At 32.5% G+C, this 72,089-nt stretch overlaps 2 protein-coding genes across 2 annotated transcripts; both read right to left on the bottom strand.

Moving 5' to 3' along the window:
* Window positions 1-32,378: 32,378 nt before the first annotated feature.
* On the bottom strand, window positions 32,379-40,923 carry LOC134699442 (methylthioribulose-1-phosphate dehydratase-like). The gene is made up of 8 exons (XM_063561039.1): window positions 40,810-40,923; window positions 40,155-40,249; window positions 38,304-38,352; window positions 37,288-37,405; window positions 36,527-36,649; window positions 36,108-36,181; window positions 33,042-33,148; window positions 32,379-32,499 (listed from the first exon to the last, which is right to left on the bottom strand). The coding sequence occupies exons 1-8, from the start codon at window positions 40,837-40,839 to the stop codon at window positions 32,394-32,396; spliced, it is 702 nt and encodes a 233-aa protein (XP_063417109.1). The 5' UTR covers window positions 40,840-40,923; the 3' UTR covers window positions 32,379-32,393.
* A 6,484-nt stretch (window positions 40,924-47,407) lies between these two features.
* LOC134699491 (uncharacterized) lies at window positions 47,408-66,627 on the bottom strand. The gene is made up of 9 exons (XM_063561096.1): window positions 66,561-66,627; window positions 62,583-62,927; window positions 60,192-60,218; window positions 58,996-59,112; window positions 56,008-56,094; window positions 52,742-52,831; window positions 51,300-51,371; window positions 50,819-51,020; window positions 47,408-47,613 (listed from the first exon to the last, which is right to left on the bottom strand). Exons 1-8 carry the CDS (start codon window positions 66,595-66,597, stop codon window positions 50,839-50,841), a joined length of 957 nt encoding a protein of 318 aa, XP_063417166.1. The 5' UTR covers window positions 66,598-66,627; the 3' UTR covers window positions 47,408-47,613; window positions 50,819-50,838.
* Between the last annotated feature and the right edge of the window lie 5,462 nt (window positions 66,628-72,089).

The raw sequence follows: 72,089 nt of genomic DNA, 5'->3' as shown, positions 1-72,089 counted from the left end.
TCATTTATTAAATATAACTAAGGTGTCTGCACATCTTCATAATTAAATTAGTGGCGTTTGACTTCCATTAGGTACCATATTACTTTTCCATCTCATTAGATATAATAATAGACTTGGGGAATATCGTGATGAGACATAACTGTATGGAATGTGGCAGCTAATGAATCTAATTATTTCTGAGTTGAGTATTGATTGTAATTTTTGGTCATACTTAAGTTAACTCCTTCGATCTTCGCAAGATAATTCATACAAAGCTTGTTTACATGTTGTCTCGACCGTATTTAAAGTGCACTGAGATAGGTACATATTAATGATAGTCTCATATCAAAACAAAGAGATAACAAGTAAAATAACAAAAACTACCAGAAATTGGAAACAGAAATTCCTTAAACAAATGGCAAAATCAAAAGTTCAAGCACATCAAACGAATGAATAACATATGGCATATTCCAGACTTGGTACCGGCATTTTCAGACATAGAAAATAATATGCTTTCCAGTTTTGGAATTAGCAAATATAAAATTTCTTACAACTATAGATCATCATGCAATCTCCAACTTAGACTAAAACATGTACGAATACGAATACAAATGTGTTTATTATAGTGAAATTTTGTATATATACTGTTGAATTATTAATTTTCGTGGGTCGTTGATTGAGGAATGTTGTATTTTCAAGGATATTTTATTTCGTGTGTTTACGTCTGTTTATAACCAAATAGCGATTTGTTCTTTGCTGAATTTGTGATTCATCTGTTTCAACGAAAACCACGAATATTGGTGTCCGTCAAAACAATCAAAATACCAGATAAAAATTTCGCTGACACATCATTGTATCACTTACGTACAAAAACTAATTGTTGAAGGTCGTACGGTGACCTATAGTTGTTAATGTTTGTGTTATTTTAGTCTTTTGTGGAAAGTTGTCTCATTGGCATTCATACCACAGCTTCTTTTTTATATAATATTGGTATCTATGATGTGCTTTTTACAACTCGGTCGATGTAACTGCTGGTGATGTTTTAATTTCCCAAGGGTATCATCAGTCCAGTAGTCATTACTTCTGTGTTGACATGAATTATCATTGTTTAACAATTTTAAGCCTTTTCTACGTGAGGAATAGATTATTATAATTTAAGATTGAATATTTGAGAATTTTGGGGCACAATGCTTTTCAACTTTGTACTTTATTTTGCCTTTTTAACTTTTTGGGGTTCGAACGTCACTGATTAGTCTTTTGTAGCTAGACGCAACGCGCGTCTGGCGTAAATACAACATTTTACACAATCCTGGCTGCCGTTTCATAAAACGATCGTTAGCGTACTTTTGAACGTTAACCAAACGTAACGCTAAAATTCCGTTTCATAAAACAGTCGTACTTTGCGATAGTCGTACATTGCGTGTGAATCGCGAACGCTATTTACGTGTGGTTAAACCTGTCGCAAAGTGATCGTTAAATAAAAGATGGCCGTCGCCTTGCATATTTTGGGGTACAACCGACGCCGAATTTTTAGCCGACACGGGGTTTTCAGGGAAGGATTGAAATCAGTGATAATTTAAATGACACATATATCATATCTCGCTACCGTCTTGGTAGACAGTGCATATTTAAGTTTGCAGATACGCTTTTACCACGCCTTGAAAAAACGACTTTGGTAAATTTCTCAAACTTTGACCTCCTTTCACACTGACTTTCGAGTAAAACAAAAGAAAATTGCGTGCTATGTATTAACAATTCATATGTATAACAAGTTATTTCAACAGAAAAATCAGAAATATCTGGACCAAACCCTTTGTTGGTAATATATGAACACAAACATCTACACAATAAATTTTATACCAATGTTTACTGTTGACGCTACTAAAAGGTGTCTTCTATCACGTCCGCGTTTTTTGGTAGGGAGTGCTTGTTTGTCCAATTATAATAACTCCGGTTGAAATATTATATTTTTCTGTTTTTGATTTCGAGGGCATCAATATCAGCAGCTGTTAATTTAAAAAAAATTATTTAAAAAAAAAACCAGCACTCTTTCATGAAGATATGGGAAAGGTATATTTATTAAAAAAAACTTGTCAGATAATTTGATACTGTGTGGGATTCAATATTTAAGTTCCGACGTTGGATAACAATTTGCATGGTTTTCGTGGGTAGTAACCAATATTTTAAGTCAACGAATTATTTGTTTTCTATAGGCTTTGTATGCCTAAATTGTTAAAACCTCGAAACCAATAGATGAAAAATAAACATAAAATTGGAACTTGAACAATCATATTTCGGATATGCAACAACACAGAACGGTCCTAAATCCCATTAGAATTTTTTCAATAGTTATAAAGAATAGAAATTGCTTTTGCAAATGTTATTATTACTATGAAAATGAGTATGGTACGGTAGTGAAAAAAGGAACAATTACCGAACATAACCTAAATAGTGGTGCCTTACAGTTTTAAACAATGAGAAAAGAGCGATATAAACAATTAAAAGAAAGCTATTTAGTTTAAACATATTTTATCTGCAAAATAGCAAAATGGATATAGATATGAACAAAGAAAAAATATTTTATAATGACGATAACCGAAAAAGCTTCCATGTTATAAGAAAAATCGGAACCCTTTGTCTCGCGATGTTATGCTGCTGTCAGCGTAAAAGTGTAGTGTTAACTGAAAGAATAATCCATTTATCAGTAAACTACAGAATAAAAAAAACCTTAGATGTTATTTCTTGGTTTTCAAGATGAGCTTCTATCTAATTTCCACAACAATCCATGAAGGTTCTCTTTGTTATGTCAAACAATATAATCCAATACTTTCTGTAAATGTGAACTGGTATATTCAAAGTCCATTCATCAGAAATATACTATCATGTATAAATAAAAAAATATTTCAAACATTTGCTTCAGACATTTTAAAAAACCATTCAAAAACTTCAGCAAAACTCTAACCCTAGACTGTATCTACTTGTTAATTGTAAAAAAAAAAGTCTATTTACTAGACAAACGGACTGAAAAGAAAAAAATATTTTCAAACATTCACTCTGGGTACTGTCTTTTGGAAGTGCTGTTTACTTTCTTCATATTTCGTGGATTCATATTCCCGAACATGATATTCATAAAATCGCACGGTTGGTGTATTAGTAGAAGCTGGAAATGCTAATCTTTTTGGAACACATATTTCGTCATATGTGTCATCTTATTTTCTTTGGACCTGGACTGTATTTGTGTTTTTGTTTTCAGTCTCATTTTGACTGACGCTACATTAGTGCTAATTTCAGCGACAAAATGAATTTAAATAATACTCAGATATGTGATAAAAGGGGAAGAAAGTGTAGCGACCAAAGAGGGCGGGTAGTGTTATCCAATTCTGACATATTTATTTATGTAGTTAATATAGGTGAAACCTCACTCCCCTGATACGCGAGAGGGAGAAACTGAAGATCTTAGACTAATGAAAAATTATAGATCAAAACAACAACAAATAGGAGCGAACTAGAACAGCACAGAATGACAATGTACACACAAACACCGAAATATGAAGATCAATAAAATATCAAGACCCGTAATACGAAAGAGGGACGAAGGTAAGGACTGAGCAGTTGCATTAAGCATGTGTATAAACTCCAATATACTGAGACAAATATCCCGCATGAGAAGAAGAATCGAAATCCAAACGGATAATTACAAATATTATAGAGAACGGAGTTGGGTTTATTTACAGAAAGCTGTCGGAATAATGGGCTGTCGGAATATCAGGCTGTCGGAGTAATGGGCTGTCGGAATAGTAGACTGTCGGAGTAATGGACTGTATGAATAATGCGGGTTGTTTGACTAACGGGATGTCACCATATCGGCAATGATATAGCAAAATCCAAACGGATAATTACAAATATTATAGAGAACGGAGTTGGGTTTATTTACAGAAAGCTGTCGGATTAATGGGCTGTCGGAATATCAGGCTGTCGGAGTAATGGGCTGTCAGAATAGTAGACTGTCGGAGTAATGGACTGTATGAATAATGCGGGTTGTTTGACTAACGGGATGTCACCATATCGGCAATGATATAGCATACATTTGTACATCTTTCTAATTAATAAAATTTCTTTCGCTTCATTGTGAAAATGGAACTTAAAAATAGTGAAAACGTTATTCATGCGAAAGCCATGTAAAAGAGGATCGTAATGGGGTACCTTTATGACGAATAACGGTAAGAAAATCTTTCAAAATGACATGAACTGTAATATTTGGTGCATGACCATTTTCTTAAGGTGGCTGGGGCGTCTTAATTAAAACTGACAGAATTTTTTGATAACTTGTCAAGATAAAGCTTTTATCATGCTTTTTTCAAAACTGTATTAAAAAGTATGGGTCACCGGACTTTTTTTCACGCTACAGGTTGCGCAAAATTGTCAGATTTTGTATAGATTATTCATGGAAAATTAAATTTTGTGTGATAAAACGAAAACGTACTATAAGAACTTTAAGATAAAATGTGAGAATATTGCTCTTATAACATGCTTTCAAATAAGCAAAAGAAAAAATGGGGTCACCGAACTTGTTTTCTTGCTACATATCAAAATAGGTGAATTCATAACACTTTCTATTGTAAAATTTACTTTATCGGAGTTATCTCCCCTTATTTGGCAAAATTTGAAAAAATCTAATCAAACACAAACAAGGCGTTTTTACAAAATTACAACTGAAGTTATGTTAAAACATACAATTTTCTATATTTATATCAAAAGTCTTTTACATAATTTACATACAACTCTCAAAATTTGCACATTTCATCAAATATATAGACCAAAGATATCTGCTTATTTAAAATCCAAGATGGAGGAAGACAACCGAGCCACCTTAATGACGTTTGAAAAACGACTGCGTTTGACAATTTTTTGTTTCCCAAAATAACTGTAACGATTAATTATTTGAGATCTCCGAATCTCGATAATACGGTGGCATTATGCGGCTACGTGTATGAAAGAACGAGATAACTATCTTGTGGTAACGACATATAAAGTCTACAGTCTGTGATGTACAGTGGTTGTCGTTTTTTCCTGTATATCATATCTATTGTTTGCTTATTTGTTGAAGGCTGTACGGTGACCTTACATTTACGTCATTTGGTCTAGAATGGACAGTTGTCTATTTTGAAATCATACTGTACAGTATTTTCTTATTGTAACAAGAAGCGACAAGAAGAATAAATTTAGCGACAAGAAAACTTTAATTTTTTTTTATATATTTTGATATACGGGCATGCAGTAATAAAGTTATTTTCCTTCTTTTTTATTTATTATATTGATAGATATTTCGCTGTAATATTACGCTTTTAATTTGTACATGTACTTGTGTTTAAGAACAATTATATATTTATTTTATAATTTTTTTAACACTGTCATTGTCTTAAATATAATAAACTGACTGCAAGCAAAGTGCTTTATTCGTGAACCAATGTCCAGAAAAGAAAATTTTAATAAAACGTGAATATTTTGTTTTGTGTATTGACTCATTAATCTCTTGAAACAATGAACAAAGCAATAACAGAATACATGAGTACCTAACCTATTAAAAAAGTTAACAAGCATGGGTAATGCTCAAATAACTAAGTTATACCAAAGGATTAAACGAATTTCTTTTTTGATAACATTAAATGTTATAAATATACGGCAATTTAATACCACGATCGCACTAAGATCTGTGAAAAAAAATGCGAATTTCGATCATCGTAGTACGATCGTGTAGACCGCAGTAAGGTGGTATAACGGTCGTGGTGAGGTCTTCAAGATCGAGATGAGCGTGGCCATCTTTGAACATGTTCAAAACAATCGTGATGCGGTCGTTATAAAATCAGGTCGTAGTAGATGTGTAGTAAGAGCCTAGTAAGATCGCAAAGGTCGCTGTAACATCGTAGCGAGAGCGTAGCGAAAGCGTGTTTCTATTTGGAGAGACTGCACTACAACCTCACTGTGACCATCTCGTTCTCACCACGACCCAACTACGCTTCCATCACGACTCTACCAAGCTGTTACCTCAACTTGCAAAAGTTAAGACACGTACTGTACATGGAGGAAATTTTGTGCAGTTAAAAAAAATTTGCCTATATATTTTAGCAGAAGCTGAGTTATGAGAGTTAATTAGATCTTCACACACTTTTAGAGAATCGTGTAGCAGTCATGTGTCCTCGTGTACGGTGAAGTAGAGATCGAAGAGTGGTCGAATGTGGTCGCGAAGGGATCGGGTATTGGTCGAGTTGGTCTGGGATAAAATAAATATAGAAGTCGCAGTGATCTTGAAGCGATCGAGCATTGGTAAAGTTAATCTGGAAATGATCGGACATTAGTCGAGCAAAGGTCGAAATGATCGAGTACTGACCGGTAAAACTTTTGTGTTCCGATTGAACTCGATCTCTACACGATCTTTTCGCGTAGATTGTCTTGATCGAGTTGATTTGATCGGCAGCGTGAACCTAGCTTTATGATTGATTGCTTGTTATTTTCTGAACGTTCAGTGGTAATATTTCATGCAGATTAATGACAGAGAGAATAACTTTCAAACAATAATTTTGATGCTGCATAGACAGCATGCTTTGTCGTTGAAATGAATTTTTAAAAGTCTAAAATAAATACATATAAACAAAACCAGGACAAGAGAGAGAGAGAGAGAGAGAGACGACAACAAAAAAACCCAAAACAGATTTATACCAAATATAAAAATATTTTCCATAGATTTTTTATTCATATTAGGCACCCCTCTTAGTTGGTTGGTTGTATTATGTTGATCTCACCGACTTTGTAGTTTTAAAGAGACCACTAAAATCGACTTACTTTATAGAATCTCCTTGTTGATGATCTTATACTATTAATATTATCCATTCTTTACTCTTTGAATATCAGATATTTATTTGAAACAAACCAAGATATATCATATGGTTTATAGAATAGAAAATAATTACCCCCCCCCCCTAAAAAAAATATACAAAAAAAATTGGCAATATAAAAAAAGAATAGAAAATAACGGATTCTTCTGAATAATACATGTATTTTAATTATTCAGCAATGATAACATTTTATACCACTGATAAAAAAAATCATGACAGAGGTCAGACCAAGATAACTATTGACCTCAAAAAGCTTTGTTACAATAATAGTAAGAAAAAAGAATGATAAAAAAGCCTAGTGATAAATTTCATGCGTATAAACCGCTTATTTGGAATTATTTTCACTATTTACGTTCAGCGTAGAATATTTGGGTACTCGCGAATACAACCTAATTCTAGTGATCGAATTTTCATTCTATCAGATATCATATTTTTGTTATGTCGTCTAACCAACAGCACTATCTCTGTAATAAAACTGAACGTTCAGCTTCTCAGTACTAGTACCTCATGTCACAAATCAAATTATGATCAAATATACCTTATGTCATCTTAACTTCTGTTTATTATCCGAGATATTTTAATAAAACGAAGAAAGTAAAATAGTTTTCCCTGTTTAAGTTTTTTCAGATGCTATCAACATTGACAAATAGTACCCTTTATGCAGTTCAAAAATTTGTACATGGTGTCTTCTTACGTCGCCTGAATACAATTTATGTATTTTTTTCTGTAATTTATTTATATTTGTCGTTCGTAATAATTTACTTATAAATGTTTATTCGGCATGCCATACTCGATAAAATTGCGGACGTGAAAGAAAGCACTCTTTACCAAAACGTCAACGGAGAAGTTACATTCCACGGAGGTTACATTTTTTCATTCATCTAAGATATAACATAACTGAAGATAAAAGTTGTACTAAAATTAAATGCTGAGATCTGTTGGCTTGGTTATTTATTTCCAAAATGTGTGTTTGTTTAGAATAGACCATTCAACAGAGATGTGACAATACATGCAATAGACTTTCAACTTATCTACTACTTCATATAGGACTTGCATGAATATTATTCGTTTACTTATATTAGAAACAATTTTTTTAAGTCTACCTTTTTGGAGAAACAATTATTACTCTGGCTTTCTTGGATTAAGACTCTTACTATCCGTCGTTTACAAGCATTTTTTTCTCCAATGATAGAGAGTGCGAAATCCTGGAATTCCCGTTCTAAAAATAAATAGCGATTGTATAGCGATCGAAAAATCTTACGATTCGTCAACGTATGCTTTATGAAACGCACGTAAACGTAATCGTTATGTAGTCGTTAGTTACACGCTAAAATATACGTTAGTCGTTATTAGCGATTGCTTTATGAAACGGCAGCCTGATAGCTATGATGAGTTTATTCTCATATAACACAAATAACAGCCAAGCGTAAACATCTTAATTTAATTGTTTAGTTTTAAATACAATTAATTATCAGTAACATCTGTTCAATTTCGTCTTCAGACTGTATTGATATAAGCGCTACCACCAAGTCTCATTAAAAGTCTGTCTTGTATACAAATCATATGCATACATTGTTTGGTATGCGCACAAGTATCATAGTATCGAAAATGTTCAAAAACACCACATACTGAAATCCATCAAACAATAAGTACAATTAACATGAATAATTTCTAGAACAAGGAAATAAAGGACAATACTAAATTCGGAGTTTATGATTAACATGTGCTTATTTTTAACGGGAACAAGCTTACATATCAAACATATAAAAGAAAAGAAATAGAGAACCGAAAGGACAATACAAACTCATAAATCTAAGAAAACAGAAGATTCTAGGTTAAGATAGCCATTGAATACCAATAAAATGTTAAATCAATATCGCCATGTCTGATTTGATAAATTGATAACAAATAAATAAAGGAAACAGTAGAATATCGCTGTTCGAAAATCATGAATCGATTGAGAGAAAACAAAGCAAGGGTATTTAAAAGTAGAAAACTATTTTTCCAAAATGGTCATGAGGTTTTACCTTATCATAAAAAAAACAAGTTGTTGACTAGTAAATTAATATGTTGGTTTCAACATGTCGACTTCTTATTACAATGTCATAACATTTATGTTAGCACGTCGACATTGTAATGCATTTTTTTCTTCATCATTCCGATTCCAGATAATGATTTGATTCCAGCTAACAACATCCAACTAAACAAACAATTTCGACTATTTTGCATCAAAATAACTTTACAAGGAGTGTGCCATATGTGCTTTCATACAAACGAGGTATTTAAAATCAGTTGTGTTGTGCATGTTGTGTGTAGTTACAATTTTGACAGATGGATCCGGCATTTTATCATATCAATCAATTAAATATGTTTGCAATGCTCTTCTAATGTTGGCAACATGGCGGAAAAAGTGGGGGTACTGTACCAAGTCAAAAACTTAACAGGTATTTCTAACTCTTCAGTTCGTTGATATAGTCTCTGGTTTTAATTTTTATATCGAACTTATATTGTTTTTAATGTACCAATAAATAAACGAAGACAAAACAGTATAAGAAAACAGAAATGATGTTGGAATTATAGAAACGAATCTATGAATGTATTATCTTTATCTCTGATTGAGTGTAACTAGAAATATGTGGGGTAATGAACAACAATTTATCTGGTAAAGTTGAAATATATACATGTTGTTTTAAATACTTTTATAATTTACTGATAGCCGTAACCTTTTCTGCACTTGTAAAAATAATTTCGTGTCCCGATTTACCGTGTAGAGATATTTATCCTTAACACTTGTATCAGCTATATTAAAGATTCTATTCTCTGAACGTTCATTTTAAATACCTTTGTAATAAGACAAAGATATTTATTTCACTATTGTCTGTAAACGGGAGGACATTATTGCTGATGCATTCATTTAATATTACTGCCGTGTTATCGTAGAACATAATTCAATATGGTCTGTTTTATTCTGACGTCTTAACTGTTATAGACAATTTCAGACAGACAATAATCTCTTCAAATATCGTAAAAACTCAGTCAATGGGCAAGTATATTAAGGGTAAGTACAGTTTGTAATATCTATATTGCAAATTTCATACACAATTACTAAGTTAGCCGCCACATTGTTCAGTCTGATGATGGGTTTTATTGTATTTACTATGTACTATATCATTCAATCAAAGCCCACGTATCTTGGATGTGCTATGTTTATGATCATAAAGATGCTTAATACATTACATAGAACTATTTTATGCAAATATGTGCTCTTCATATTATTGGCTTAAGTGAAACGTCATCCGTCATCATGATCATCACTTAAAACCTTACAAGTTTCTGCAAATTATTTCGCCACATTTAGAATTAATTTGCTCGTTCTGAAGCAAATCGTTCGACGAGTGTGAACTACCGCATCAAAAGTTTTTAAATTCCTTTTAAAAGTTTTGGATTCTCATAAATTCTATGTATAACTTTTGGACTAGTTTGAATCTCGGTCTATTCCTGTAATTTATTCTTACATACTTTTGATTTGTTAACCCTGTATGCGTTCATTGCCTATGTAAATTTTAAAATTGTTTATAATCCTGGTACTTTTGATAACTATTGTATGCACATTGAACGACAAATTTATGTGACGTATACAATTTTTCTGACGTCAGACACTCAAATCAATCCATGTGTTCGTAGATAGTAGATGTTTTTATGTCCTGTTAAATTGTTATACGATGACTGATGTACCCATATTTTGACTATTTTATTAATTGTGACTGCTTATTTAACGCATCATGTAAATGTAGCGGAATTTGATGAGATTGTTATTAAAGTGAGACGGTTAGCGCTATAGAACCAGGTTTAATCCACCATTTTCTACATTTGAAAATGCCTGTACCAAGTCAGGAATATGACAGTTCTTGTCCATTCGTTTTTGATGCGTTTTGTTTTTTGATTTTGCCATGTGATTATGGACTTTCCAAATTGATTTTCCTCTGAGTTCAGTATTTTTGTGATTTGACTATCATAGTATTTACCGGGTTTGTAAGAACATGATCAACACAACGGGTGAAACAGGATCTTCTTTCCCTTCCGGAACGCCTGAGATCACTCGCAGTTTTTGTGGTAGGGTTCGTGTTGCACATAGTTATTTATTGTTGGAGTATCTGGCGTTCACTTCTTGTTTTGGTCGGTGTTACTCAACATTTATCAAACTTTGTAACATGTTTTATGACAGTTTGATTATCTTATTCCTTTTTTATGAATGTACCAAGACTTAACTGATCACTTAATATTCTTTTACATCATAGTCTTTAAATTTTTGGACGGTGTTGATAGTCTATTAGTCAGTGATATATGATAACATGGGACTTTGACTTAAAGTATAATAATTTAAAATTATTTCATTTCGAACACTAGTGGGAATCAGTGTCAATTTCAGAATATAAATGCTTTTAATTCCAGAAGTCTTGTTAATTTGACAAATTGGTATTTAATTTAGTTCCCTCAAAAGTAAAAAAAAAATTTATTGCATTGTCTGTGAGTAAATTATACACGATATCAATCTCTCAGGAGACAAGCAATTTCTATTTAATAATTTAAAACATCGTGCATCTTCCCAGACTTAATTCATTTTAGGACTTATATTAAACAAATCATATACCATGCGAAATTATAAATCTTCATCTTTAAGATTAATTTGCATCTCAAGTTTCAATTTACTCCACGGTGTACGTGCAACATAATATGTAAGCATTAATTTGTCTTAATAAAATTGATATGCTAGGGTTTAAAATAAATTCTAGATGACATTTTTCTTATTAAACGGTCTATATTTCAGTAGGTTGTTATGACATCATTAGTTCACCAGTATTTGAAAAACAGAAAATATGTTATCCCATATTTAATGGAAAGGGGGACTTACGATCAGAGGGAAAAGTCAATCGCATAGATCGATAATAAACTGACAAAAACATGGCGTAAAAAGAAAAAAAGGAAATCAGACAAACAATAGTTCACAAAACACAAATTAGAAAACTAAACCCTTAGCAACAAGAGCACCACAAATTGGCAATGACCGTATGTGCTCCAGAAGAATAAGCAGATCCTGGTCCACATGTTGCACCCGTCGTTTATAAAAAAAAAAAAGGAATCGGGCTTGTAGTGCATTGCATTTTCTATTAAAAAAAAAGAAGATGTGGTGTGATTGCCAATGAGACAACTGTCCACAACAGACCAAAAATGATACATACATTAACAACTATAGGTCAACGTACGACCTTCAACAATAAGCAAAGCTCCTACCGCATCGTCAGCTATAAAATGCCACGATATGACAATGTAAAACAAATCAAACGAGAAAACGAACGGCCTTATTTACATAAAAAAATTAACGAAAATAAAATATGTAACACATAAACAATCGACAACAACTGAATTACATGTTCCTGACTTGGGACATGCACATACATAAATAATGTTGCGGTGTTAAACATGTCAGCGGGATCCCAACCTTCCCCTAACCTGGTACAGGGATATAACAGATCAACATAACAGTACTCATCACTAGTTCATCTGGCTGTTCGTCTTTTACCCTGTCTTTAGATATTTCTAAATGCATCAACTTTAATTAAACCAAGAAAGATGAACATGTTTTCAATATATTCGGATGACTTTCATGACCCTCAGAATATTTTATCTAACGTTTCGCCTTAAATAGATAACAATTGATAAAGAAATCGTGACGAAAACAGTTTAATGTCCAAGCATTTACCTATTTTGTATTACAGGTTAATACTCTTAAATGGCGTATTAAGCTTGCACTGTTTTCCCAAATAACAAGATGATTTTTCCAAATTATGCGCTCAGAAAATGTTTCTGTAAAGTTTAGTTGCGAATATTGATTTAATAAAGATATATTTAACATATATTAGTTCTGTCTACAACCGATGGTATACGATTACTGAAGTCCATCTATGCTTGTCTTTTTATTGGAATTATAGATTTTTGTTCAAGGTACACAAACAATAAATGTATAACCCTGCCACAAATTCAGGAACATCTTGTCTTTGTTAGTTTAGTATGTTTTTTTTTTTATTACATATGAATACATCAAAAGGAAATGTGGTATGATTGCCAATGAAACAACTCTTCACAAGAAACATATGAAGACAGAGATTAACAACTTTAAGTTTCCGTAAAATTATACAAAAGCTGATTATATAAAATAACATAGGATAAAAGACATTTGTTGTGATTCATTGTATGTGGTCTAAACTTTTCAAATATACCAACAACATATAAAAGCAGCCTTTCCACTGAACTAGTATATATATATTTGTCTAAGGGCCAGCTGAAGGACGCCTCCGGATGCGGGAGTTAATCGCTGCCTTGAAGACTGCTTGGTGACCTTCTTCTGTTGTCTGGTCTATGGTCGGGTTGTGGTCTCTTTGACACATTCTCCATTTCCATTCATTTCCATTCTCAATTTCATTTGGGTATTTTTTTTAAATCAACCAGAAATTAAAAATTATTTTATTTTGCATCGGAAAACAGTTAAAAAATGTACCACAAAGAACAAATGGTGGAATGTCCTGCTACAAGTAATCCGCTGGTAAGCTTAAGTATCTGAAACAATACTCTGGAGAAATTATACGAATAATTATCCTGGAAGATGATAAAACAGTTTTACTGAAATTGTGCCATTATTTTTCTGTACATTCCCTGGTGAACTTTTGTAAATGGTTCACCGTTGTTGAGATTTAACAATCATTTTGCCAGTTATTCATATTTGCAAATACTTTATGAAAATGAATATGCGTGGTTATGACAATTAAATATTTGACCATAACTATTTATCCCCTGTGGGTTTTCTCTACGTATTACATTGTTTACAATTTTGGCTATTTTTGGAATACGGTTGTTTCAGTTTTCATCGTTCTTCTAAATGATTTAGCAAATTTATTCTGAGTGACATCAGATATTTTGAAATCAATAACACACATATATTTGACAAATAGAAAGCATTTTTTTTTATATTCAACATTTCATATATTTTTTCTCTTGACATCAGTTATTCAATTAAGACCAAATTGGGTGGTTTTGCATGGCACAAATTTGATATTTGACAATTTCCTAAGCCTTATTAATAAGGTATTCTAATAAGTGTTAGATAGGGTAGGTTCAGTGTTTGAAATCTTCATTATATGCCCACGTTATTGAACAAATTCGCAGATAAAAAGATATAACATTTCCATTGATATTCTGTGTTAAATGTTGTGACAAAGGTTGGTTTCTCTTGTCAACCATTTGTATTCTAGTCGTTTGATTTGATCTCACATTTACGCTAACACTTATAAACGAAAATTATTACAATACTATGTAGATTCTTTTTTTAGGTTGATTAATCGGGACGTTATAACACATTAATGTAGAGACTACTTCAAATGCATGTACATTGTCAATGTTCTATTTTAGGTCGAATTACTCTCTGTTGGCACATTTCTTTACCAAGACAGTACTCTGGGGCACTGGTTCACTGAAATTATTCTTAAGCTTCAGCTCATACTTAAAAAAATATATAAACAAAAATATCGAATACTAAGGGAAATTAAATAAGGAGAAATGCTCAACTCAAATTCTCAACTACGTTTATCAAAAGATCAATCCGATTGATTTATTAGTTAGATGATAAGTATTAAACGCCACTTTGATCAACTGTTTAAAAAACTTTACTGGATACAGACTTTCCCCTGTGATTACAATCATATCTTGGTGTGTGATATATCCTTCCAATTTGTGGTTCAAATATAAAAAGATACTTTCGAATATGTTGTACTTCTATATTTAACTCAGTAATGATGCTGATAAATTGCTAAACTACATGCTTGTTTTATATAACGCTTTCTTTGTTTTTTGTCTAATGATGTAGCTGAAACGTGCACAGAAATGTTCATGTTGTGAAGTAAGAAAAATACTAATAATGTTCTCTTTTATAAGATATTCGAAGGATAACATTTATCACATGCAATCAATATTATGAATAGAACAAAACGACAAAATGTTTTATTTTCATTCAATAACATTAACGGTACCAATTTTCCTGCACCAGATGCGCATTTCGACCATACATGTCTCTTCAGTGATGCTCGTGGCCAAAATATTTGAAATTCAAAGCTTATATAAAAGATCAACAGCTATAATCCAAAAGGTCCAAAAAGTATAGTCAAATCCGTGAAAGGAATCAGAGCTTTGCATTAAGGAGATACATTCCTTAATTTTTAATAATTTCTGACATTTTGTAACAGCAAATTTTAAGAAAACCAAAAATCCGTATTTTCATGTCGGTACCAAAGTACTGGTTACTGGGCTGATGATACCCTCGGAGACTAACAGTCCACCAGCAGAGGCATCGACCCAGTGGTAGAAATAACATAACCGGTACCAATTTTCCTACACCAGATGCGCATTTCGACAATACATGTCTCTTCGGTGATGCTCGTGGCCAAAATATTTAATATTCAAAGCCTATCTAAAAGATAAAAAGCTATAATCCAAAAGGTCCAAAAAGTATAATCAAGTTCGTGAAAAGAATCAGAGCTTTTCGTGGGGTAGATACATTCCTTAATTTATAGTAATTTCTAACATTCTGTAACAGCAAATTTTAAGAAAACCAAAAATCCGTATTTTCATGCCAGTTCCAAAGTACTGGCTACTGGGCTGGTGATACCTGTGGGGACTAATAGTCCACCAGCAGAGGCATCGACCCAGTGGTAGTAATAACATTAACGGTACCAATTTTCCTACACCAGATGCGCATTTCGACAATACACGTCTCTTCAGTGATGCTTTTTGCCAGAATATTTAAATCCAAAGCTAATATAAAAGATGAAAAGCTTTAATCAAAAAGTCCAAAAGGTTTAGCCAAATCTGTAAAAGGAATCAGAGCTTTGCATGAGGGAGATACATTCCTTATTTTTTAATAATTTCTAACATTTTGTAACAGCAAATTTTAAGAGCACACAAAAACTATTTTCATGCCAGTACCGAAGTACTGGCTATTGGGCTGATGATACCCTTGGGGACTAACATTCCACCATCAGAGGCATCGACCCAGTGGTAGTTATAACATTAACGGTACCAATTTTCCAACACCAGATGCGCATTTTGACAAAACATGTCTCTTCAGTGATGCTCGTGGCCGAAATATTTGAAATCCAAAGCTTATATAAAAGATAAAGAGCTATAATCCAAAAGGTCCAAAATGTATAACCAAATCCGTGAAAGGAATTAGAGCTTTGCATGAGGGAGATACATTCCTTAATTTATAATTATCTCTAACATTTTGTAACAGCAAATTTTAAGAACACAAAAAAAAATCTCTATTTTCAAGCCATTACCGAAGTACTGGCTACTGAGATGGTGATACCTTTGGGGAATAACAGTCCACCACCAGAAGCATCGACCCAGTGGCAGTTATAACATTAACGGTAACAATTTTCCTACACCAGATGCCCATTTCGACAATACATGTCTACTGAGCTACCTCTTATTTGTTATATTTACAAGAAATCTACCCGGAAATTTGTGTTTAATTATAGTCAATTGTGTAAAGATGTTAATATCAGTGAAAATACACCTACTTCATGTAATTGCAGTAATTCCGAATATATTTATGGACCCATTTCCCATGTTATAACAGGAGATCTTAACATCGTTCAAGACCAAGAGTTAAAATCATTTCTCAGTAAAGGACCTAAATATCGTCCCCCGTCAATTATTAATTGGAATGAGTGTCGTAATATCATCCACGACTCACTCCTTACTTACTGTATGAAATGGATAAAACGGGAAAAAGCTGACAAAAAATCTTTGGACTCTTTTTTTAATTCAGTAATGAAGATAGTTGATATACGTATTCAACATTTTAAAGAACATTTTACTATTAACAATAACCACAATAAACCTATTTCTCGTATCAAAAATAAACTAAAAGAACTAGCCAAGGAATTCCTTTTTGTCCCGGCCGATAAAGCTGCTAATAATATTATTATTGTTTGACGTAAATTTTACATCGAGGTTCTGAAAAAGGAAATCACCAATTCACCAACATTCCAACTGACTCCATTTTCAGAAAACGAAATCTGTAACAAACATAAACTTTTAGCCACCGCTTTACAAGCAGAGCCAAATACAATGAAAGTTCCAACTATGTATTGGCTTCCGAAGCTACACAAAACCCCTTACAAATATAGATTTATTTCGTCTTCAAGCCATTGTTCAACTACTAAATTGTCTATTATTCTTACCAGCACACTTGGTACAATTAAAAACCTTATAATAAATTGTTCAAATAAGGCCTTCGAAAATAGTGGATTAAATTACTTTTGGAGTGTCAAGAACTCGTTGGAAGTACTTGATAAATTGCATGCTTATATTGGTGATTTTGAATCTGTTCAAAGTTTTGATTTTTCTACCCTGTATACCACATTGCCTCACATTCTCATTAAGAAAAAATTCACACATCTAATTAAATGGGCATTCAAAAAATCAGAATGTGAATATATATGTTCAAACTCTTTTAGGTCATTTTTTAGTAGCAATAAACAAAAAAACTATGTTAATTGGACATGCTTTGATACTATATATGCCCTTGTTTTTTTACTAGATAACATTTTTGTTCGCTTTGGGGATTCCGTATATCGTCAGATTATCGGAATTCCAATGGGGACTAACTGTGCACCACTTATTGCGGACCTCTTTTTGTATTGTTACGAGTTACAATTTATGACAAAAATAAGCAAAGACCCATCAAAACAACATCTGATAAACAAATTTAATAATACTTTTAGATATTTGGATGATATTTTGGCTCTCAATAATGACGACTTCAGTATGTATATTAATGAAATTTATCCTGGTGAACTCACTTTAAATAAAGCTAATACTAACAATGACCACTGCCCTTTCCTCGATCTTGATATCTATATCACTAACGGAAAGCTGAATACTAAAATTTATGATAAAAGGGATGATTTTTCATTTCCTATCGTTAACTATCCGTTTTTAGATGGTGACGTTCCCTTGTCACCATCTTACGGTGTTTATATATCTCAACTTGTACGATTCGCTCGTGTATGTAACAATGTTTTAGATTTTAACGAGAGAAATTTATGTATTACTGAAAAATTATTACACCAGGGTTTTCGATATCACAAACTAGTCAAAACATTTACTAAATTTTATCATCGGTATAAAGACATCATTCGTAAATATAGCTCAACATGCAGACTTTTTATACGTTAAGGTATTTCACATCCAATTTTTTATGGAAATATTCTTTATAAAGCACAAAGGTGTCAGTATTCACCTCATAAACTTACAAAACCTTTGAATAGACTTATTAAGAAGGGATATAATTACGATACTGTTGTCAAGTCATTAAAGATTGCATATTTTGGCGTTAATATTGAGTCACTGATAAGGTCTTTGCGTCGGAACTAAACACATTTATTCTAAAAACAGTTGTTGGCATGACACGGGTTATGTTCTTCTCATATATGTTATGATGGTATGATACTAAACCCCTTACGGGAAGGATTGTGCCTGATGTTCATATGATGAAATCATAATCTTTCAGTCAGTTTAATTGAAGTCTGGAGCTGGCATGTCAGTTAACTGCTAGTAGTCTGTTGTTATTTATGTATTATTGTCATTTTGTTTATTTTCTTTGGTTACATCTTCTGACATCAGACTCGGACTTCTCTTGAACTGAATTTTAATGTGCGTATTGTTATGCTTTTACTTTTCTACACTGGTTAGAGGTATAGGGGGAGGGTTGAGATCTCACAAACATGTTTAACCCCGCCGCATTTTTGCGCCTGTCCCAAGTCAGGAGCCTCTGGCCTTTGTTAGTCTTGTATTATTTAAATTTTAGTTTCTTGTGTACAATTTGGAAATTAGTATGGCGTTCATTATCACTGAACTATTATATATTTGTTTAGGGGCCAGCTGAAGGACGCCTCCGGGTGCGGGAATTTCTCGCTACATTGAAGACCTGTTGGTGACCTTCTGCTGTTGTGTTTTTTTATTTTGGTCGGGTTGTTGTCTCTTTGACACATTCCCCATTTTCATTCTCAATTTTACTCTTCAGTGATGCCCGTGGCCAAAATATTTGAAATCCAAAGTTTATATAAAAGATAAAGATCTATATTCCAAAAGGTCCAAAAAGTATAGCCTAATCCTTGAAAGCAATCAGAGTTTTGCATGTGGGAGATACATTCCTTAATTTATAATAATTTCTAACATTTTGTAACAGCAAATTTTAAGAACACAAAAAGACGTTTTTCATGCCAGTACCGAAGTATTGGCTACAGGGCTGGTGATACCCTCGGGGACTTACAGTCCACCAGTAGAGGCATCGACCCAGTGGTAGTAATAATATTAACGGTACCAATTTCCTGCACCAGATCCGCATTTCGACAATACATGTCTCCTTAGTGATGTTTGTGGCCAAAATATTTAAAATCCAAAGCTTATATAAACGATGAAAAGCTATACTCCAAAAGGTCCAACAAGTATAGCCAAATCCGTGAAAAAAAAATCAGAGCTTTGCATTAGGGAGATACATTCCTTAATTTATAATAATTTCTAACATTTTGTAACATCAAATTTTAAGAACACAAAACTATGTGTTTTCTTGCCAGTACCGAAGTACTGGCAATTGGGCTGGTGAAAATTCATTACCATCAGGTTTGCCAAACAAGAATAATATACACAACAATGGATTGATGTTACGGTATGCTGATCAAAACAGCTCAAAAGCGACACAATACATTAAATAAGAAGATATAATATGTATGCTATATATTTTACTACATTGTCTTCGTATACATTACAAATACTGGTTTGTAACTTCAACTTTGTCTAGAGATCCAATATTTAAATTTGCTTTTATTGGATACATAAAATTCTGGATCCTTGTTAGCTGTCAATGTATTTTGGACCGATTATTGAACAAAATGTTCGTGTTTTGATTATAAATCCTTACTGTGCTGGATCAGAAGCCTGGAATGTTCTCGAATAAACCTTGTTGTAAGATTTTGAAATAAGTTCATTTGGACCCAAAGTATGACTATCTTAAATATGTTTTGATAAATAGAATGTCAAGGCCATATTTGCCTACGCTAAACTTGTATTTCGTCCGTTATCATGGTCATCACCTAAAACCTTAAAGTTCCTGCTAAATATGTTGCAACAATTAAAATCATGTTGCTCGTACCTCTAATTGTTCTTGTTTGAACTACAAGATGATAGTATGTCATGTATTATCGGGTTTGTTCGAACATGACTAACACAACGGGTGACAAAGGATCGAAACAGGATCTTTTTATCCTTTAGGAGCAATTGATACCACCCCCAGATTTTAGTAGGTTGGTAGGTATCGTATTGCACAGTCTTTTTTTCTTTTCTTTGTTGGAATTTCTGGCGTTCGTTTCTTGCATATAAATGCTATTAATTCCTTAAGTCTTGTTAGTTTGACAGATTAATATATCAATTGGTTCCTTTAAAAGTAAAAAAAAATTGGTTGTATTGTCTGTGGACAAATAACACACGTTATCGGTCCCTCGGGAGACAAGCAATTCCTATTTAATACATTAAAACAGCGTGCATATTCCCAGACACTATTCATTTCAAGACTAATATTAAACAAATCATATACCATGTGAACTTATAAATTTTCATCCTGGAGATTAATTTGCATCTCAAGTTTCAATTTAGTCCACGGTTTACGTGTAAAATACCGTATAGGCATTAATTCGTCTTATTGATAGTGGTATGCTATACTTTAAAATTAATTATTGATGGAATTTTCCTTATTCAAATGTCTGTATTATGACCACGTCTACCATTTGAGTAGGTCGCTAGGACTTAATTAGACAAACCTTTGTTGTCCCATATTTTATTGGAAGAGACGGGCGTGAAATATACCACAGGGACTGTCAAACTCAAAGATCGAAAATAAACTGACAAAGCCATGGCTAAAAAAGAAAAAAAAGACATTCAGACAAACAATAATACACAAAACACAACATAGAAAACTAATGACCAAGCAACAAGAATCCCACCAAAACCTGGGTGTGATCTCATGTGCTCCAGCAAAGATACGCACATCCTGCTCCACATGTGGCACCCGTCGTGTTGTTCGTGTTATTACACATCCGATAAATAATCTATTTCGGTAGGTCACGTTCGTTAAAAAGGACCGGGATTGTAGTGCATTACAATTTCTACTCTGTTTGTCTGGCTGTTTGTCTTTTAGTCTGTCTTTAAATGAGAATGTATATCCTTCATGCATTGAACAAAACCCAGAAAAATTAGTATGTTTTCTGAATATTTGAATGCCGTCCATAACCTTTAGAAGAAAAAAAAATGTCGAAGCATTGATCTAGTGTTATTTCATATTATTTCAGGCTAATGCTCTTGAATGACTCTTTCTACTTTTACCATTTTTCACACTGAAGGTGATTGCTTATAATCTGATTTATGTGTTCATAACATATTTCTGTAAAGTTTTTTTCAGCATATTAACCTAATACAGATATATATTAGTTGTGTTTACTACCAATTGTTAACGACTATTGATTTCCTTCTATGCTTTTCTTATGACTGGTATAATACATTTTTGTTTTAGGTTGTATTCTTCTGGCGTTTCAGTTTTGTTGAAATCTTTTTCTGGAATTAATTCTTAATTTCATGGAATATAATTAACACTCTTTTTTCAAAAGCTGATGATAAAAAAACGAGCTGCAATACACATGTTTTTTTTATTTATTTTACATGGTATAAACTTTAAAAATATATCAAAGTCATATAACAGCAGCCTTTGTGTACATTTAAATCAACCGAAAATTTAAACTCATTTCATTTTGCTTCGAAAAACAGGAAAACAGTTAAAAAAAATAAACACAATAAACAAATATTGGAATTTCCTGTTACAAAAGACCCAATTGTAAGCTAAAGTATACGAGACAACACTCTGGAGAAATTATACGAATAATTATCCTGGAAGTTGATTAAATGGTTTACTGAAAATGTGCCATTATTCTTTTGTCCATTCCCTGGTGAACAATATGGGATATTGTAAATGGTTCACCATTGTTGAGATTTAACAATTATGTTTGTTAGTTATTCATATTTGCAAATCTTTTATGAAGATGAATATGCGTGGTAATGATAATAAAATATTCAACAATTACTCTCTGTTCCTGATGGGTTCTTTTGGCGTGTCATGTGGTTTTGAAGCATTGTTATTTCTCTTGATTAATTTTTCATTGTTTTCCTAAATGAGATAGCACTTTTACGTGGCTCAGAAATTATTTTTGGCTTCTGTTGTTTTATCGTTCTTTTCTTTTCTAAATGACTTTACATATTTATTGTTATATATAAACAAAAACACAAACATTTTAAATAAACAGAAAGCATTTTTTTATTCAACATTTAATATATTTTTTCTATTGAAACCAGTTAGTCAATTAGGACCGAATTTTGTGGTTTTGCTCGGTGTTGACATGAATATCAATAATGTGATCATTTTATACATATTTCCTGTTAACAAAACTTTGAATTTTTCGAAAAACTAAGGATTTTCGTATCCCAGGCATTGATTACCTTAGCCGTATTTGGCACAACTTTTTTGAATTTTCGATTCTCAATGCTCTTCAACTTGTTCGGTTAAAAAAACATTTTGATATGAGCGTCACTGATAAGTCTTATGTGGAAGAAACGCGCGTCTGGCGTACTAAATTATAGTCCTTTACTTTGTTAACTGTTTACAGGACACAACTTTTTAATCAATATTTTTTCCACTGACAAACGCAATTTTTATTGAAAATATTAATAGAATGTGAACCTATATTAAATGTTTCTTAATAACATGAAATACTTAAAATGTAATTAACACGTCAATGGATTTTTTGGCAGTCAACTCCATTTGTCATAGTAACATCTCATTTAACAAAATTTTTCATCGACTTTTTTAAATAAGGCCATTGAAGTATACAATAGATATAGGAAGATGTGGTGTGAGTGCCAATGAGACAACTCTCCATCCAAATAACAATTTAAAAATTAAACCATTATAGGTTAAAGTACGGCCTTCAGTCATTATGCTATTATCTTAAATGAATCAAACGGGTGTTTTGCTTTTGCTTTTACATGTAACATGTGTGACCTTTTTACATTGAAAACATATCGGCTCATAGAAATGCGAACTGATAATTGGTATAAGTTATTAACTTTCCTTATTACTATGCATACCATAAGTTATTGTCAGAATGTAATAAACCGTTTGTTTCATTAAAGTTTAACACTAGAATCTTACAACACTTAGAGTAGTTTTGTAATTGAAGTGAATGTGAAACATTCCGAATTCAAATTATTTTTGTCGCTTCTGTTTGATGCTTTGTATTCATAATTCGTTTCATCTTCAAGCTTTATAAATTGTTGCCTTTTTAAAATAGTACAATTATCTTAAAGAACATTTTGCTAATGTTTAAATTAAATGAACCAACAATTTGAAAATAAAACGATCGTTGCACCAGTAAACTATAATAAAGCCAAAGACACATTGATTTATTTATATAGCTCTTGTTAAAACCATCACATTAAATCAGTTAAAATTCTCTATACAAATATTCTTGAAATTCCAGGAAACAAAAGTGGGTTTATTTCTGCCGATGTATGCATGGTTTGATTCCATTTATTATTAAGAGAAAGATTCACCCACTATCTTGGTTTCCAGTCCTAGATTGGTTATTTAAAAAAAACCAATTATAAAAATGACTGACACATACAGTTAGTTCTTTAAATATAGTGTGTAAGTTATTTTCTTTGTTCCGATGTGTCAAACTGACCTTGTTTGAATTGTTTTACTCATAAGATCAACAGCAATGTACCTTTAGTGCCAGAAAAACGATTTCGTTCATTTTCGTATCAGTTTAGCCTCCATGCCAGAATCACTCCATCCCCTCCCGAGCAAAGTAAAATCTGTATTACTTATTTTAATTTTAAAAATTGTAGATTAATTTATTTTCGTGGATACCAATTTTCATGGTTTGAAGAAAACTTGCATAATTGAAGATATTTTTTTCGTGGTTTTGAAAAAAGTTTTCATACATTCCTTTGTAATTTGTAATTCGTTGAACATTAAAAATTGTGGTTTCCTTGTACCCACAAAATCCACAAAATTGGTATTCAACGAATATTAATGAATCCATATTATTTGTAAACGAAGTGCCCGACAGATATCAATACATAATATGTTTTTAGTATTGTCTAACGCATTTCGCATTATGTATTCATTCTTTATTACTGATATTGCATGTTGCTGTTTAAAAAGCTGGCAAAGAAGTGATTAAGATTAATACCGTCTGAGTCTATGTTGTATGTCTGTAAAAAATGTCATATTTTTTAAATTAAATAAAATGAGTTTTGTCCAACGCTTTCAATTTTACTCTCCCGAGGGTTAAGTAAGAAAATAAGATATATGTTAAAATAATTGGACTTTCTAGTATTACTAACTGCATATACTCTGCCATGGGTGTCTAAATATTTGACGATAGATATTTCTTTAAATTTTGTAAAAGATTTCTGGGTCATTTTTTTCTTTCAAATTTTATAATTAAGTTTACGTTTCTGATATAATTTTGAATAATCACAAAATGTATCAGTTCAATATATTTCAGTTTTTGTTATTGGTGTATTAAAAACATTGATGTACGAATATAATTTCATAAATTTGAAACGTTTAAAATGATTATATTTACATACCAATATAAAGAACCGTTAATCATTTTGAAAAAAGACTATGAATGAAATCGAATTATTTATCTTCTCTTGATGACATATTGATTTGGCAAATGAACCAGCGTTATATAATGGTAATCACCGCGAGGGACCGGCGAGCAATTTTTGATTGTAGCTTATTCAGCGTTAAAACAATTTTCCACTATAAACGAATGTTACTTTATACAAATATAAGGACTTAGTTAGCTAAATCTACAAATATTATTAGATATTATGATTTTTTATTGCAATAGATTAATATGCTAATATATTAGTTGTGTCTACAACAAATTGTTAACGACTATTGATTTCTATCTATGCTTTTCTAATGATTAGTATAATGCATTTTTGTTTTATAATGTAATCTTCTGGCGTTTTAGTTTTGTTGAAATCTTGTTCTGGAATTAATTCAAACATGCAATTAAAGTGAAACATATCACTGAATCAAAAAAAAATTACAAACAAACGTAACTATGGGAAAAATTGTTTATTTCCCATGTGCAGTTCTTGAGTTATTTATAATTTGTAGTGTTTGAGTAATTATGTATTCAATTCTTATTACCATTCTAGTCAATTACAATTTCATGGAATATAATTAATATTCTTTTTTCAAAAGCTGATGATATAAAATAAAACGAGCTGCAATACACGTTTGTTATTTATTTTCCATGGTATAAACTTTTAAAAATTATTAAAGTCATATAAAAGCAGCCTTTGTGTACTTTTAAAATCAACCGAAAATGTAAACTCATTTCATTTTGCATCGGAAAACAGTTAACAATTAAAGAAATAAAACAATAAACAAATATTGGAATTTCCTGTTGCAAGAAACACGATGGTAAGCTAAAGTATCTGAGACAACACTCTGGAGAAATTATACGAATGATTATCTTGGAAGTTGATTAAATGGTTTACTGAAAATGTCCCATTATTATTTTGTCCATTCCCTGGTGAACTATACGGGATATTGTAAATGGTTCACCATTGTTGAGATTTAACCATTATGTTTGTTAATTATTCATATTTGCAAATATTTTATGAAAATGAATATGCGTGGTAATGATAATAAAATATTCAACAATTACTCTCTGTTCCTGATGGGTTCTTTTGGCGTGTCATGTGGTTTTCAAGCATTGTTATTTCTCTTGTTTAATTTTTCATTGTTTTCCTAAATGAGATAGCACTGTTACGTGGCTCAGAACTTATTTTTGGCTTCTGTTGTTTTATCGTTTTTTTCGTTTCTAAATGACTTATCATATTTATTGTTATATATATTTAAACAAAAACACAAACATTTTAAATAAACCGAAAAAATTTTTTTATTCAACATTTACTATATTTTTTCTATTGACACCAGCTAATTCGGACCGAATTTTGTGATTTTGCTTCGGTGTTGACATGAATATCAATAAGTGATAATTTTATACAGTTTTCCTGTTTACAAAACGTTGAATTTTTCAAAAAACTAAGGATTTTCTTATCCCAGGCATAGAATACCTTAGCCGTATTTGGCACAACCTTTTAGAATTTTGGATCCTCAATGCTCTTCAACTTTTAACTTGTTTGGCTAAATAAATATTTTGATATGGTTAGTCTTGTGTAGACTAAACGTGCGTCTGGCGTACTAAATTATAATCCTGGTACCATTAATAACTACTTGCAGGACCCAACTTTTTGATTAATATTTTTTGTCCACTGACAAACACATTTTTTTAAAGAAAATATTAATATAATTTGAACCTTTAATAAATAATTCTCATTAACATGAAATACTTAAAATGTAATTATCACGTTTTAATGATTTTTTTTTTAGGCAATCAACTTCGTTTTTGACATTGTTACATCGCATTTAACAAGGTTTTTCGTCGTTTTTTTTTTTAAATAAGGCCATTGAAGTATACAAGTCATTAGGCTACTAAATGAATCAAACACGTTTTTTGCTATTGATTTTACATGCAACATGTGTGACCTTCTTTCATTGAAAACATATCGGCTCATAGAAATGCGAACTGATAATTGGTATACATTATCAACTTTTTGTATTACTATGCATCCCATACGTTATTGTCAGAACATAATTAACCGTTTGCTTCATGTAAGTTTAACACTAGAAACGAACAACACTTAGAGTAGTTTTGTAGTTGAAGTTAATCATGTTAATGTGAACCATTCCGAATTCAAATTATTTGTCTTGTATCTGTTTGATGCTTTGTATTCATAATTCGTTTCATCTTGAAGCTAAATAAATCGTAGCCTTTTTAAAATAATACAATTCTCTTAAAGAATATTTTGCTAATGTAAAAATTAAATGAACCAATAATTTGAAAATAAAAAGACCGTTGCACCAGTTAACTATAATAAAGCTAAAAACACATTGAGTTATTCCTATAGTTCTTGTTAAACCCATCATATTAAATCAGTAAAATTCTCTATAGTACAATTCCGGAAATTCCAGGAAACAAAAGTGTGTTTATTTCTGCAGATATAGGCATGGTGTGATTCAATATATTATCAAGAGAAAGGTTCACTCACTATTTTGTTTTCAAGTCCTTGAATGGTTATTTTATCAAAGCAATTATAAAAATGACTGACACATACAGTTACTAAGTAGTCCTTTAACTAAAGTGTGTAAGTTATTTTCTTTGCTCCGAGGTGTCAACCTGACCCTGCTTGATTTGTTTTACTAATAAAATAAACAGCAATGTAGCTTTGGCAATGTTTAGTGCCAGAAAAACGATTTCGTTCATTTTCGTATCGGTTTTGCCTCCATTCAAGAATCTCTCCATCTACTACCGAGCAAAATTAAATCTGTATTACCTTTTTTAATTTCAAATAATGTAGATTAATATATTTTCGTGGATACCAATTTTCATGGTTTGAAGAAAACTTGCATATTTGAAAAAATATTTAATTCGTGGTTTTGAAAAAGTTTTCATACATTCCTTGAGAAAATTTGTAATTCGTTGAACATTTAAATACGTGGTTCCCTTGTACCCATAAAATCCACAAAAAAAATGGTATTCAATGAATATTAATGAATCAATAGTATTTGTAAACGAAGTGCCCGACAGATATCAATACATCATATGTTTTATGTCTAACGCACTTCGCATTATGTGTTCATTCTTTATTACTGATATTGCATGGTGCAGTTTAAAAAGCTTACACAGAAATGATTAAGATTAATACCGTCTGAGTCTATGCTGTATATTTTTCTTTATAAAATGTCATTATTTTTTAATTAAATAAAATGAGTTTTGTCCAACGCTATACAGCTTTACTCTCCCAAGGGTTAAGTAAGAAATTAGATATAAGTTTAAAAAATTGGACTTTCTAGTATTACTAGCTACATGTACTCTAGCATGGGAGTCTAAAATTTTGACGATAGATATTACTTTAAATTTTATAAAAGATTTTTTGATCATTTTTTCTTTCAAATATCATTATAAAAACTTGGGATGAAGGCGTAAATTTCTCGTTAAAATACATACACATTAACAAGGTCACTGTTGTTATTATTTGTACATGTAAATGGGGTTTACGCAGTGGACACTTATTTTTTTCCTGAGCGAGGAAACGTTCTACTATATCATGTATATAGATGGTAAAATATATTTTTTTAGAAAAAAAATTAAAAACGCAAATTGTGACGTCTTTGTAGCTATTTCTGTATACATGTAATGCTCTGCTCTTTAAAAAAAAAAGGCCAACAAACTCTGCATTCTCATTTCACGACACTTAATTTTGTATAGATTAATCTTAAAATAAAGTTATATATTTTGACTAATCTAAGAATAAAGTTATAGATTTTGACTATTCTTAAAATAAAGTTACAGATTTTAACTAATCTTATAATAAAGTTATAGATTTTGACTAATCTTAGAATAAATTAATAGATTTTGACTAATCTTAGAATAAAGTTATAGATTTTGACTAATCTTAGAATAAAGTTATAAATACGGAATTATAAGCCTGGTACCTTTGATAACTATTGACAAGCTACATGTAGTCGGTATTTGATTTAACCTGCATGGCTCGGGTGACATTTGATTAACCCGAACGACAGATATTTCTGTTGCAAACTGAATAATATTGTGGTAAAAGTTTTTAGAACCAGAAAAATAGTTTACAACATGACCAAATGGAATGTTCATTATAGATATACCTGAAACTTAAAGGTGTACACGCACGTCGTTTGATCTCAAGTGGCGTTTGACGTTACCGTATTTTTACGTTCCTGTATTAAATTTCTTACTTTCAAGTACTTGTATAGTACTCTTTTCCGCAATTTTGTTTTTGTTAAAGGGTATTTTCGATTCCGCATTTAAATTTTGAATATTTGCCTGTTCCATTAGCCAAGAAAACCTGTTGCCTACCTTGCTCACCAAAGGGGAGGTAGAAGAAGTACTTCGATCATGATAAGCCTCTATAATCAAAATGCAGAAACCTAATGCGCCCATATTCTGATATGACGTAGTTCTTTCGCCTTAAAGCAAACCCGTGTACTTATTCGAATAACACATAGACGGATCATGATTGAATAAAAAGTAAAGTAATCATCATGATCATGGTAATGGGCAAACAATAAGAAAATTGAGAAAAAAATGGAACAAAAAAAAAGAATATTGAGGTGCAAGAATATAAAAAAATAGACAATATTGAGGTGCAAGAATATAAAAAATAGACAATAATGGGCAAAAAAGTTAAAATTAAAAAATAAAAAATACATAGAAATTAAAGAACGCAGAAAAGGAAGACTCGCCATCCAGACCCTCATGACATTTTCCCTATCCAAAAACACGAGGAAGGGCGCGAGACATTTGCTACTTTGTTGGCGGATTTATTACATCAGGAGTAACACGTAAAAGAGAAGGAAACGCTAAAACGTAGAACTTAAATTCCCTTCCATTCTACAGTTGTTACATTTAAAGTGGCGATTTTAATACTTGTCAAAAAATAACAAGTACAAGATAATGCCATGACATTTAGCTGCTAATTTTAGTTTAGAGTTCCTTCTATAGTTAAAATCACTTTTGATAATGGTTCTTCATATATATCTAAATATGCACCAATAAACGTCTATGAAAGTGTTTTAATTTTCTTTCTTTTATCAACGTTGTATCCTATTGTTACTTTACATATAAGACAGACAAAGAGCGATAACTCCCACTGAATAACATGATATTATGGAGAAAGCTGACGGAGTATGTACCCTGTAGTTGATTCAATGCTAAACATATGGAAATTTTATAGAAAATCCACAGCATTTATCCTTGTACTCTCATATTCGGCAATTGCAAATAAAAATATGCACCAATTCAAGTACACCTGTTAGGGTGAGCTCCACTTTCGGGACTCAGCACGAGATATTCTGTAATTTAAAGGATTTTTAGAAAGTTTGCCAACAATATAAGCGCTAGCAAATCATAGAAAAACAATTAAGTCATCAATGTTCTGAATTTTATAACAAAATTCTATGCATTACAGTCTGTGGATTTTCTACCAAAATTTCGTTTTATCTGCCATAAAATTCCCTTTTCTAATAAACGCGATGAAACAACGAATAATAAGGCTTTGCGCTAAGTTTTCTCCTCAGTATATGTACACAACAATGGCCCATCTCGACTTTTTTTTTTTTTTTTTTTGCTTTTTTGATTCTATTGCAGTTTGTAAATTTCGTAATTAAATGGCTAAAGAAGGGGTTAATAACCTTAACAGTTCCTTTAAACTAGTGATAAATATGCAAAGTTATATTTTGTGACAATAGTCTAAAAGACAGCTGACGACTTAAACTGTGTCATCTTATTCTTATCATTATGATTTCAAATATAACATAAGTATCACATTTCATTTCCTTTTGAATTCTTATTTGACAAGTAAAGCATCCTGTTTTCTCTGCAATTAATTGCCTTAGTATTAGAATTCTTAAAGCATGTCAATCTATGAACGTGCCTTTTATTGCGTTATTCGGAAATCTGATAATGCCATCAATTACTTTTAGTATAAATATATAATTAACGTCTGTCAACAGCAGTTCTATACAAATGAATAGGATATATTTTGACAATCTGAATATAGTGCTGTTAATTGCTTTCCCTAAGTGTGCATGTGACACACTGTCACTCAAAAATGACAGATGAATTCATGTTGAACAAAAGTACTGCATTTGTATTATATCACGATATACATGATATAGACAGACAAATAATAAAAATAAAGACAAATTATCAGAACGTTTCCTAAAGTTTGATGCCCGAACAAGTGTTATTTTTGGTAAGGCTTTTGTTGTACGTCCTTGGGAATGTATACATGGTATATGCGCTTCAAGTTTTTGCTACAGTGAATAGATCAGAAATGTTGGGTTTCTTTTAAACTCCTTTGATAATTGGCATTTTAAAAGCATGCAAGGGGAACACTATTCATACGTCAACCATATCACAAATTAAAGGATATAAATCAGTTAGAATTATTGCAATGAATCGATTTGTTTTTAACTTTTTTTTCTGAAGCAGAAAAAAAATTGGAAAAAGAGTTCAACGATACCAAGGAAACATTTAAAAGCTTAAGTCGAGACAAGGGCAATACAACACTATGACAGAAAAGAAAAAGACCATTTACAGTTCACACAATATCGCACAACGACTGAGCAACACGAACATAACCAATAACCATGATGGTTAAATTACTATGCTCCGACTGATTAATAGAGCTTACACCCGTATTAGCTACCATCATTTTGTTCACTGCAAGTATAATTTTAAGGTCTTTTTCTTCTTCTTCTTCTCGGTTATGAAACGAACTCTATTAAATTGTAATTGACTTGGGCGCATCGTAAACAAACAGGAGCCACCACATCTCTGTCCAAAAGTAAAAGTCCAGGAAAAACTTGATGGTAATATGCTTAATTACAACTACATGTATATAAAATGTTAAGTTTTTATTTGTATAGAAAAGTAATGACATACGCCTAATATTCATAGAAAGATATGACTATAACGGGATGGTGATATTAGAACTAAAACTCCTAAAAGAATACTAATTAAAGGTGCATTCACACGATATAATTTTCCATTCGATATTCATTCGATTTTTACCTGTACAACTGCTTTCGACTAAAATCGTATCGTGTGAACACTAAAATCTAAAGTGGCGTACACAAAAATGATAATAGTATTTTTTTTTTTATATTGTTTATTTGATACAAGTCAATCTACTGTACACAAATGTTCATGTAACTTTCAAAACTATCATCAACAATTATATATATTGGTTTGATATTTTCTATCAATAACTCTGCGCATAACCATCATAACTATGCTTTAAGTATGGCAGACAATGTTTACTCTGATTGGACACAATAATGGTCAAATACGCTAGACATTCATTGACAATATCCGTATAACATACATGTACATTAGAGATAGAAAAAAAACATAATAATTAACAATCGAATTTGAATAATTTGTTTTTTATACCACATCGGACTACTGCACACAAATTGTCAAAAACTTTCAATACAATCATCAACAAGTTTATATATGAAAATAATTTGTTTTAATATTTTCCATCAACAACATTGAGCATAAACTCAACATTTAATTACTGCTGACTCTGTGTGCGTTGATTGACCCAGGTCTTTGTGTATGATAAGTTACTAGTATTGGATTCCATGTTAATCAGATGCTTATATCACTGGATGTATGCTCCTTTTGGAGGTACTGGTACCTCTTCAGGGTCAAGGCCGTTTTGCTTCATCTCGATGGCAATTTCAAATAAATAATCGTAACACTCGCACCTGGAAATTAAAAAAAAACATATATATAATATATATACATGTTTCAAAAATAAAAGATAATTGGACTAAAAGTAGTCTTTTACTAAGGCCAAATAAAATAGTATGTGGGGTTCCAGTTACATCTGAAAAATATATACATGTTTATTTGGCCTAATGAAAAGTTAAAAAAATGAAATGAAATGAAAAGGTATATCATCAACAACTTGTATAGTAAAACTTTAAATTATTTTGATATGTTATATGAAGAAAATAAATTTGTAACAATTGTCTTGTTATGTTTCAGAGTGTACGCATATAGATTGTTTGAAATGTCCTGCTGGAATAAACGAAATGCAGTTCAGTACATGTACTAGTTTGATATCTGATCAAGCTAACACTTCATTGACTATAGCGACAAAATGAAATAAACAAAATTATATCTATTTTTTTTAATTGTTTTTAATTGTTGTCAAATGGATGTGTACGGTCTACGTTACACTCTTTTTGTTTGTGCTTATCAAAAGTCAAACTGATGTCTGATCGGGACAATTATCTAAACATACATAGTCTTGGTTTTTTCCCACGTTGGTCCCCAGACATAAACTCCATGACGACGAACAAGTACAGCACAGGATTCTGGGTAATCTTCCATTGCCAATGCCATTCTTTTCTGTAACACATTTAAAATAGGTTAAATTTGAGGATAAAGTATTTACGACACCAATACAAGTAAAACATGTAGTGCATGAATTCTTTATATACAAATTTGGTGGTTTTAATAAATGCTCACGGTAGCGTGTTATGATGCAGGATGTCTTGATTTAGAGAAATGGTCAGGCCAAATCACAGACTTCATTAAATTGTATGTTTAATGTCTCTCGGCTAAAACGAGTGCGAATTTAAGCTGATCGACTCGGAATTATAATAATGTGTACCTGTAACATATATCATGACGGAAGGCATGGATGGGGGAGTTCTTTATTTCCCTATTCTTTAGCTTTATTTTATTTTTCCATTTTTCTCTGTTTATATATTCCAGCACCCGATTTTTCTTTATTCTGTATTTTTATTTTGGCTTCCATCTGATTATTAAATGATACATTATAACGTTATTCATATGGTATGTTGTATGGTTCTTTACCACGTTCTCGTTCTCATATATTTGCCGCTGGACGTTTAAAAATCCAAAACCCTTCAGTATTCATATTCTTTCAACAAAACAACTGTTGTATTGTACATATTTGTTGGAAACTAAGTTGAATACATTGAACACAAACAAAAGTACCTAGTATGATTCAGGCCCGCAGTTCAACATAAAAAAATAAAAATAATGTTTAAAAAAAACAAAAACCAAAAACAACATTTGCTCATGTTTAATAATCAAATGTCTGCCGGTGTTGTCGTTTTCCCAAATCGTGAGATTAGATAGTGTACGAGTCAGGAAGTAAACTCATCATAGATACAAGGATTGGAATTTAGTATTTACGCCAGACGCGCGTTTCGGTCTACAAAAGACTCGTCAGTATACCTCGAATCTAAAACAAGTTAAACAAGAAGCTCTTAAGAGCCCGTGTCGCTCACCTTGTTCTATATGCATATCAAACAAAGAAAACAGATCGTCAGACGGATTCATGACAAAATTGTGTTTTGGTGATGATGATGTGTTTAGAGATCTTGCTTTACTGAACGTTCTTGCTACTTACAATTTTGTCTACCTAATATAATGAACTTAGCCTTTTAGTTAACTTAGCCTTTCAGTTCCAGAGGAAAATATTTTGTAAAAACTAAGGAAAATTGTTAAAAATTTACTATAAAGGGCAATAACTCCTTAAGAGGTCAACTAACCATTTTGGTCATATTGACTTATTTGTAGATTTTACTTTGCTGAACATTATATTTGCAGTGTAGCGGGATTGCTTCCCCTCAGTACAGGTAGAACATATAAAGCCAGTCTTAATCAACTGAGCTAGGGAATCGATTCTTTGGCTCACAACCAGTTGTCAAATTCATTTGAAAATTTCAGGGCAGATAGATATTGACTTGATTACCAAATTTAACACCTTGTCAGATTTGCTCTAAATGCTTTGGTTAAAGTTATAAGCCAAGATCTACATTGTTTTCCCCAATTTTCTAATTATAGCCATGGTGGCATCTTGGTTGGTTGGCCGGGTCATCAGACACATTTTTAAAACAAGATGCCCTAATAATAATTGTGGATAAGTTTGATTAAGTTTGGCTCTGTAGTTTCAGAGGAGAAGATTTTTGTAAAAGATTACAAAAATTTACGAAAAATTGGTAAAAAAATACTATAAAGGGCAAAAACTCCTTCAGGGTTCAACTGACCATTTTGGTCATGTTGACTTATTTGTAGATCTTACTTTGCTGAACATTATTGCAGTTTACAGCTTATCTATATCTATAATAATATTCAAGGTAATAACCAAAAGCAGCAAAATGTCCTCAAAATTACCAATTTGGGGGCAGCAACCCAACAACCGGTTGTCCGATTCATTTGAAAATTTCAGGGCAGATAGATTGTCACTTGCTTAACAAATTTACCCTGTCAGATTTGCTCTAAATGCTTTGGTTTCAGAGTAATAAGCCAAAATCTACATTTTACCCCTATGTTATATTTTTAGCCATGGCGGCCATCTTGGTTGGTTGGACGGGTCACGCCACATATTTTATAAACTAGATACCCCAATGATGATTGTAGCCAAGGTTGGTTTATTTTGGCCCAGTAGTTTCAGAGGAGAAGATTTTTGTAAAAGTTAACGACGACGGACGACTACGACGACGAACGGCGACGCCGGACGCAAAGTGATGAAAAAAGTTCACTTGGCCCTTCGTGCCAGGTGAGCTTAAAAGGCCAAATAAGATACGAAGTTGAAGAGCATTGAGGAGGAAAAATGCTTAAAAGTTTTGCCAAATACAGCTAAGGTAATCTATTCCTGAGTTAGAGTAAGCCATAGAATTTCAAAAGTTCAAAGTTCTGTAAACAGTAAATTAAATTTATAATTATAAACATAATTATCAATGATAATTCATGTCAAACACAGAAGTGCTGACTACTGCATGGACTGGTGATACCCTCGTAGAATAAAAACTCAACCATTAATGGCATTGACCCAGTGGTTGTAATGAAATTCACCATAGATACCAAGATTAAAATTTAATATGTACGCAAAATAGAGTTGAGTGTTCCTAAAGGGATATTTGAAATCTAACTTCAAAGACAAACTGTCAATCAAAACAAGACCAAATTCAAACAACGATGACAATACAAAATACAACATGAAAACGAAAAAATGAGCAACACGGGTCCTAATTAAAACCGGGCGCTGAATGCAGATGCTCCAATGAAAAGATATCATGTGGATCTTACTCGTCATGTGTCAGCCGAATTGTTTCTCATGTAAGTACAACTTTAACTTTGGTGATTAGTCAGTGGAATTGCATGTCGGGTAATCCATCCACAACTGACGCCGAACATTTATTCTGCCAATGCATCCGAGATGCTCCGGGTTTTTTTCCCCGGATATCATATAATAACTTTATTTCAATTGGTTTGTGTTTGTTTAAATCAGTTTGACTTATGATGTTTTAAAATTAGTTATCAATTAATTTACCTTAAGATCTTTTTCTTCTGGTGTATTTTCAATTATAGGCACGATCAATTCATCGTCATATTTGTAGTGACCGCCTTCAAAATAATATAGAATTATATGCATACACAAAACAATGCAGTGTTAAACAGCTGACTCAGAACAAGCTTACACCCACTTCGTTGAATGCGTACTCGCAGTTTCAAACAAGAAAATGTTTGTACATTAGACCGTTGTGATTCCCGTTTGAATGGTTTTACACTAGAATTTTTTGAAGCCCTATATAGCTTGCTGTTCGGTGCAAGCCAAGGCTCCGTTATGAAGGCGGTACCTTGACCTATAATGGTTTACTTTTATATATGGTAAATTGGATGGAGAGTTGTCGTATTGTCCCTCATACCACATCTTCATATATCTAACTTGAAGTATTACTAAGTACAAACCTGAATTATGTTTCTGTATTCCTTTGATCATTTCTTGATGAGTTATTCTAAATTCTGTCCCAGGATACAACAGTGTTGCCATGACAGCATGCTTCGAATGCGTATGTATAACAGCACCAGCCCCTTCAGAAAAAAAAATCAATTAGGAAAACATGCCAATAATTAAAACATCACCTTATAAATCGTATGCCCCCAATGCGCTTGCCTGCGTTTTTTTTTTCGTCAGGAACGCTCAACTTGAACCGAATATTTGAAAGCCTATTAAAGGTGTAATGATTTTTTTTAATCTATTATATATAGCTACATGCGATGATAATGTGCAAGATATAATTTAGTCCTGGTAAAAAGTGTGTAAAAAACATGTAGTATAAAAAGCCCATAGCTGCAAAATTTACCATGTCAGTAAAATATATATGTCCATGTCATCAATATTCCTAGGTAAAAGTGTCCAGGAATTTGTCGAGGAAAATGTTCAATAAAAGTAATGATCTAGTACATAAAACAATTGGATTTTTTGTATTCTCATGTTTTATTGTTGTTTAAGACAGTTTATCTGTTTATAAAAATATGTGCCCAGACTAGTTGTCCTAGAAACTCATCTCCAGGTTTTTCAAATTTCGTATAACCTAGGTAAAAACGTCCATGTCATTTATTAACTAGGAACGTGTTTAATAACGGAAATCATTTACATTTGAATGGCTAATTATTTAGTTTTTATGTTGTTTTACAGTTGTGTTTTAACCTTTTAGGACACAGCTTACCTCTCATGGTAAAGGCATTCATGAATAATGGCGTACATTGACTTTTTCGTAATTTTTTGGACGGTGGGGGGTGGCTGATATCTTCACCATGTATCGTCTGAACAAATAAATCTTCAGGCTGAAAACAGAATCAAATTAGGCAATGTTGCAAATAATAGTTCCAATTTGGTCATCAGTTATACGACTCGTTTCCAAAACAAATGAAAAGAGCTGCTAGCAATTGATTTTGACTGAAACAAGTCTACAGGTTCTTAATTTGTAAAATCCGCGATCACAAATTTAACGTTAATATATATCAGAATATAGTTTACCCTTCCGGAGCACCTGAGATCACCCCTAGTTTTTGGTGGGGTTCGTGTTGTTTATTCTTAAGTTTTTTATGTTGTGTCATGTGTACTACTGTTTTTCTGTTTGTCTTTTTCATTTTTAGCCATGGCGTTGTCAGTCTGTTTTAGATTTACGAGTTTGAATGTCCCTTTGGTATCTTTCGTCCCTCTTTTACTTAATTTAGACAGACCATTGACTGTTAATGAGCGGCGATTTGTGATAATATATGACGTATTTGATTTTTTAATTATTTTTCTGCTCAAAACAACCAAAAAACTACGTTTATTATATGGGACTTATTTCAGGAGTTCCGGTGTCCGAATAATGTGTTCAGATACGGTAATATGTCTTCTTGGAGACTTTTACTATTATATGTGAACAAGGAAATTGTAATATTATTTCGGCTAAACATGTCGGTAGGCTGGTCCTCTCCCTTGCAACATACGGTTATCAAAGCCAAACAGACAGAGGCCAGAGAACCAGTCTAAACATGTCGGTCTAGTACAAAACAGGGCTCATATTCATATCACATTTATATATTCTTATTCTGATATGCATCTTATAATTGCCACTGTGTGTCCGTTTTCGTCTGATCGATTCAGACATTAACATCTCCTTGTTTTCTTATGTTCAAAGAATGCAATAGTTTTCTGTGTTAAATACAAAAAAAGAGAAACAAATATATTTACTTGAATTCGTTCTTTCTGTACACCTGACGGAGCTATAAATATTTCTTCTCTGAAAAAAAGCAACAACAATTTATGTGTACTGTTCGTATATATACAAGTCATAAGCTTTATATCTTTTTGTTAGGTGTGAGCCAATTTCAAGGCTCCGTGTTGAAGGCCGTACATTAACCTATAATGGTTTACTTTTTTAAATTGTTATTTGGATGGAGAGTTGTCTCATTGGCACTCACACCACATCTTCCTTTATCTATATAAAGTAAATTATCTTATATTTGTTCCATTTAAAAAGATTGCATTTTGTTTAACTCAATTGCAGTGGCCAATATTTCATGTATGTTCCGGAAAAGAATGAAGCAATATAATTAAAAACAAATCCTTCAATTGCTCCGTTCTGATACATATATGCAAAGGAACAAGGCGCGACATATAAGCACGGAAAACTTTAGATTGAGAAAACTCAAAGATAAATACAGTATGGAGGCCATCAGGGGAAAGGATAATGTACGATAAGGCCCGTTTATGCCCCTCCCCCCCCCCCCCCAATTTTCTCATTTTTCAAATTCTGTTATGGAAAGCCACTTATTATGTTAAAATATTCCATGAGGGTTTGAAGTTTGTTTGAATGAACTTCAAAACCACTATTTTTAGCAACTGGGCGAGGCAAAAAAGGGGGGGGGGGTATGGACTTTCTGTTATTATTCAAATATTGTTATTATTTTCCACTTTGCATGTGTTCAGTACAGCTAATTTTTAGTTTTAAGTGGATACGCCAACGTGACCCAGGATATGTTTTTTATTCCAATGTAATGAGAACTGTTTTTGCTGTCTGAATCGCCATAATTTTCTCCGGGTCACGTAAGCGAACGCTATTCAATTTTTTGAAACACTGAACAAAAAAAGTAATGTTCTCTCACCCATTTTCTAGAATTAAAGGTTTTGAAGTTCATCAAAAACAAACTTCAAACCTAAGGGAATATTTTAACATGATAAGTAGCTTTCCTAGCACTGAAGACCGGTTGGTGACCTTCTGCTGTCGGGTTGTTGTCTCTTTGACGCATTCCCCATTTCCATTCTCAATTTTATTCCAAAACAAAATTTGAAAAAATGAGAAAATAGGGGGGGGCAAAAAAGCGCCCTATCGTACATTGTCCTTTTGAACAGAAATTAATAACTTAGTATTGCAACAAACCCTCTACAGACCTTTATACAAACCATACACATCGTAATTGTTATAAGGGTGAAACTGCTGTGAAAAGTGATATTATTTCCTTCGACGGGCTTTGTTTAGTTGACGAAATAAATGTATTATTATCTATATAAAAATAAGGAGATAAGGAGATTAGGTATAATTACTAACTATTCGGCAAAGTTTAAATGAATGTGATGTAAGCAATTATAGGCAACCATGCGACCTTCAACATGGAGAAAACCCAATACGATATATTGTTTGGCCAAACCAAGATTGCTTCTAACGATCCCCTTTTCGAACCAAACGATGTATACCGATCCCTTGTGATTTTATTTTGTAAACGATAATACATACTTTTTGAAAATGCTAAAACTCGAAGATTTAAGAAACTTTAGAAAAAAATAACCGTTTAAAATTAAAAGTATCACTGTTGTGTGGTCATTTTGGAAAGAAGGTGTAATTTTGGGGCCCTTTATATCTTTTTGTTCGGTGTGAGCCAAGGCGCCGTTTTGAAGCCGTACATTGACCTATAATATAATGCTTTACTTTTATAAATTGTTATTTGGGTTGAGAGTTGTCTCATTGGCATTCGCACCACATATTCCTATATCTATTTACTGAATAAAGCAAATTGTGAGTTCGATATAAATGTATAAACATACCCCTGCTTGATACTGACTCCCCCTCCAGTACCAGTTACCCATCCTAAATGATAAAACTGGTTACACAATTCTGGTATAAGATTACGTGGGTGGTCCTGCAAAATAATAAACGTTTCTCTTTATTAAAATTGACATTTTCATTAATTCTATTTCAAATTCTGACCACCCCCCCCCCCCCCCCCCTACTTAAAAAAAAAAAAAATCAAGAACAACTCAAAGCAACAAAACAAATAAAATCAAACAATAAAAAGAAATCATTTATGTTTGTTCGTGGATTAACTTCAACAGTTTTTTAATACAAAAACAAATATAATTTATTTTCTGTCTGTGCAATACTTTGTCGACATTTATTTGTTTTAAAACTGCACCTTGCAATAAAAAAAAGATTAATTGATATGTTTACATGCCATAAATTTATTTATTTGCTGACTTTGCATTACTTGTTCGAAATCTTGTTTTTAAACTGCAACTTGTAATACAAAATAAAAATTAATTGCCATGTTTACATGCCATAAATTTAAATTCATATTTTAGACATACGCGTGGCTCTTATACTTGCTTTATGCAGTAAAATACACCTTCGTATAAAAAAAAAAAGATTCTCAAAAACTCATGAAACTATTATTTCAATTTGTTTAAAAAAATGTTTACTTACGTGTGGGTAATTTTTATCCTTGTTCTTCATCGTTGTCTGATTGTATTATGTAATTTACTTCCATAGGCTATCATGCCTCACCTGCGTGGCTACCGTTTTCTTTATTTCATCTAAATCGAGGTTATGTAATGTATTAGTACACGCAGGTCAAAATGTGATTTCAAACAATACATAGCCTTCACGTTTTGACACTGAGAGAATAAAAACCATGATAACAATTTTGATGGTTAAACATATATTAATTTATTTACAATGTTTAATAATAGTCAGAGGCGGATTTGGGGGGAGGGGGGGGGGGGGGGGCGCCCCCCCCCCCCTTTTTGGGAAAAAATTTGGTTGCTTATATAGGGAATCGCTGAAGCGTGACTGAAGTGGGCCCCCTCTTAGGTCAGTCAGTGGGCCCCCACTTCCCACTTATGAAAATTCCTGGACTGATAGTGACGTTTAATAGATATCTTTATTTGCAAAACATACAAAAACCAATTTTGGTTGTGGCAAATACATTGACAAACAAACATAATGAAACATAATGAAAACTAGTAAATAGAAGAAAGAAGACGAAGAAAAGAAGAATTTATAATGATAATTAAAATAAGAATTATGAAAGCTATTTAATTTGTTAATATCAGTCATGACCTCGAATTTCCTCTGTAAATTATTTATATATATATACATGTTTTAATGTATGCAGGGGCAGATCCAGCCATTTTAAAGGGGGGGGGGGGGGTCCTAACCCAGGACAAAAGGGGGGGGGTTCCAATTACATGTCCCCATTCAAATGCATTGATCGTCCAAAAAAAAAGGGGGGTTCCAACCCCCCCCCCTCTGGATCCGCGCCTGGTATGGTGACCTATAATTGTTAATGTTTGTGTCATTTTGGTCTTTTGTGGATACCTGTCTCATTGGCAATCATACCACATCATCTTTTTTATATTAACCGTTTCAAAGATAGGAAAAATCTGGACTGTAACTGTTGTTTTCCATGATTTTGTTATTACCAAACTGGATTATCTTTCGTTCACCATGTTTAACGAATGAAGAAGAAAAAAAAAGAAAACATCTGATCTATACCATGTATACAGACACATGATATCTGTATATGATAGGTCACATATGTAGCTGATAAACTTTAAATAACTCGTTAGGGCACAAGTCAGGACGTCTATATATTAGTAGTAAGATGATTGAAGTTACTATGTATGCTTATGTAACTTAAGCTTCAAAAGATCGGTTTGTTCACGATAAAAGGTCATCAAATATATTCAGACTAAGTGCCCTCGGACGGTTATTGATGTAACTATCACCATAAACACATCTACGAAATATCGTTTAAGGGAACGACTATTTTGTATTTAACCTACAAAAAAAGAGGGGTACGATATTTCCTAAAAATATATTCTTATCCTCTATTTGATGGAGAAAACAAATATTGGTGGTCAAAATTTTCCTCAGTCATACCCTATAGTGTAAATTTTGAAATAAGAATACTGTTTGATTGATAGCGTCGAAAAGCTTTTACTGACTCAAGCAAAAAAAAAGCATTACCCCCCCCCCCCCCCCACCCCACCCCACCCCTTTAATTGTTACAAGTAAATGGTTTCTCCCTAAACATCTCAAAAGGTTTAAGTGCTTCTACCTTTACATGATGTATTGCTTATCTTCATGAATTTTCCGTTTAGAAATCGTTGAAAAAAAGAAGGTTTGTTTACTTTAAATGAAAATGTCAAATCTTTTGAAGTGTCTGTTGATTATATATATATATAACCCAGCCCTTCAATATAGCATTGGATAAAAAGATAATGTGAGTTCCTTCAGTATGAATGAATTTCAAACGTTCCAAATAAAATATAATTCTAATAAATATGTTCATTTCTCATTTCTCATTTTTAAATTTAAATTGTTTGCCTTTGTGTGTATGTGTGTGCGTGTATGAAGAAGACACAACTATCAATTTGATATTAAAAATTTAAAAAAAAATCATGATGATTTGTCAAATATAAAATAAAACAATTTGCACTTATCATAAAACATAAATTGTATAGGTCATGGGAACCTTGGACAGAACGGGCCTATACAGAACAGAATGATCTAAACAATCACACATGACACCAATAAGTGTACCTGTGATATAAACATGTCCAATATTAGGTTTAGATGCACTCAGTTGACCCATTTCGTTTATCGTTTCACTATTTTTGTCAAGTTGAAACACAATTAAAAACTAAGTTAAAATGTATCGTGAAAACTGCTCGGTATATAAGTAAGATATAATTGATTATTTTATTTCCAATAAAGGACTCATCATAACCATGATATAAACAGAATAGTTTACCGTGCTTTTTTAATGATTTATAATTTATATATTTTAAACATTATACGTTATTAAAAAGCAAAAAAAAAAAAAAAGAAGAGAGACAACATGATTTCAAAACGGCAGATTTGATAGTTTAAAAGTGCATCTGTAATGCACAGCCATTGATATGAGAGTGTATAAGACAACTTGATTTTATAATAGCATATAATAATGGATTCGTCATTCTTTGCATGGGAATAAGAGGAGGGGGGGATGAAGAAATTGGTCATTCTGAAAGATATGAAATATTCTCAGTGGATTGAGTCCAAAACCATATTTGAGGGAACATTGTCTTGAAATATGACTCTTTTTATGAATATTATTAGGTATAGAAAGGCAGTGCTTTGGAAGCTTTTTCTAACTCATTTATTTATCGGGTTAACTATGTAACAAGACATAATTGTTTACTAAAAGATATTTTTTAAATGTCCCTCTCTTGAACGCTGTTTAAACTTAGGTTTTATGTTAGGCCATTTTGAAACAACTGTTGAGTCGAAAAAAAATTATATGAATGGATAGTTTATACTTTCAGCTTGAACAATTCATTTACTCATTTATTGTCATATTTCATTTATAAATGTGTGAAATTATCCCCCACATTTTGATTTTTTAGCCTAAAAAGTACATTTTTTGATGGAATGAGTGAGAGGAAAAAGTGGACCCAAAGGGATCTTATAATGAAACAAATGTACATCAGTGGTGTTCGTCATCTTTGGATCATCTTTTGTATATAAATATTTAACTGTTTGTATGCCGAATATTTAACCATTTGTTGAATAATGTATTGCTCTACCGTTTATTTTTTCATGATGCAGGGTGGTTTAATCTTATTTTTTTGCCAGACCACAGGATGTTACAATAGCAGATTTAGTACTATAAATATGCGCCTGTATTGTACGGCCACCGATATTAGACTTTGATAATTGCTGATTAATGACTATGATCTTGCAACAGCAGCTATAAATTTGATTATATATTGTGAAGTTATCGATAATAGGTATTAATTACAACAAATTGATTGTGCATCAACATATTAATAACTATAAATTTGCTTTTATCATGTGCATTGACTGAATGAATTTGTAACAGCAGATTTTTTTTTATATATATTAGACCGTTGGTTTTCCCGTTTGAATGGGTTTATACTAGTAATTTTTTAGACCCTTAAGCTTTATAGCTTGTTGTTCGGTGTGAGCCAAGGCTACGTGTTGAAGGCCGTACAATGACCTATAATGGTTTACTTTTATAAATTGTTATTTGGATGGAGAGTTGTCTCATTGGCACTCATACCACAACTTCCTATATCTATCTAATAGGTATCTATAATGTACAGCAACCGATATTAAAGTGTTAGACAACATGATTTCGCATCAGCAGATTATATGATATAAATTGGCTTCTATAATGTGCAGCAACCTATATAAGAGAAAAACAACATTATTAGCATCAGCAGATTTTGCATTTATTATGTACTGTCGCCGGTATAAGAGTGAAAGACATTTTTTTTTGGCATCAGCAGATTTGCGTCTGTAATGTGCAGCAACCTATATTAGTTTAAGAACTCATGATTTTGCAACAACATATTTATTGCTATGGTTTTGCTTCTGTTTTGTTCAGCCACCGAAATAACAGTGAAGACAACATACATGTAGTTTCGCAACAGCAGATTATTTATTACGAATTATTTGCGATAGTGTGCCAACTTCGAGTAGCCGGAAAGTTGATCGCATAATGGAAAGTACAAATCTCTTGGAAAACTACAACGTAAGTGCTACCCAGATATGAACGGCGTTTTCAGTTCTTTGATTTAAACCAAGTAGAGGACGAAGCACGTGTTTTACTTTAATGATGTCCTACATATAACCATAGGCATAGAAGAGTAACTTGACTGTCTCAGATTGATAACAAATTCCCCGATATAAAATATGTTTAAATACAAATAAACTTTTAATATGGATAATGATCAATGAAGACAACTTTATTGTGTGAATTTTTAAAGCTGATTTTAAATTTTGCAGAAAGAAAACAATTGTGCTGAATCATAATAATCATCGGCAAAAAAGAAAATGTTTATTTAATCAGAGTTATCCCTCTTTATTCAGTCTTTATAAACTTACATGACATAACAATGTGTATATACTCATATGATTAATGACGTGTGTGTATGTTCTAATGTACCGTAAGTTATTAACACAATCAGAGCGAGCGGAGTGGGAAAGATTGGTATGGCATCAAATTATTTTGTCTGACATCTTACAAAAGTAAAATAAAGATCAGGAGCCTATCTATGCAAAGGTACTCCTCTTCAAAGAGGTATCGGAATCAACGGACCAATCCCAATCAGACGAGGCTTAGTACTTATACATCTCATAAAATCTGGTTTCCTGATACTGGTTCTCTTGTCTTGAAATATTTGAACATTTTATATAGCAAGATACTTAAAAGGATTCATAGCAAGGACGCAGTCTACTAGACCCTCTTTTACCGAACGCCGCTTACTACATTCCGATATTCCAGTTAACCTTTGCTGTGTACATGTATCAGAATTAGTTAAAATTAAACTAAGTGTACCAGACTGTTAACCGTAAGGATATATTTACCTTGTATATAAAAGTACACGTGTAAACAAAGTCTGGTCAAAGTTCTGAATTTGTGTAAACAATATGATATATGTATCATACCAGTTACAGCTCAATCAATATGCATAATAGCCTTGCTTGGCCCATTCCTGATTAAAGTTAACATATATTTTTTTATTACGTGTGTGTCTACCACATTCAATAATATTTTATGAAATCGTTTAAATAAATGTACCAGGAATGGGGACTCAATAGAACAATATATATACAGAAAGCCCTCCCAAAAATGGACTGTCTCTGATAACGTATATTTATTTACTTAATTTACTCCTATTGCATGTATTGTTTGCAGTAAGAACGATAACTCTGGTGCAACTATACTAATTGAATATTCACATCTCGGCGCACCGATACGGCCCAAAAGAGTCAGTAGGTTTATGCTATTGTGGTTTTTTTTTACCATTATGTTTGTCGCACAGATGTTATAATGCGGTAGAGCAATGTATTGTGTTGTCCGCAATATATGTGTAGTTATTTTCCGTGAGGTTCAATAACTTTCATGGAACTCGTATGAATAATATGAGATGTGGGATATACCAATAAGACAGCATCCCAACGACAACAACAAAAAAATCACACTTCTAATTAGCAACATGCGTTTCAAGAAGAGACTGTGTTCCATAGAATTTGTCAAATGTTCAATTGTCTTGTGTCGACAAAGAGACAAAACAGAATTTGAAGCAGAACACTTAATATCTACTACTATCACCATACTGTGAAAACCGATAGTCAATTGGTCACATCTGCTGGTAAGCAAAACTGTCACGCAAATCTTGAAATGCTCAACATTTACTGGTCACTTGATTGTCATGAACAACGGCAAATGACAAAAATCTATTGTTGACCAAACTTTTTTGAACAACAAACAAAGGGCCCATGTTTTTTTGTCACAAACGACGACAAAGCGCTCAAGTTTATTCCAATAAAATTTTCACGTACGTTGATCAAATGTCCATAATTACTCACCAAACTATCACAAAATGACCAAGCACCAACATCTACTGGACACAAATAGTCCGGAGTCTGGTTAACAAACTGCTGGTATTGCATACTATGGTCAGATGTCTACTGGGTCACCAAATTGTAAACATGATATGGTTAAGTGTCCATATCTACTTAAATTGTTACTAAACTATCACAAGCTATGACACAGCGACTACATGTACATATCCATGTTACTTATAATCTGCCATAGACTATGGCCAACCGCCTACATCTCCGTGTTACTTATAATCTGGCACACAAATGGCAAAATATTCTAACCTAAAATTACAATGATGTGTCGTCTCTATCATTGTAACTATTTACTGATTTTTGGTGATTTATTAAATTAATATATGTCAATATGATAAAGTATTTTGGTTATAGACAATTTTTGGCAAACGTACAATGCTTTGTGTTAAAACGTATTGTAAACTTCTCATCTAGTGTCGGCATTGACACTCTAACTATCTCGATTGGATAAGTTCTATAATCTACTGGTTTCAATGTTTTAAAGAATCTATACACCGGTTATCACGTACAAATAATAAAATACTGTTTTTTTACAATATTTTTTTATTTTTTTATTATTATTTTACGTAGAATAAATAGGCAGTGACTTGTAGCTTTACATTGATCATTATGCTATGAACGGACTTTTGAACACATTGCATGAAAACAATTATCATTAATGACACTGGTGCTATAAGTTTTCTTCAAATCCATCCAAAAATTGACCTTTTGACATCAGGCGAACGAATGATTGCCTGAGAGGATATCCCTTTGTTTTTATCCATTGAAACTGCAAGTTCTTTTGAGTAATCAATCTCTCTGAAAACAAAACACAAAACAAAACAATGATATTATACTTGTTATATCATGTATATGTTCAATCACAATTAGAATTAAGCCTAATTTTATATTAAAAGAATGTCCTGTAAAGTATTCAAATGTAGGTTTTTTGTTTAGCAAAGAACCATTAGATGTATTAGATTGTGCCTAACCTTTAAGCATAATTATATTATGTTTAAAAATGCTATATTGCCTAAAACTGGATAACCTCCGTATAGTACCAGAAAAAAATGTTCTTAATATTATTTCAGCACTACAATTCAAGACTGTTCTGCATCCAAACTATTCATCTGTTCATGTTTTCTAACGTATAAACATGTCCAAATACATGTATACAAACAAACAAAACATCGAGTACGTCCTATTGGAACACGTTATTGCAAATCCGGTTGTAGTCTGAATTCCAACGATATATTTCAGTTGACTCACTTTGCGTATTATATCAAAAGTATATTTATATGTTAACTGCTAGTAGTCTGTTGTTATTTATGTACTATTGTCATTTTATTTATTTTCTTTTGTTACATCTTTTGACATCGGACTCGGACTTCTCTTGAACTGAATTTTAATGTGCGTATTGTTATTCTTTTACTTTTCTACATTGGCTAGAGGTATAGGGGGAGGGTTGAGATCTCATAAACATGTTTAACCCCGCCGCAATTTTGCGCCTGTCCCAAGTCAGGAGCCTCTGGCCTTTGTTAGTCTTGTATGATTTTAAATTTTAGTTTCTTGTGTATAATTCGGATTTTAGTATGACGTCCATTATCACTGTACTATTATGCATATTTTAGGGGCCAGCTGAAGGACACCTACGGGTGCGGGAATTCTCGCTGCATCGAAGACCCATTGGTTGCCTTCGGCTGTTGTTTGCTCTACGGTCGGGTGGTTGTCGCTTTGACATATTTACCATTTCCTTTCTCAATTTTATTACTAGTATTGTTCATTTGTTTTCTTCTTTAATATACCGGACCTAGTTTTATTACCCTAATTACTTTATATAAAATCAAGCAAACCTGAACAAGTATAACAGAGAGCTTTCTAATGAAGGCCACTATGAACTGGACACTGCGAGCAATATATCCCCTCAGAAAGATGTACATGCTGAAGTTTTAGTTGACCTTTGATTTATCTTTGTGGATAAGGTTAGGGGATCAACGCTTTATATATGCATATGGCATCCTGAATGTCTACAGGAAATTGTATCAAATATATTCAGGACGAAATCATATCATCTATTTAGGTTCTAAAAATTTGATCGATGAAAATAAAGGGCGATATTTTTTAATGTTAATTTAAAAGGGTACACATTGTTTTGCAATGCGTCAGAGTTGTCAGATGATATTAAAGACAACTATGACAAGTGTCCTGTCTGCTCAAGGAATTTATTGATTGAGGATACTTGGTATATAAAGGGATAGTTAGTTTGTTAGTTAAAAATTCTTTTAAGGTCAAGACAAAACATTGAACATTATAATAAGATAATTTGTAAATCACTCGTAAATATATGCCTATCATATACGTGTTTGGTTATTTCGGTGTACAAGTTGTAGACGCAAGCGAATTACGATGGACGATCTATAGGATGCATTTCTGTAAATATTGCAATTGACAGTGCAATTTTTCACAGGAACTCCTTTTACGGCTAAAACTGTACCACCTTTACTATGAAGTTTTAGTTGACCTTTGATTTATCTTTGTGGATAAGGTTAGGGGATCAACGCTTTATATATGCATATGGCATCCTGAATGTCTACAGGAAATTGTATCAAATATATTCAGGACGAAATCATATCATCTATTTAGGTTCTAAAAATTTGATCGATGAAAATAAAGGGCGATATTTTTTAATGTTAATTTAAAAGGGTACACATTGTTTTGCAATGCGTCAGAGTTGTCAGATGATATTAAAGACAACTATGACAAGTGTCCTGTCTGCTCAAGGAATTTATTGATTGAGGATACTTGGTATATAAAGGGATAGTTAGTTTGTTAGTTAAAAATTCTTTTAAGGTCAAGACAAAACATTGAACATTATAATAAGATAATTTGTAAATCACTCGTAAATATATGCCTATCATATACGTGTTTGGTTATTTCGGTGTACAAGTTGTAGACGCAAGCGAATTACGATGGACGATCTATAGGATGCATTTCTGTAAATATTGCAATTGACAGTGCAATTTTTCACAGGAACTCCTTTTACGGCTAAAACTGTACCACCTTTACTATGAAGTTTTGTTTTTTTTTATCCTAGAATTGAATGTTCATATGCACCGCAATATTTTCAAAGTTCAAAATATACGCCTGTGTGGCATGTTTTCAACGTTTATATGCCCTGAACTTCTCGGAGTTTAAACTAACACTAATTTCTTTAACTACTCCTACCTTGAATGAAAGGTTACCACAGACTTCAATGTAAACAATATGCACATGTTATTTACTGGTTACATTCCCAAGTTATGTCTCTGTGAGATGGGACACAGAGAGCATAACGGGGAACCGGTATATAAACAAAATTAATTGTTTATGAATATTTAAGATCTACCCAAAAGAGGCGTGTTTTGAGAAACAGCTGTATTTACAAAGTGCAACCCATAACTACGTATGTGTTGTCATTTACCACCTATTACTTAAGAGTTGTCTTGCATGTTTAATGTCTATATAAATGAACCAATACATATAGATTTTACCACTGCATCGAGTGTAATACGATATTGATCCACTCGAGACAGTTAAATTTTGCAAATTTAAAACGCGAGGCTTGTCCGAGTTTTTTAAATATTAAAAATTTAACTGTCGAGAGTGGATAAATATCGTTTTACACGAGATTTGGTTGTGGAATCTGTTTCTCTAATGATTTTCTAACAGTATGCAGGCAAACATATTCCTTCTTTTCGAATGATCTGCAAAAGGATGTGTTCTTTCTACATTGTATGTGACGTCATCAGACATAGTCGCTTTTTTACATGCCGGCACAATAGGAAATTCAGAAGAAAGCAAGAACATTTGACGTAATAATCGGATCGTAACCAATGAAGTACTGAGATCAAACGAACCACACGTTGATTTTTTTTTATATATATATAATGGGTGCAGAAAGGGATAAATTGACGAAGAATAAGGGAGAAAACCATAATTAGGGAAAACCATAATCAAAAGATGTTTGAATGCAATACAATTTTACCAGTCGGAATAGATTGCTGCTTATTCTTTCCAACCATTTGCTCCTTCGTCAATATCACTATTGTTTCCGTCGCCAACTTCACCACTTGCCTCTGCTGTAACGAACAAATTTGCTTCTGCATCAACTAACACATTTGACTCCTCATTAATTGGATTATTTTCTTCTAGGACATCATCACCAATTTCCTCTGTGTCGTAATCAGCTAGATTACAAAAACAATTGAATGATATAGAATGTTACAGAAAACAGAAGTATAAAATGCATTTGAAAGTCTTTTAACATAGGCTTTAGTCAATTATACTCTTACATACTAGTGAATCAATCGAACAATGCAGATAAAAATGTTCACACACTGTTAAATTCAAGATCAAACACACTATTCAACATAACCAAAAACATGAACTAGGTAAATTATTTATTTGATAAGAAGTTCTAGCCTTTAATTTACTACTATATTTTAAACTTTATTTTAAAAACATACCTTTAATTCTGAGAAACAGGATTAAAAGAGTTAGGCACAGTATTATTCCTAAGATAGTGAAACCAAACGATCCTGGAATCGAAAAAAAGGTTGATACGTTTTGTTATGTTTAAAAATTCAATATGTGTGCTCTCCGTCGTTTGAGGTCTATGCTATTGTAATCGTGTTTGCCTGTTGACTGTTTGTTTCATTTGTAAGTCATTTCTGTTGCAATGCCTATTTGGTACTTCTACATGTTGTATGTTTAATCAAGTGGATACAAACATTAAAATTATAAACGATGTTTGAGATTTGAAGATAATACAAAATATTCTGAAAGTTCTTTTGACGTAAAGGCGTGCTATTTATATGCAAACATAGTGGAGGTAAAATAATTAAATCTTGAATGATACTTCCGGAATGTGTCAAAAAGGTTTTTCATTTCTAGTTTTCTGTATTGTATAATGTTGCATTTTATTACATTGTTCCGTATTTGTATTGAACTTTTCCCGAACTTATTCGAGAGGGCAGAATCAAGCCACTTTTTAGTCCCTTGAATTCGATTATCGAAACATATTATTGATTTTAAAGTATATGCAAAATCCATAAATGGCCAAAATAGACTCATTGTTATAACAAGTTATTACAAAAGAGGGACAAAAGATACCAGAGGGGACAGTCAATGTCATAGATCGAAAATAACTGACAACGCCATGTCTACCAATGAAAGAGACAAGCAGACAAAAAAGATTACACAAGACAAAAAATAGAAAACTAAAGACAAAGCAATACGAACCCCACAAAAAAAAAACTTTGAGTTATTTAAGGTGCTACGGAAGGGTAGGCAAATCCTGCTCCACATGTGCCACCGTCGTGTTGCTAATGTTATTACAAACCCGTATTATAGAATGATTCCATAGCTCACATTCATGAAAATGGAAGGGGATTGTAGTTACGACAAAAAGAACATATTAGATATTATCTGTGAAACAGTTATTCCATAACGGTCAACGTACTCGTGATGGCGTTTGTAACACATACAAAGGTATGATTTCAATTTTACCACTATGCGCTCTACATGTAGGTTTAACAGCTTTCTTGTGGAAATATTCATATGAGGAATGGCTTTACCTAAAAGACAATTTAATACTAAGGCTTTTCTACCTCAGGAATAGACTACCTTAGCTGTATTTGGCCAAACAATTTTTAGTAATTTTGATCGTTAATGCTCTTCAACTTCGTTCTTTATTTTGATTTTTTTTTCCTTTTTTGGGTTCGAGCGTCACAGATGAGTCTTGAGTAGTTGAAACGCGCGTCTGGCATAAATACAAAATTTCAGTCCTGGTTTCAATGATGAGTTAATTAAGTAAAAGAAAGTGCAATTTTACAAAGACGTAAATATTCAAATCATATACAATTTATAAACATATTTCCGAGTAATTCAAATGTTTAATACAACTTACCTTGGCATGACTCTTTTTCAAAAACACCTATGAACACACCTGATACTAGCACCGATAGTACGAAGCTAATGTAAAAAACAATTTTGATATCTGAAAGAATAGTAAAAAAAATAAACCTTGTCTTATTAAATCATTGTTAATTGAAAAGATTTATAGTTCTATGCTATCTAAACATAATTAACTACAAATGCGCTATTTGTCAGAATGTATCTCACCGATTTCACATTAATTTACATTACACTTGTTGTTAGGAAACTATAACTAAGAATAATTGCAACACTCGATGCACTGCAGAAAAGCAGCATCGGATTAAACTTCCCGGGGGTTACTTCCTATATGTTATTGGTACGAGTGTGCCGCAAAACAGGGTCGCTTTTTCATGACCTGCTTCTTAGAACAGGGTCCATAGTTCATGTCCTACTGGTTAGAACAGGATCCATTTTTCATGCCGTGCTGGTGAGAACAGAGTCTATTTTTCAAACAAAGTAGTTGTCTAGAACAGGATCGCTTATTTAACTCCTTAAGATACAGTCTATAACCCAGGTCTAGAACAGTATCTATTGTATATGGTCTGGAACAGGATAACACCCGGTGCATATTTTCTGAACGCATAGAACAGGGTATGTTTTACAATATCTTCCGGTTAAAAAAGGGTATGATTTGGCAAGTGCTGTCGGCATAATTATACCCAACAGAATAGTCAGTAACCCCCTCCCCCGCGATTTAACTTACTAGTAACTATTAAATTGACACATTTCCTGCGATGCATACACGCTTGCAGATTTTTTTTTAAAGTAATGTTCCTTTTATTGGTTTTGATATAAAAAAAAAAAGAAAGAAAAGAAAGATACAGTCGGGATACTCAAACTCAAAAGTATATAACAGATTGACAATGCCAAAGCAAAAAACAAAAATGATAAAAAAAAAGAAATTACTGTCTACAAAACATAACATAGATGCAACACGAATTCAATCAAAAACAGGGGGAACTTTGATGTATCGTAATGGTGAGCAGGCCACACACACGACGCTTGTTGTGTTTCTCTTGAAAGTATGAATTCGAGGGTAGGTATTACGTAATAGGTCACATTATTGTCCCTTTCTATATGAAAGTCAAGATAAAAGGCAGACTAAACTGCATCTACTGTATCTTTATATCAAGTTCGATGAAAAGATACGTTGCACATAGACTAGTCACTGAACATTAAGGGATAATGCTACCTTCTTTTTATTCCTACGATGAAGCCCCTCCCTATATGACAAAAGATGTCGACAAGAAGAGAAACACAGCTAGTTTCCATATGAGCACAAATAGTTGGCTGAAAATATGTCCTTCAAAAGTGAAGTAAGATGTCCGTCAAGAAATCAAGCATCTCGAAAATATCAGTTTAAGAGAAATGTTTTAAATCAGAGCGTTTTGTACAATGTACGATTCATCCCTTGTTAAACAAGATGATTACATTCTTACGAAACAGAGAAGGATCAATTTCTTCAAATTGTGTTTAGCATGATTAGTTTAGAATGGGGAAAACTTGTGAAAAATTGATGCAAAGACTTGTGTTTCAATACTATTGCAAGACGAAAGAGACTTACGTTGACTGAACTATCTAATAGATGTTGTATCCAGATTTTATGGACTCACCTTGAGATTAGGTTGATTCACAATTACTTTTAAAACCGCCTACTGATAAAGTGATGTTAACAGTTTAGAAACATGTTTGAGGGACCAATTTGCCTGTCCCTACTGGTATCTTTCGTCCCTCTTGTAGCAATATAACGTGATTTGTAAGTTTTTATACAGTTTACAAGGTAAAGGAAGATCTAGTTCTTAATGTTTTGTTTAAAGTTCTAATTTCATTTAACTGGATTACGATTGAAGGACAATCCAGTTCTTCCTCTTAGGAATGTTAAACAGATCTAAGAATAAAGGAATATTCAGTTCTTCATAGTTGGTTGAAAATCTATTTGGTAATTAAAGTGCACTTCGTATAACTCTCCTTAAAATACAGTATTCAATGTTATTTCGTTTAATTCTTAAAGCAAATTAATGTTTGGTTTGTAAGTTATCATGGTTCAGATGGGAAGTGTTTTCGCGAATTGTTGCTTATGCCACGCCTAACATTATAAAATATAACGGTCGTCCCTGTCATTTCCACTAATACGTATTCCAATAAATAAACCAAGGCATCGAAAGTCATAAATCGATTGAGAGATAACTAAAACACAGAAGTAGAAAATTAAAATCCTGGTCTTTCTGACTGAAAACACATTTGTCGTTTTGGTGTATCATTAATTAAAAAATTAGTTGGTATTTTAAAGGTTGCTTGTGCGTCTTAATTAAAATTAACAGATTTTTCAACAATTGGTCAAAAAGATTTTTACCATGCTTTTATCAAAGTTACATTAAATGGTATTGGTCACCGGACTACAGGTAGTGCAAAATTATCAGATGTTATTAAGATTATGCTTGGAAAATCAAGTTTTGTGTGATAAAAAGAAAACTGCACATTAGAATTTGAAGATATAATGTGAGAACATAGCTCTTATAGCATGCTTTTAGATAAGAAAAAGAAAAATTGGGTCAACGAAGTTGTTTTGTTGCTACTGATTAAAACAAGTAGCATCACAACACTTTCTATTATAAATATTAAAGTTTCTCACTTATCTCCCCTTTTTTGGCAAAGTTGAAAAACAATCCATCAAACACAAATAAGGTATTTTTAAGAAATAACAGTCGTACTTATTATAAAACACACAGTTTTCTATATTTTCATCAAAAATCTTACACATAAATTACGTACTACTCGAAAAATATTGACACTTCATCAAGGATCTAGACCAACGTTATCTGCCCCTCCATATTTCAAAATGAAGAATGAAAAAGGGGCCACCTTATGAGTACTGATTATGTGTTCTTACCTGCAGACTTATCTTGTACTCTTTTTAAGTATTTACATTATATATTGTCAATATACAAAAATATACTTAATTACCTGTTTCGATTATAGTACATCGAAAATTAAAAAATCAACTTTAACATTTACCTTCAGAGATATGATCACAATAAAAATACAGTTGAGAATAGAAATTTCAGTGAATACTTGCTATGTCAGCGTTTTTTTTTTAAATATTTTGATGCAGAACATTTTGAAATATTCGTACTATTATCATTTATATTTGAAGCATTTATACCAACGGTCTTCTAACAATGTCGATATTAAGTTACCTAGAGCATATCACAAATTTGTAGAATACAATATACTTACTGATGACTGAATATTTTCGACATCTCTTTGATTCAAAACATGTGTCTACCTCTTTCAAATATAAATGTACTTTGTGGAAGTTGTCTCCTACATATAAAAACGTAAGATTTTGCAAAATGAAAACCAACAGGAATTCAACAAAAAATGATTACTAGTCCTCACTTCAAAAATGCCAAAGTTTCCTTTTTTTTTTAAATGCATTGTTTTTTGAGATATTACATTCGAATGAAGCAATTCGTGTTCTTTTTATCAGTTTATCGATGATAAAGAAAATGTTGTGTTGTGTTTGCGTCATTAACAAACGAAGAAATGGAAATATCGCTCAGTAGTTTTTTATTAGCTTTTCACGTAAAAATAAAAAGCAGAATTCTGACCTATAAAGAACATTCATGGTTTTACACTAGTAATTTTGGGGCCCTTTATAGCTTGTTGTTCGGTGTGAGCCAAGGCTCCGTGTTGAAGGCCGTACTTTAACCTATAATGGTTTAATTTTTAAATTGTTATTTGGATGGAGAGTTGTCTCATTGGCACTCACACCACATCTTCCTATATCTAATAACGGAAAGTCCTACATCAAACTGCAACACAAAAGGCTCAAACACGGCAAACGAATACAACTATCATATTCCTGAAATGGTACCGACATTTCCTTCCTCATGTAGAAATGGTGGAATAAACTTTGTTTTACGGCTAAATTAACCTTACACTTGTATTACTATCCAACAGTTTTCAATCATATTAACAACAATTTATGACTTGAATAAACAGACTATATAAAAAGGGCGCTTCAAAACGTGCGGTACAGCTGTCAATCATGAGTTATAATCCTAATTACTATGAAAACAAATATATTCTAATAAAGAAAAAAAAAGTGGCATATTTGCAGTCTACAAACTAATTATATTGTAAAAATGACCATATCACAATAAAAATATGGCGATATGTATAGATACCGCCAAAGGTTCATTAGCAGGAAAGGACTGAACAGTAAAGGTTTGAAATATACAAAGAGAAATAAAACACTTTAACACGTAATGAAGATGATAAAAAACGTCCGTAGCTAGAATTTTTACCTCAAAACCGTCATGCATTATGTGTGAAGTTGATACGGAATAGTTGTTAGCTAAAGCCAGAGTCTTCTTGTACTTTTGTATAAAAGGGGAAAACCGTCTTATAACTTTTGTTCATTATATTTCTGCTCAGGCACTAGTTATACTTTATTTAGTCTAATTGCAGATGCAAGCTGCTGATTACCACAGTGAAGATTGTGTTTATTTTTTTACATAAAAGTATCATGCACACATGATTAACCACTTAGAAGCATAATGATCCGTGCGTCCGAGTACATTTACGCCAAACAATTGTTGTTTTTTGTAGAAAACAAATCATTTTAAAATATGTACAAATCGAGATCAATTTCGGAAATTACCTGTTTTGAAAGATAGAAAATCTTATGCCTCATTTATGGGCGTTATGTTTTTCTCTGGTTGGTGCTTCAATTTGTTCTTCCGTTCATTCATCGTGCTTGCGTGCGTTCGTTCGTTTGTCAGTATGTCCCGCTTCAGGTTTTAGTTTTTGATTAAGGTAGTTTTTCATTTGTTTTTTTTTATGAAGCTGAAGTTCAATCAATTTGAAACTTAGTGCACATGCTCCCTATAATATGATCTTTCAAATTTTTATGCTAAATTAGAGTGTTAATCTTATTTCAACGGTCTACTGACATATAAATGATAGTGCGGATAGGACACATTCTTGTTTATTATGTTTATTTTCTTGATTACGCAATTATATTGAAAATCAAATTAACATTATTACAAAGATTAATTCAATTTTCAACATTTCATTAGAATTAAAACAAGATATATTTCTTTCTGTAGAAAATAAATCATTGAAAAAAACCTAAAATTTAAATTGCTCACTTAAATGATTTTTCAACTTTATTTCTAAAGATGGAATCTTTCAAAAGGTTATAATGTGAAGCATACTCAATATTTCTTTTTTTATTTCTCTTGAAAAAATATAAATTTGATAATGCTCCTAGCGGCACATGTATTTCAAATTTGTTTATAGTATAATTGGACTTTGTTTCAAAAATTATTTTTTTCAGGTCTTAAATTGTCGACCATGTTTGTCAAATTCTTCACGAACCCAACTAAAAACTGGGGGTGTTCTCAGGTGCTCCAGAAAGGTAGGCAGATCCTGTTCCACATGTGGCACCCGTCGATTTTTGTGTATGTTATTACAAATCCTTTAAATAGTTTATAATGGTGAGGATGTTCTGTTATTTGAAAAAGATTAGTTTGAAATACAAATCTTCATATTCATATACGTGATGTTTAATTATTCATTATTGTTGACGAAATAAGGAATGTATCTTCACGCATAAAGCTCTATTTTCTTGTATTTGAGTTACTTGTTTTTTGCCCTGTAAAAATCATCTCGTCCACGTAAGTATGATAATGTGAAATTTTAAATCAATTTTCTCGTCCATCACGGAAGCGAAATAAATTGCCGAAACGCGATGTCCATCAGTACATTTAATAGCTATCAAACAACTATGCATGATATCTCTTTCTTTTTTTTGATAATGCTAGATATACATTCTACTTCATATGAGTGCAGAACTACGTCTGGCTGAAACTAGTAAATATAATACACAGTCCATGTCACCTTATACGTGGTAAAAGATTTACTTGAATACCCGAATTGAGCCGAAATGCAAATGCCAATATGAGATAACTACCTAGTTTAATGTTTAGTTCGATTTGCTCATTTTTATCATGTTTGATGTTTCAACTGCCTCAGACAAAGTTGGCTTTAGATGCATTTGGCTATTTATTTCCTACTGTCTCACAGACAAGTTTAATAGCTCGACAACAAATGGATCGAATCTGCATAAGAAATGTCCATATATGGCTTTTATAAACATGTACAAATTATCTTTTAACTATACCATGAAAGAAGTCAAATGCTCGAAAGACTACTCACTTTTTTTTTCTGTAGATCTACATTTACATTTAAAAAAAAAACACATGGCGAACATGACTACTGAAATGACGATTCCTGTCATGGTATAGAAGGCTATTTCTTTCAGACAGCGTAACTCTGTAATATATAAAAGATAGTTAATATAAAAAAAAAATGATTAAAATGTCCCATTGCGTGCTCTATCATCCATGAAACCTTATTACTTCTTCAATTTTTGTTTGTAATGTGGCGTATGTATAAATTAATAAAGACATAATACAAAAAAGCTTTATAGTTGATATTCCAGCTATGAGATATCAAATAAATTAGTGGCTGTTATATCAATATACGCATATACCTATGAATTTGCAATACATAATACAGTTGACTTCTTCAGTGATTGATATATGTTTTAAGCTCTTTTGAAAAGCATTGTGAAATCTCGTGTCGGAAAGTTTTTACTGATGTGTGAAGCCGGAGTACCCAGTGAGAACTATCGACAATTGGTAGACAACTCGAAGTTGTAGGTAAATAAAATTTTAGCCTACATGATTATAACTCACAACTGATATGCTATTGATACAGAAGTTCGACAAACTGAACCACTCGACAACTGTGGACATTAAACTGAAATAAACAAATGCAATTTGCTTCATAAATGGGAATATACGTAGAATTACAACTTTATACTGACAATATGGTGAATTTCCACCTCTTTCAACTATCATATGAAAAGCTACTTAAGATAAACTATTGATGTTACGATAGAAAATTTCTAGTGGCCATGCATGTAAACACGAATAAGAAGAAAAAAAAATTGCCAATGCAAATATATTTATATATATAAAAGAGGGACGAAAGATACCTCATAAATCTAAAACAAACTGACAACGCCCTGGCTAAAAATGAAAAAGAAAAACAGACAAACAATAGAACACATGACACAACATAGAAAACTTAAGAATAAACAACACGAACCCCACCAAAAACTAGGGGTAATCTTATAAGTTGCTGCGGAAGGGTAAGCACAATATACACATTAGGTCAATGATAGATATTTCATCTAACTTTTCCTAAGTGAGATGTTTATAAAATTGTGAATCAAGTTTTAGTTATCTATGTTAATTGTGCAACACGTTTCACTACCCTTGCTCAATAACTTTTTGTTTACTATTACTAATAGATTATTTTGCTTCAAGGCATTGCTGTAATCTTACCATCAGTTCCCGCTTCTTTAGTTTGTTCTGAAAAAAAAAATGTTTCGTCATTTTGTAGAATATCTTTATAAATTTAAGGACTTTCTTGTATTGTTACTCCTTATTTTGTTAATCAATATGTCGTCTATGGTATCTTTTAGAAATAACTCGTGACCTTCAAACTTTTTAAGAAAACCAGGTATGTTTTTATATCCGTTTTGATATATATCTTGTGTATGAATTAAGTCTCATTAATGCTACATGTAGTTTGCTGTTTAGAAAAACCCTAGATCAGAAATATGCAAACTTTATTAAAACCGTTTGCTGATGAGTCTTTTGTAGTCGAAACGCGGGTCTGGCGTATATACAAAAATTAGTCCTGTTATCTATGATGAGTTTATTTACTACCACTGAGTCGATGCCACTGCTGGTGGAGATTAATTTCTCCAAGGGTATCACCAGCCCAGTAGTCAGGCCTTTTGTGCTGACATGAATTATCATTAATATGGTTATATTTATAAATTTACTGTTCACAAAAATTTTAATTTTTGAAATACTGAGGCTCTTCTACTTCAGGCATAGAATACCTTAGCTGAACTTGGCAAAACGTTTTGGCATTTTGGTCCTCAATGCTCTTCAACTTCGTATTTTATTTGGCCCTTTTAAACTTTTTGTGATTCGAGCGTCACTGATGAGTCTTTTGTAGTCTGGCTTATATACAAAATTTAGTCCTGGTATCTATGATTAGTTTATCCCCCAAGGGTGACTGTTGAATAGAAATATGGTCACTTGGTCTATTCCCGACCGGCAGTAAAACGCTTGCCGAAACGAGGCGTCGTTTAGCTGTGCGGGATGTATTAAGTTCGCAGTCACGTCCGGTCAGAAGGGGGACGTTAAATCCGATGTCTCGTGTAAGGAGAGTGTCACGTTCTTTGCACGTTAAGAACCCTAGCAACAACTCTTTGAGGGGTCCGTATGTGGCCTGTTAAAAGGCAAAATTTCTGTCCCTATTCAATATACCCTCATTTTCAAGTTGCAGTCTAAATTTTCCCGACCATCACCCCAGATGTCCTCTATTATATCAACGTATCTATTGTATTTATTGTGAACTTATTCGTCATGAATATGCATGAAATACTTGCTACTGGACGTTAAGCAACCAACAATCAATCAATCAATCAATCAATCAATATAATGAGTTTATTTGCATAATATTAGGTATATAGTGTGCTAGTGACCTAATACGGTATATGTGGAGTCAAGTAAATTACACATGGGATGAGAGCGAAACTCGAATCCCCATATGGAAATTACTCACTCCATATATACCGTATTACGTCACTAGCACACTATGTAACGAATTTATCAATGACTACCTTAACGTGTGAAATTTAGACGGGTGATCTATCAAAATGAGGCAGCCAGTCCTCCTGAACTGAACTCAAATGTGCGTTTTGTTACTTTTTCTACATTGGCTAGAGGTATAGGGGAGGGCTGAGATCTCATCATAAAATTGAGAATGGAATTAGGGAATGTGCTAAAGCGACAAAAACCCAACCATAGAGAAGACAACAGCAGAAGAACAGGTCTTCAATTCAACGAGAAATTTCCGCACCCGGAGGCATCATTCAGCTAGCTCATAAACAAATATATACCAGTTCAGTGATTAAAATAATACAAGACAAACAAAGGCCAGAGGCTCCTTACTTGAAACAGGCGCAAATAATCATAAACATGTTTAACCCCGTCGCATTTTTGAGCCTGTCCCAAGTCAGGAGCCTCTGGCCTTTGTTACTCTTGTATTATTTAAATTTCAATTTCTTGTGTACAATTTGAAATTGATATGGCGTTCATTATCACTGAAATAGTAGATATTTGTTTAGGGACCAGTTTAAGGACGCCTCCGGGTGCTGGAATTTCTCACTTCATTGAAGACCTGTTGGTGACTTTCTGCTGATATTTTTTCTATGGTCTGGTTGTTGTCTCTTTGACACATTCCTCATTTCCAATCCAATATTATTCAATACTGTTAGCATTAACAAAATTATTGATCCTACAAAAACAATAGCCAACGATAACAACTTATTAGGTTTAAATGTGTTTAATGAATTTATATTATTTCAATCGTAGTCAACAATTTCTACATCTGTTGAAACCTCTAATATTTTTTTCTCAATTTGTTTTGTTTTTATAAAGGGACGTAACACCACTACTAACGGTGTTTGAAATAAGCCCCGCCACCCTGCTTCCTAATATGGATTGTAAAGGGACGTAACTCCACTACTAACCGTGTATGAAATAAGCCCCGCCTTCCTTCTCACCAAATATTCGATATACATGGTCTTCACGTGGACGCTTTTAACCAACCACATTTTAGAAATGTATTGGAGGTAAGATAAGACAAAATATTACCTTTTAATCTGAGGACTTTTATGTCAGTGTAAGCCTTATACTTGTTTCTCCCAAACCCATGACGACATGACCAGTTACCGTTGATACTTTGATCTATGTTTCCTCTTATAAACACTATTGTTTCGTTTGTGTTTACGTTTTGTCGAACAATCGTATTATTGTAAGCGGCTGTGCATAAAGGAAACGGAAAAGGAGTACTACATCTTGCAATCTCCATTCCGAAGTTGTTGTGTATGTAAACTGGCAGTTTGAGTTCATCAACCTTGCAAATGATCTGTAATATGTCTTGTCTAAAAGTCCATTGAAGGCACATATGTATGCAGCAAGTGGAGAATGGAAAGATTCCTAAAAGAAAGGTTAACATATCCATAAGCGTTTTTTTCCATTGCATATGAATCTTTTGAGTATATATTTTTTTTATTTCATGTTATGATCATCAAAAGAGATCTCAAATGCTGATTATGATCTAAAAACATATAAAATAAATGAAAAAAAAATGATAACAACTTGGGTTATATAAGAGAAGGACGAAAGATACCGGAGGGGCAGTCAAACTCGTAAATCAAAAATAAAGCCTGGCTTAAACTGAATGAAGACAAATAGACACACAGACAAACAATAGAACATATGAAACAACATAAAAAAACTATAGAATGAGTAAAACAAACCCCATAAAAACTAGGGAAAATAGCTGTCAGTTCAACAGAAATATTATACCATTCTTTTTTAAATCACTTTTGACCTGCATTTTCTTTTACATATACTTAATTACTTGTAACTAAATGTACTGACCTGAGAGTAATCCCAGCTACTGACAAGTAGTTCAAAGCCACTAAAAACTTATAAAAAATAATGCATCTACAGTAAGACCTTAATTGACAATCGGGTCACATCCAACATCCAATGGACTAAAGGTACAGACTTCATCGACAGTCAGAGAAAAACATGATCTTGTACAATACCAAGATACAGGTATCGATATATTGTAGATCTTTGAATGTGTATGTGTACATAGCAATAATGTCTAGTTTTCTTTTAATTTATTGTTAAAAAATCAATATTTATATCAATAAAACAATAATCACTGCTGACAAGCGGGTGATGGTAAATGAAGTTGAATCCCGGTAAGATCTTGTTCACTTAGAGTCTTTGTGTTTTGTGGCTAACTTTATTCAGACGTCATTTTGTTATTAGCCTTTGCAATGAGTCTGTAATATAAATAGTGCTATGCCAAGGTTCACACCGCAGACGAACGCCAAAGCCAACGTCAATTAGACAACTGTTACAAAGCAATCTAAAGTCAGCAGTAAACAAGATATTCGTATCCTACATAGGACAAAGTATCCCTTGAACAAATGCCGAGCGTTCCTAACCAAAGCAATTAAAGAACACAAGGAGCTAATAAATCAAATAATGAATGCTACAAGTGTTGTAAGTCAACCACACACAGAAGTTGGGACTGCAATGCAAGTATCAGTTGAAATGAGTGTGGAAGTTAATGATTCACCAATGAATTACACATAACAAGGGTGCAACTGCACGAGTATTCTTAATCTACTTCCTCTGGCACAATCTAAGGCTTAACTTGCAGAGAGATCCAAAAAGATCATGAGACCGAGTATGTTACACAAGGACAGGACAGATCAATTATCAAGATGTACCCCATCATTGACGACAAAATCAACAGGTCCCTTGCCATGTCTGAATCATTTAGCAGTAGTTTTAACGTACATGATAAACAGGAAAACTTCTCCCTATCAACATGCTTTGACAAAGAAGCTACTTCCGGTAAAAGCGGAAAATATATCATCATACAATATGTACGTTATGACGTACAATTTGATATGCCTACACTAATTGAATGTGATAAAATTCCCGATAATCGTGACTAAATTCTTACTCCTGCAGTCGCAATGCATTATCCGCATCAAAAAAACTCAAAGGAAGCATTTCACCAATATAGATACATTGTATCATTCTACTTTTAGTTAGAAGATACTATATCGAGGCACATCAGATCCTTGATAAACACCTAGGAACATTTAGAACTCTATTTGCCCAACAGTTGGTTGAGTCATAATTGGAAATGCATATATTGACAATCAATTGTCCACTTGAAGTTAACACGAACATAACTAAGGTTACAATGACTGAATTAAAATTCAATTACAAGAATCCATTCGTTATTGAGGATAACTTCCAAAGCCTTAGTTCGAATGTCAAGGTTGCAAAATTCCACACAATTCCTGGAGTGTACTGGAATAAGTAGCAAAGCTGGTAGATTAAGGCTCTCTCCTAAGGGGTCACCAAAAGAAAAAAGAATGACTTCTACCGAAAATTCTATAAATAACTAACAAATCATTCTGGAATCAGTTAGACCTGAAGTTCGTAAAAAAGAAAAAGAAAAAAGGAACTGATTATTGCAAGGTCATCCCAGAATTGGAGAACAATGAAGGACACAATTCGTTACCAATCACAAAGGGAGTTACATGTATAACATTCTATGTGATGCCTTCAAACAGTTCACCACATGTTTTAACTCTTTATCTCGTATATACTGGAAATTTCACTTTTGTATTTGCAGCTTTATTCCAAGTTATATGTACTTTGCTATTGTCCATATCTGACATGCATACATTATAACATTATAATTTATGCATGTCAGATATATAAATTCAACACATTCTCAAATTGTATTTTGTATTTTCAGTTTTTAGTCATTTGTTAGATTGACTCTTGTATCAGCACCTGCTAGTCTTTTCTGCCTAAGCCCAATCGTTGGTTATACTTAAAGTTCATCTCCAGGAATTAAATATGGCCGTTTTTACACCAAATAAATCTTCTATGAGTACAAACAAACTGATTCGTTTAGGAAAGTTTGAAGCATGACAGGAGATAGATATATAAAAGTTATATGAAGTCTTTGCTTCAGAAAAAAAAGGGCAAGCCTTGCCTTAAAACTGCACAGGTGTGTCAGTACTCATAGTAAAATTTGTGGTGTAAATACGGCAATGTTAGCCAACAGATTATTAACTTTATTAGTCTTGTATTATTTTTAGTTTTAGGTTCTTGAGTACAATTTGGAGTTGAGTATGGTGTTCATTATTTTTGAACTAGTACATGTATATATATATTTGTTTAGGGGTCAGCTGAAGGACGCTTCAGGGTGCGAGATTTCTCGCTGCATTGAAGACCTATTGATGACCTTCTGCTGTTGTTTACAATTGTTCTATGGAAGAGTTGTTGTCTTTTTGACACATTCCCTAATCCCATTCAAAATGTTATCTATTGGTCAGGCCAGTATAGTAACAACAACTCAGATGTTCATTTATTCAGATGTTCATTCATTCAGATGTTCATTCTTCTTTGAGTCGAGACTGTAGTGTTTAGTAATTCCTGCACATTATGCTTTGTATTTTTTTATGGTTTTTCAAAACACATATTCTCATTCTCATACCAGAATCGCAAAGCAATTTATAAAACATTTGGTGTCATCTTTGTTATGTAATGATAGTCCAGTAGATAGGCGCAATATACACTGCTACTTTTGCATGGGTACTTTTTCTGTACAAAAAATCTGTGGTACTGGAAATTTACTTTTAAAATATAGTACTTTTTTGTTACTTTAAATTGATTGTAATTTTTAGGTATCTGTGTTTTACCGTACTTGATTTGTACTTAAAATTTAAGTACATATCAAGCACTTCCAAATAAAGGTACAAAATGAGTACCAAATATTTGAGGTACATATTTAGTACTATACAATTAAAGTACAAATTAAGTACTTAAATTCAGTTGTCAAATGCATGATCGCCATTTTGTTAATAAAACAGGAAGTTGACATAACTACGCTAGCCTTCATATCTAGTGTTGTTGTAAATTGGTCCAAATTAGGTTTCTACTAAATTTCAGGCTTTTAATACAAAGTACACAATTATTCACCTATCTGCTGGACTATAAGCATAAATACATACTTACCTAATAATATGTTGATAATCCAAAAGACAAAGTCCATGTGTCTGTCCAGGTCTACGATGTAGACGTTTTACTAAAATTTCTACAGATATAGATAAATAAACTTTTCATTTTAAATAGGAAGTATACAAGAGAAAACATATAGTTACACACATCAATATAATTTGGAAGCTTTATGATGACTTTAACACTAACAAAATAACATAGTAACACAATTTGGCAACCTAACTATAGATGTGATTTGACCTGTATATTGTTTAATTAAAATTGAGAAAGGAAATGGTGAATATGTCAAAGCGACAACCACCCGATCATAGAGCAAACAACAGCCGAAGGCAACCAATGGGTCTTCAATGTAGCGAGAATTCCCGCACCCGTAGGAGTTCTTCAGCTGGCCCCTAAAATATGCATAATAGTACAGTGATAATGGACGTCATACTAAACTCCGAATTATACACAAGAAACTAAAATTTAAAAATCATACAAGACTAACAAAGGCTAGAGGCTCCTGACTTGGGACAGGCGCAAAATTGCGGCGGGGTTAAACATGTTTATGAGATCTCAACTCTCCCCCTATACCTCTAGCCAATGTAGAAAAGTAAAAGAATAACAATACGCACATTAAAATTCAGTTCAAGAGAAGTCCGAGTCCGATGTCAAAAGATGTAACAAAAGAAAATAAATAAAATGACAATAATACATAAATAACAACAGACTACTAGCAGTTAACTGACATGCCAGCTCCAGACCTCAATTAAACTGATTGAAAGAGTATGTCTTCATCATATGAATATCAGATACAATCCCTCCCGTTAGGGGTTTAGTATCATACTATCATAAAATATATGAGAAGAACATAACCCGTGTCATGCCAACAACTGTTTTTTTTAGAAATAAATGTGTTTAGTTCCGATGCAAAGACCCTATCAGTGAATCAATGTTAAAGCCAAAAGATGCAATCTTTAATGACCTGACAACAGTATCGTAACTATATCCCCTTTTAATAAGTCTATTTAAAGGTTTTGTTAGTTTTTGAGGAGAATACTGACATTTTTGTGCTTTATAAAGAATATTTCCATAAAATTTTGGATGTGAAATACCTGAACGTATAAGATGTCTGCATGTTGAGTTATATTTACGAATTATTTCCTTATACCGGTGATAAAATTTAGTAAATGTTTTGACCAGTTTGTGATATCGAAAACCCTGGTGTAAAAATTTTTCAGTAATACATAAATTTCTCTCGCTAAAATCTACTACGTTGTTACATACACGAGCGAATCGTACAAGTTGAGATATATAAACACCATAAGATGGTGACAAGGGAACGTCACCATCAAAAAATGGATAATTAACAATAGGAAATGAAAAATCATCTCTTTTATCATAAATGTTTGTATTAAGCTTCCCGTTTATGATATAGATATCAAGATCGAGGAAAGAGCAGTGGTTATTGTTATCATTAGCTTTGTTTAAAGTAAGTTCTACAGGATAAATTTCTTTAGTATACATACTGAAGTCGTCATTATTGAGAGCCAATATATCATCCAAATATCTAAAAGTATTGTTAAATTTTTGTATCAAATGTTGTTTTGATGGGTCTTTGCTAATTTTAGTCATAAATTGTTACTCATAACAATACAAAAACAGGTCCGCAATAAGTGGTGCACAGTTAGTCCCCATTGGAATTCCAATAACTTGACGATATACGGAATCTCCAAAGCGAACAAAAATGTTATCAAGTAAAAATTCAAGCGCATACATAGTATCAAAGCATGTCCAATTGACAAAGTTCTTTTGTTTATTGCTACTAAAAAATGATCTAAAAGAGTTTGAACATATGTACTCGCATTCCGACTTTATAAATGCCCAGTTAATTAGGGATGTGATTTTTTTCTTAATAAGAATATGAGGCAAAGTGGTATACAGGGCAGAAAAATCAAAACTTTGAACAGATTCAAAATCACCAATATATGCATGCAATTAATCAAGTACTTCTAACGAGTTTTTGACACTCCAAAAGTAATTAATTCCACTATTTTCAAAGGCCTTATTTGAACAATTTATTATCAGGTTTTTTATTGTACCAAGTGTACTAGTAAGTAAAGCAGACACATTAGTAGTTGAACAATGGCTTGAAGATGAAATAAATCTATATGTGTAAGGTTTTTTTGTGCAGCTTCGGAAGCCAGTACATAGTTGGGACTTTCATTGTGTTTGGTTCTGCTTATAAAGAAGTAGCTAAAAGTTGAATTCATCTCAGATTGAAATATTTGACTATATCTATAACGACGTAACTTGAATCATTCGAAAAATAGATATTGACTAAAACACCTAACTTCAAGGTACTTTCATAAAAAGGTTGTGTTCATTTGACTTAGTACAGGTATATTCAGAAGTAAATGGTTGGTTAAACCAGATGTTTTAGCTAACTTAACCTTCAACGTATGAGGAAGATTTGTATATATTTTTCTTATATTGGCACATTTGTGTGATAATCCAAATATATATTTTGTTAGTTTGATTATTGTTGGTTCCAAGAGCATACATAGGGTAAATAAACACAAACAATATACAAATTGAATGACTTTAGAGAATGCAAACAAAACATAAGTGGGATGCACTTTTGTGATGTGCAATGTCATTATTTATAACGTATAGTTTTCAGTACAAACATTTCAAATCTATTTTTGATTTTGATGCTACATTTATTCAAGTAAGTTTTTGTTGGAGGTTAAGATAAATCTAGTTTTTAATCTCTGTTTATTGACTTTGTCGCCATACGGTTGGAGTTCAAAGGCGACTACCGTCATAGACGGAACAATGACGTGTACATATCTTTATACAATAACGTTTTATGCACTGATTCTTTAATGGTTGACACAATCCAATCATACATTTTTTTGTTTATGAGACATGTTTATGAAAGTATGATTTCTCTGGACTTTTCAAGTGTTTTATTATCAATTACCTTAAATCTTGACTCGTGAATTACCTTTTTATTCTAGCAACAGCACAACAATATTCGTTTCCATGACTCACAGCAATAACATTACTAAAAAAAGGCATTATTATTCAAACGCATCAATCGAAAACAAAACTTACAATGCCAAGGTAAACGCGATACAAATGACGAACAGATGACCAACATTACAAAAATACTCACAACTAACAATAATACACATTTTTCGTCATTTTCTTTAACCCAGGTATCCAGGTAAAACACACAAATCACTCGACTGATACCAAGATTTAAATTCTTTGTCGTCTTTTCATATCAATTCACACAGTTAGGTTATCTATTTTTAGTGTATTGTAATATGACCAAAACATATGTTTTCTGTGCACATTCAAAATCTGTCTTTTCTTGCTAATGTTGAAATCTAATTAGTCTGGATTAAGTTCACATATATTTGTTATATTCATGGTAAGTATTTATTGTTTTTAATTTATCATTTGATATAAGTGTAAAAAAGTTTTCTGTGTTTAATGTCAAACTAGCTTATATGAAAACAAAATGGCAGAAAGAAATAAAAAAATATGCTGATGGGTTTTTAAACATATGAAAGGGTACGTAGACTGGAAACAATGTACAGGTTATTTTTATGATGTTAGATGCCAATTTGAAAGCATTGTATATTTTGTGTGTATCTTCATTTTTTTTATTTAAGGTTATGCTTAACCTACATAAAAAAAACAGGCAGGGGTTGTTCGGTTTAGTTGTGGACGCAAATGAAATAAAAATGATAATACGAATGTACGTCTCGGCAAGTTTATCGACAGGTTGCAGGAATACCTAGGGACAAGATCATTAACATAATAACTTCTCCCGCCAGATCTTATTTGTGATGCAAAGGATGTGCGTTTTCTTTTTTAATATAGAATTGCTTAAATGGGATATATAATTAAACTAATGAATAGCAGGAATATCCTTATTTATTTAATTGAGAAACATAAATTTTTGCTATGGAAATGTAGTTTTAAGGAAATTAATTCCTGTACAGGGGCTCCTATATGCATGAATTTACCAAATGTTGGTCCATGACCAGTTATCTCCAATCTGTGTCTCAGATTTCCAAAAACTTTAAATAAAGTTAAGTGATCTCTTATGAATTGAAGTTATAGTGTTCATTAAAGGTTTATGAGAGAATGAAATACAGTATCAAAAAATCTGAGACACAGTTTCGGAGGTCAAATTGTGCTTAACATATTGAATGGCTTTACAAATAAACTACATAATTTCCAATTCGAAATTAAAGTGATGAATTTCTTTTGTCATCATTATTCAGCAGAATACATGTGACCCGTGTGTTCCGTTACACAGTATTTTTTCACTGTTAGTGAGAATCTTATGATAATATGCATTTGTTTTTTAACAGTGATGTATATGTATACTCTAAGAATAAGTTTGTTCAAGAGATCGATTATTTACCCAGATCGTTCTTGACGAGCCTTTGATTTTTGTCCAAAAAAGGTGAGACATAGCGATCCTACAAACCGTCGTAGGCGCCGTTGTCGGCGGCGGCGTCCACAAGAATTTCCTCTGTGCTTTAAGTTTTGAAATTTTGATAACTTTCTGAAACTACCAAGGAATTGTACAAAATTTGGACAGTAGCCTGTCTATGATTATAAGACAGTATCCAGAGTTAATTTTTGTCAAAAAAGAATCCCGTTTTTTCGTATTTTACTTTTTAATGAACTAAGTTTTTCTGTCAGGAACCATTACATTCACTCTGTGGTTAAATTAAAAAAAATGTATTACTTTCTATCTTTCATTTCTACCAAACCTTGAAGTTAGCAATATCCTTTAACTTTAACCGATATTAAGATGATGTTCTTTAACTAAATCATTCAGAACTTGGTCACTATGTTGAACGCATCTATCCAGTCGAATTAGAGAATAAAATGATACAACAGATAAAGTTAAGTCGGTCTCATATCTTGACTTACATCGAGACATTGAAAGTGTGGGTCGGTTGAAAACAAAACTTTACGACAACAGAGATGATTTTAGCTTTCAAATTGTGAGTTTTCATTTCTAAGTCGCAACATTCCAGCAGCACCTGCATACGGAACATATATATATCCCTTTGATACGATATTCCCGTGCTTTTATTTCCTATCTTGATTTTTTTTGAAAGATGGTTGTTGCTCACAAAAAAAAATTACACCAAGAATTCCAAAAGCTAAAATCAACCCTGCTTGAATTCAACGGACGCCATCACGTTATGGGATAACCGTTTCATAGATGATATCGAATATGTTCCTTACGTCGTAATTACAATCTCCTGAATGTGACCTACCGAAAAAGACTATTTACCGTTATTTATACGAAGCACCTTGCATTGAAGGCATAAAACATTGTTCAGTGTTCGGACCATAAAAATCATGCTTTAAACATGAAATCCAACAATTTGATTGGTTGATTTTTGAGTACGAGTACAAAAAACTGACTCGAAAGTTTTATGGCTGCAAGGCCAGATATCACCCCAAGTTTTTGTTGGAGTTCGTGTAGCCTATTCTTTAGTTTTC

This window comes from Mytilus trossulus, unplaced genomic scaffold (genome assembly GCF_036588685.1).
Source record: "Mytilus trossulus isolate FHL-02 unplaced genomic scaffold, PNRI_Mtr1.1.1.hap1 h1tg000070l__unscaffolded, whole genome shotgun sequence".
NCBI classification, from domain to species: Eukaryota; Metazoa; Mollusca; class Bivalvia; order Mytilida; family Mytilidae; genus Mytilus; species Mytilus trossulus.
The sequence above is the reverse complement of the archived record's forward strand: the minus strand, read 5'-3'. Positions and strand labels throughout refer to the sequence as shown.

Bases quoted from the DNA above. Each gene is read 5' to 3' on its own strand.
- LOC134699442 (XM_063561039.1), bottom strand. From the start codon at position 40,839: ATGAAGAACAAGGATAAAAATTACCCACAC. The intron at 40,250-40,809 runs GTAAGTAAACAT...ATTATTTTGCAG, and splicing joins AGGATAAAAATTACCCACAC to GACCACCCACGTAATCTTAT. The intron at 33,149-36,107 runs GTAAATTAATTG...AATGTGTTACAG, and splicing joins CAGAAGAAAAAGATCTTAAG to AAAAGAATGGCATTGGCAAT.
- LOC134699491 (XM_063561096.1), bottom strand. From the start codon at position 66,597: ATGGACTTTGTCTTTTGGATTATCAACATATTATTAG. The intron at 56,095-58,995 runs GTGAGTAGTCTT...TTTTATATGTAG, and splicing joins TAGATCTACAGAAAAAAAAA to GAGACAACTTCCACAAAGTA. The intron at 51,021-51,299 runs GTATGTTTTTAA...TTTGTAATCTAG, and splicing joins CCTGTTTCTCAGAATTAAAG to CTGATTACGACACAGAGGAA.